General features: G+C 42.9%; 1 protein-coding gene across 1 annotated transcript; it reads right to left on the reverse strand.

The window, feature by feature from the left end:
- Nucleotides 1-392: 392 nt before the first annotated feature.
- On the reverse strand, nucleotides 393-38,413 carry TTL (tubulin tyrosine ligase). The gene is made up of 7 exons (XM_047069058.1): nucleotides 38,237-38,413; nucleotides 35,219-35,297; nucleotides 24,990-25,222; nucleotides 16,927-17,062; nucleotides 15,730-15,999; nucleotides 7,019-7,162; nucleotides 393-4,092 (listed from the first exon to the last, which is right to left on the reverse strand). Exons 1-7 carry the CDS (start codon nucleotides 38,391-38,393, stop codon nucleotides 3,978-3,980), a joined length of 1,134 nt encoding a protein of 377 aa, XP_046925014.1. The 5' UTR covers nucleotides 38,394-38,413; the 3' UTR covers nucleotides 393-3,977.
- Between the last annotated feature and the right edge of the window lie 26,721 nt (nucleotides 38,414-65,134).

Raw genomic sequence — 65,134 nt, forward strand, 5'->3', positions numbered from 1 at the left:
GCCCCTCTACCTCCTCCCTTCTCACAACCATGGGACCCATCTGGCAATCTGCATCATGATTCAGACAATATACAAGACATGTAAGACATGGACTGGATTTTGGCTGTGGAAATTGTTCCAATGCTTCACCCTAGAGGAGCTCATTACACTTTCAAAAGACAATCTGTTGGCTTATGTATTCAGTAACATGCTGGGGTCAGCAAACAATGGCCACATCTGGCTTGTGTTTGTGTGTACTAAAAAAAAGAAATAAAAATAAAAATAATTTAAAAGTAGGCTCCATGACCAGCATGTAGCCCAATGCGGGGCTTGAACTCATGACCCCGAGATCAAGACCTGAGTTGAGATCAAGAGTCAGACGCTTACCCATCTGAGCTACCCAGATGCCTCTGTTTTAAATTTTTAAAGAGTTGGTTAAAAAAAAAAAAGAAGAATATGCAACAAAGAACCTGTTTGGTTTGCAAAGCCTAGAATATTTACTAATCTGACCCTTTCCAAAAAAAGTCTGTCTACCTCTGAGTAACGAAGTCATGGATTCAAATAGCCAGTGCTCTCCTAGGACATTCAACAACCACAATAAGATGATAGAACCCAAGGGCACAAAAATACTTGAAATATTACTTTACTTTAATGCTCTGGGAATTTTAAACATTCATAAAATCACCTTATTTTCAGAAGTAATTTCCTCTTAGGTACAGATTCTGTGTTCAGGATCAGAGACAACTGTGTCACTGCATTTTCGCCACAGCAGCCACATGCTGCAGGAAACCTAACTCTGGCACCTTGTCTTCTCTAGTAGAGTCCCCCCCACACCCACAACAGGGCTGGGTCCACACGTGCTGTACACAACCTTGGCTGTCAATGAAAACACCCTCTGGGAGCTTCACCGCTGCTTGCGGATTCCGTGGATCCCATACATTTCCAGCACTGCTAAGTCTGAGATAATGATCCCGAGGCACTAATTTGAAACATCAAGTCAGCTGGGAAGTATGCCGGCACCTGCTCCACTGTATCCTACAGACACGGAGGCACTTCAATGTTCTGGGTAAAATCGAGTTTAGGATTACGCCAGGAGTTAAGTGTGAGGGAAGGGGCTTCTCTCTCAAGCGTTAATAATCTTAACACATATTTAAAAGATTTATAAGTTCCTGTCTGTTTACATTTGTTGTCAGGGCTTCACAAACTGTGTGAGTAAATGAAAGCACGTTTGCGTTTACAAATGCTGGGACAGGAAGCAAAAAGAGAACGTGCTTAGACAGCAGTTGCCTGTATCAGGGCAACAACATGGTCATTCTTAAAGAAATGCCTGTCCTTCCCAAAGGAACTTTAAAAAAAAAAAAAGTCCTAGGCCTTATCTGATTATTCTAAGGTAATAATGCATTTGTCTTTCCTTCTCAAGCAGTGGTTGAAGGCATCTCAGAGCATACTGATGCCTGACGTTTGGATTCGATTGGTCAGAGGTGGGAGAGAGGGGGAGGGTGTAGACACCAACATTTTTTAAAAGCTTCCCCAGTGAGTCCAGCATACCGTCAACACTGAGAACCTTGGTACTACAGGTTCTCAAGTCTTCCTAATTTCACCTGTCCTCACTAAACGCCCTTGAGGTAGTCCCTAGGTCAGGCAACAATTTCTTCCATGAGATAAGAAACTAAGGCACAGTGAGGTTAACGAGTTCATCTCACACTGTGCAGCTAAATGACACCACCAAGACTGGAATCATCTCCAAATAAAGAACACCTCCTCCCCCAGCAACTGGCGAAATGTACTCGGACTGCACATATAAAGACTAACTGAAGAGCGAGGCATAACCATCTGTGCCAAGGATATCATGGAAGGGTGTGGAACAGTTCGGAGGCAACCATCCCACTTGATTGAAAATAAATGCATAAAATAGATACTTATTTGAAACCATGTGAGGAATGAAGCAGAACCTTCTTTTTAAAGCCTTACTTCCCTCACGTATATGCTACTGATTTAAATTTCTTAGAAAATCCATCAAGATCCATGAACTTCCAACATCTATTCTTAGCTCTGTCACTGTAAGCGCTGGAAAACTCTCAAATGTCCCTTTAATTTGGGTCGAAAAGATTGTTACAAATCTGCGTTCACATGTGATAGCACTACAGAAACCTCCATGCTTTCCCCAAAACTAGTCCACAGAGACCTCCCAAGGACTCAGACACTTAGACTTTCTAGACACTAACCCAACAGTGCTGGGCCTCCAAGACTGACCTCCACCACTAACTGTTTTATTTTGCTCTGGATGCAAACCTCATTATCTGTTTTCTGGGTAACCACCCGGGCTTTTGTCTTGTAATTCCAAATTCACAGAAAAGCTAAACCAGCTGGGCCCTTCTCCTTCACCCCGACATAATGCCATCACATTCTACACCCACTGCTGCATCTATGAAATATTCCTTTCTTCACTGTAAGCTCCCACATCTCATCATGTTTGAGGAGGCGTTGCTCTCTTTTCTCTTTTTAAAAGTCTCCCTGACTACAGAACTGTTGTCTGGTGACAAGCAGAAAGAATAATGGAGCACATATATACACGCAAGAAGAACACAGCATGTATTAGACAGGGGGCCTGCTGTGGTTCCCAGCACACTCTATTAGGGAGGACCTGTTCAGTCAGCTCACACTGAAGGCAAGTAGCATCTTGTTCTTCCCACTGGTACTGATGCAGCCTCCTGAAAAATCTACAGAATATTTGATCCAGTAAATGGAAACTACACCTAATAGGACACCTTTGTTGACCTATAAGATGCTCTGTGGAGCTCTGAAACCATGTCTTTCCCAGGCCAGACATACACTCGTTCGGAGCCTCACCCTGATGTCAAGAGGCAGAAGCAGAGAAAAGAACAAAACCCTGGAACAAAACCTCTTCCAGCTCCTGCAGGAGGTGCTTGGAGAGCAAGACAATGGAGGAAAGCCGCCTGGGTCTGGGGCAGTGCCACCTGGTGGCGGCGGTGGGGTGTATGTGGAATTCTACTCTCCTGCCCCCTAGAGGGGTTTTTCCAAAAGTTAAAACAGCAACAACAATAACAACAACAACAACAACAAAAAGAGAACAAAAGGGAACTTTGCAAAAGTGCATGTAGAGTTCTGGTTAAAACCAAGATAACTGAGAATCATCATATTTCAAAGATCCACCATACCCAACTATTAAGTAAAGCAAGACATCGTGTTTTTTTCTCTCTCATGCTTATTTGATGCTTATGTTGTGGCAAACTTGCTGTTTGGTTTCTAAAACATGCACAGAGCAGATCGAGAGCAGCATTTGCCGTTTTGGTGCCCAGCCCACAGCAACCCTGACAGGTGACTGACCAAACGCCATCAGGAACGTGGTGAGGAAAACCCCCTTTGCCGCGAGGTGGCGCCTAGCACGGAACCAAGGACTGTTGGTGCATGCTTGTCCAGACTCCCATGGGCAGGGTGCTGTGGAGAGGGATGGGCGGGGAACACATCGGCCACCTCCCGAAAGCTATCACATCCGATCCCTGTCCCAGACAAAAGGGTTGCAGCTGGGCATAGAGCTAAGGCACTAAGGCTGCAGCAGGTGGAAAGACACCAACCAAAGGTCCAACAGTCTTGATCCCCAGGGAGGAGAGGCGCTGCTCACAATGCTGCCTTAGGATAAAAATTGGATTTTTTTTTTTTTTTTTTAAAGAACGAGAACATAAAATAATCAAGACCCTGTCTTTTCCCCTTAGAAGAATATTGTACTCTCCCCTCAGAGAAGTCTGCCGCGGTTTTCACATCTCGACAGCAGTGCTGCGAGCGCCACCTGGGAACCCCTGAGCAACCACTCTTCGGGGAGGTCGCCTTTTTTTCTCATGCTCTCTCTTCCATCACGGCTTGGCCGGTTGCCTCTCTTTCTCCAGTTCTGGCTTGGGAACGAGCGATCCTGACCTTTCACCTTCCCCTGGAGCAGGAGCTCATGCTTCTTCTGAGGCAGCTCTGGGCGCCTCCCTGGGTCACAGCTTGATGAACGCGGCCGGCTGGATGTGCTGTGGCTCCACGTCTGGGGGCGGGAAGACACTGGATATGGCTATGTCCACGATGCCCTGGCACAGTTCTGCATAGAGCTTCCTGAAACGGGTTTTTAGAAATATCACTGAAGATGTTCATCAAAACGCACATGAAAAGTCATGTTTATCACCAGGACCTGCCCTAGATGTTCCATCTCGTGACCAAATTTATAAAACTGGTTTCCACCATACATACGAATGCTGCACGAGGCATGGCATGAAGATAAAGCACCCCGTTAACAAACATTTCTAGAAGGTCTCAGGTGAACAAACAGCTCCTGCTCTCACCGGCAGGGAAGACGGGCAATTTTCAAGGGTAAGTCTTTCATCTGGCCTGTCTGCAGTGGGTATACCGCCCCCTCTCTGTGTGGCTGAGGAAACTCCAGGAAAGACAGCTAAGGAGTCACCCAGGAGTGACAGCTAAGCCAAGATCTGGAGAACGAGTGAAGTCAGACAAACAGTGGATGACGGGGGTGGGGGCTGAGTGGCTCAGTCAGTTAAGTGTCTGACTTCGGCTCAGGTCATGATCTTGCGGTTCACAAGCTTGAGGCCTGTGTTGAGCTCTGTGCTGACAGCTCAGAGCCCGGAGCCTGCTTTGGATTCTGTGTCTCCGCCTTTCTCTCTGCCCCTTCCCTGCTCATGTTCTGTCTCTCTCTCAAAAATAAGTAAAAACATTTTTAAAAATTTAGAAAAGAGGATGGAGGAGAGACAGACCCAAAAAGGCAGAAGGAAGGGGAAAACAGGGAAGGGGAGAGGAGGAGAGAAAGAGAGAACATGTTGGGGGAGGGGGAAAAGAGGGGCAGCGCCCATGGAAGGAGCAGTGTGCACGGAGAGTGGGTTTTACAGGGGCAAGAGCAGAAGAGGAGGTCCCTGTTGGAGGCTCTTGGCAAAAGCGTCCACGGTGATGGAGGATGACCTGTGGGAGAGCGAGGGCAGGGGAGGTGGACGGCAGGGGACTGCCAAGGCTGGAGGCCAAGCTGACAAGCCTCAAGCCAGAATCTGAGGGTAATGGAGAGAAGGAGGCCGGATCTGGGTCAGGATTCCAGCTTAGATTCTGTGCAGAGGGGAGGTGGTCATTCACGGGGACGGGAGAGCCTGGGGCAAGGGGTGCCTCTCGGACAGCCACAGACATCCTTGCAGGACGGTGGGCAGGCCGGTGCAGACACTGGTCTGGAACTTTGGCTGTGATGCAATTTGGTGGTTTTAAAATTATGAAGTTGAATAAGATCACGTTCAGAGAAAGCGTAATAGAGAAGACAAACAGCCAGGGCGATGAGGAACAGGGGGCCAATCTTGCCCACCCCTCCTCAGGCAAACCCTCCCGGTACAGAGTGTGCCTGAAGCCACAACAGAAGAGCGTCTCAGCAAGGTGTGAGCAGCTGCCTCAAACACTGCCGAGAGGCTCAGGGAAGTGCAGACAGAAAGGGGCTGCTGGACTTGGCAACGTGGACTCAGCTGGGGACCTTAGAGCAGTTTATACGGGATGGAGGGGACAGCATCCAGCCCAGAATGATCCACGGCATGCATGAGGGCAGAGGAAGAGGAGATGGCCTGAGCAGGCGCTGCTTTCTAGAAGTTTGGCTCTGACCCGAGTGGGGAGGAGGAGTCTCTGGAGCAGGACATGGCATCAGGGGAGGGCTCTTTTCTGACAGTTGTGGAAATCTGCTGTGCGCCCACATGCTGATGGGAACCACACCCTGAAGGGGGAAGAAAGGATGATACTGTGAATGAGGAAGGCCAGGGGACGTAGGACAGGAGTGGGGATAGGGCACGGAGCACGAGGGAGGACAGAACCTTTACTGCAAGGACAGGGGAAAATGGGCAGGCTGAGGTGGATCTGGTGAAGAGAAGATGTGAGCCAGCCTGCTCTCCCCCTTGCTTCAGTCTGCTCACCTCTCCTTCCTCCTTCCAACTCAGTTCCAAACACCACCCCTCAACAGCAGCCCTTTGCTCAATGATATTACCGTTCACATCCTTTACCAAGGATAAAATGTCCCAGCTTGTAATCTGTATTTGTCTGGTCCTCTGTCATGCCTGCAGTCTCTCTAAGGGCAGGGTCTGCATCTCTGCTCATGACTGTGACTCAGGGCCCAGTACGGGGCCTGGCGAGTTGGGGGGTACTAACGAGTACTGGTTGGCTGAAGGGAGTGCCGAACAAGACGAATCACACCCGCCATGTCGCAGCCACTGAGCGCGTGGCAAAGGCCTGGCTCCTAATGAAAGAGCTACTTGTGTGTTAATACTGCCCCTTGTAGGTTTGGGACTTTCTCCTAAACCTGTGGAGGAAGATCACCTCAACTCCTCCAGGACATGGATGTGGGGAACCACGGAGGGGTTTCGACCTGATGAAAGTGAATCTTTAGAAAAACCAGCAGCATATGAGGATAAGGTCCGTCTGACTTTCCCTTACATCTAAGGCCTCCATCATGCTTTTGAGGGCACATTCTGTTCATCTGTGCAACTCCCATAGTGCCTGGCATGGGGCATGGTTCCACTGGATGCTATGCCCCCCTTCTGAAGGCTCTCCCCTCCTCCCCTTGGTGCATGTGACACTCTTCTCTTACATACCATTTCTAGCTCCACTGTGCCTACAATGCCTTCTCAGAACACTTCTTGCCCAGGGAGCCCCTCAATTTCTTGGTCATCACCGTCCCGGTCCACTCACAGGACCTGCTCCCTGAACCGGTCACACAAGAGGGTCTCCTCTGGCAGTTTTTTAGCTTTGTTGAAACTTTCATAGCAACTACTGCCCACTTGAGCACAGACTACTGCTCAACACACATGGGGGAATTAGGAAGGACTGACTCAGCAAAGCCCCCTGACCCCCGCCAGGCAGGGTCCGGCCAAAGGATACCCTCCCTGACAGCAGTTACATGGTCTACACTTGAACACTTTGGTAATGGGAGCTCACTACCTTGCCAAGATAGGCTATTCCTACTGTGGAACCAACTTCCCATTTGTTAAAACGCAGTGGTGTTCAGGCTTACTGGGCACAAGCTGGGGCGCCGTTGACCTCAATGAGCCAGACCTTCAGCTCCTCGTCCACCATGAAGTCAAAGCCAAAGAGCTGGAAGCTCTGGTAAGGGAGGTGCCTGGTGCTGATGGCGGGCTCCACGCTCATGAGGCAGCTTCTGTGGGGCAGAGTGGGAGAGCTCGCTGAGAACGGGTTGGTTGAGGGAGAAGGAACACAGAAGACATACTTGGATGATTTTATATCAAAAGTGCTGATAAAAATCCACTTTGACTTAGTTTTTATTTTATTAAAAAATTTTTTTTAATGTTTTGTTTATTTTTGAGAGAGGAAGAGAAAGAGGGTGAGTGAGCAAGCAGGGCAGGGACAGAGAGAGAGGGAGACACAGAATCCAAAGCAGGCTCCAGGCTCTGAGCTATCAGCACAGAGCCTGACACAGGGCTCAAACTCACAAGCAGTGAGATCATGACCTGAGACGAAGTCGGACGCTTAACCAAATGAACCGCCCAGGTGCCATGAGACTTTATTTTTAGGTAATCTCTACACCCAACACCCAGCTCGAACTCACAACCCAGAGATCAAGAGCTGCACACTCCACTGAGACAGTCGGGTGCCCCAATTCTCTCTTTTAAATTTGTTACCAACAGATTATTCAAGGCAATACTACTTATCAAGCTATTTGTCAGAAAACTCTGCAGTCCTGTTCTTACAGGTAGGGGCTGCTTTCCTACCACAGCACTGAGTCACCGTGGCCCGTGGATAGGTGGATTCCTCCAACAGTAGGGCTGCTGCCATATTTGTTTGTAATAAATAAAACACTCCCACGCATTTTTGCCATATGAAAGAAATGGACTACCATTTGGTGAAGGGCAGAATTTGCAGTGAAGCTGGCCTCATTCATTTCTTCCACTAGCTCCAGTTCTAATGCCAAATTATTACTAATTAAAAGATTTAAATATTGAAATAGAAAATAGAATTATTATGAACACCACTACTGTTCAAAAAAATTGGGAAAAAACACAAACACAAAAAAGTTCAAAGTCAATCTCAGAAAATGAGTAAGTACATGAGATCTAAGGTCAGGGGGCTAAGGCCAAAATTTGGGACAAGTTTTTTTTTAACCTCTCTGGGCCAAGCTTTGATTTCTTTACCCATAAAGGAAGGGGTAAAAATAATACCTAGTCCTAGTGCTGGGATAGTTCAATGAAATAATTTATAAAGAACCTATGAATAATAAATCACTGTTTTCCAGAATAACCATCCCAGACAACCTATGCTATTTCTGTTTTATGAAGACCTTCCCTGATTTTTCCCTCAACTGAATGTTGGGGCAAAATATCTATTCTAGTAATAAAATATGTTATGACAACTCTAAGATTACCAGGAATGGCTTTCCTCCTACACAACTGTATGTTTAGAAGGAAAAATAAAGAAATTGGCTTCCATGTGACTGACTCCACAATGTATCTGTACAGGTAGTTTGTGACTAATGACATTAAAGAACTGGGACCTCTAAAAAAAAAAAAAAGAAAAAAAAGAAAGAAAGAAAGAAAGAAAGAAAGAAAGAAAGAATGAATGAACTGGGACCTCTGTGAACTTGGAGCCGGGGTCTTGCTCCCCCGACTTCCCTCCATCTCGACCCTCTCCAAGTGTCAACTTACTTTTTCTCCCCCTGAAAAGGAAAATATTTCTATGCATATATTTAAACCTTTAAATATAATTTTGGTCAGTTAGCCATTTAACAACCAACTGGAATAAAATTTTCTTCTCTCATTCATTTTTTTTTTTTTTATAAAATTTTTTTTTTCAACGTTTATTTATTTTTGGGACAGAGAGAGACAGAGCATGAACGGGGGAGGGTCAGAGAGAGAGGGAGACACAGAATCGGAAACAGGCTCCAGGCTCTGAGCCATCAGCCCAGAGCCCGACGCGGGGCTCGAACTCACGGAGTGCGAGATCGTGACCTGGCTGAAGTCGGACGCTTAACCGACTGCGCCACCCAGGCGCCCTCTCATTCATTTTTAACCTACACTGGTAAGGCACATATCACATTTTTTTCTGTGTCTTTATCTCTACTATGAAAGAATACCCTTAACTTTTTTTTAAACATTTTTACACATGACATTTTGTTTTATTTTTATTTTATTTTTTCTTTCAGTTTATTTATTTAAAAAAAAATTTTTTTTCTTAACGTTTATATATTTTTGGGACAGGGAGAGACAGCATGAATGGGGGAGGGTCAGAGAGAGAGGGAGACACAGTATGTGAAGCAGGCTCCAGGCTCTGAGCTGTCAGCACAGAGCCTGATGCGGGGCTCGAACTCACGGACCGCGAGATCATGACCTGAGCTGAAGTCGGATGCTTAACCGACTGAGCCACCCAGGCGCCCCGAGTTTATTTTTTTGAGAGAGAGAGAGCAAGCAGAGGAGGGACAAAGGGAGAGAGGGAGAGAGAGAATTTCAAGCAGACTTTGTGCTGTTAGCACAGGCCAAGGTGGGGTCCAATGCCATGAACCATGAGATCATGACCTGAGCTGAAACCAAGAGTTGGACTATCAACTGACTGAGCCACCCAGGCGCCCCTTATTTTATTAAAAAAAAAATTTTTTTTAACATTTTAATTCATTTTTGAGAGACAGGGACAGAGCGTGAGTCAGGGAAGGGCAGAGAGAGAGGGAACCACAGAATCCAAAGCAGGCTCCAGGCTCTGAGTGGTCAGCACAGAGCCTGATGCGGTGCTGGAACTCACGAATCACAAGATCATGACCTGAGCCAAAGTTGGACGCTTAACCAACTTAGCCACCCATGTACCCCAAATGTTTGTTTATTTTTGAGAGAGAAAGAGAGAGGGAAAGAGCGTGTGCACACGTGGACGCGCTTGCCCATGCGTGAGAGGGGGAGGGGTAGAGAGCAAGGGAGACAGAAGACCCAAAGCGGACTCTGCACTGACAGCAGAGAGCCCTATGTGGGACTCACAAACTCACAAACCAAGAGATCATGACCTGAGCCAAAGCTGGATGCTTAAGTGTCTGAGCCACCCAGGCACCCCTAACTTTTGTTTAATTAAAATATCCTTTCCAATATTATAATTAAGAAAACATTTAAATTTAATAGATGTTCATGATAGAAAGAAAGAAAGAAAGAAAGAAAGAAAGAAAGAAAGGGAAAGAAGGAAAGAAAAGAAAGAACCCCAACAAAGTGAAAGAAACATGCTCAAACACATAAAGGAAAAACCGAGAGCCAGAAGCAAATCAAAATTAAATATTTTTTTTTAATTTGCTGGAAGCTCAAGATTAATAATTCACTTTAAAGAATTTTTTTTCATCATTGGAGACTTTATACAGTACATCTTTTTTCAGCAGGAGTGGGAAGTTAGGGGGAGGCTAGCAGGGGGAAAAAACCACACACATACACGCTTAAGAGCTGTTGGGAGCATTTATAGCACCAAAGTAGCAGCACTCTCTGAACTGTACAGAACAATGGGGGAGTGGTGATGGTGGTGGTGGTATAACAAATATCTAATAAATCTTTTGCCTAAAATAGGAAATCTTTCTTCAGCATACTTGATTTCTCTGGTGTCAGAATTCTAAGCACCTACAATCCCTGAAGGAATGGGACTCTATAATTATTCTGCCAGACTCTATAGTAGAATACATTAAGGAAAAAGTCTCAGTCATTGTGACAGGTGGTAATGACAGAACAGATAAGAGACCAACAGAACAGAATGGAGATCACTCACATAAAGGATCACCTGATTTATAACAAAGCCTCACCAAAATACAGTGAGGAAAGGTCAGCCTTATGCACAAATGGTCCTGGGTCAACGGGATACCCCACAGAGAAACATGACACTTGACATATAACAATTCAGGTAGATTATAGGTCTAAAATATAAAAGATAAAGACCAAGATGTCCATCGACTATAGAAGGGATAAATCATGTAATAATCACACAATGAAATATCACACAGCAGTAAAAAAGGTAAATTACTCCTATGCAACAATACAGATGAAACCCATAGGTATAACTGTGAAAAAAGTTGAACAGGAAACAGGAAATACAGTATAATTCCATTTACATAAAGTGTAAGAATAAGCAAAAGGATGGTAATAAAAGTCAGAAGAGTGGCTATCAGTGGCATGAAGTATATATTTTGAGGGAGTTCAAGAAAGTATTCTGAGGTGCTGTAAATATTTTATATCATGATTTGTGTAATGATTATCTGAGTATACGCATAATTAGAAGTTCACCACACTGTACACTTAAGATGCATGGAATTTACCATACACATGTTATACCTCAACTTAAAAAAAATCTCTATTGGGGGCGCCTGGGTGGCTCAGTCGGTTTAGCGTCCGACTTCGGCTCAGGTCATGATCTTGCGGTTCGTGAGTTCAAGCCCCACGTCAGGCTCTGTGCTGATGGCTCAGAGCCTGGAGCCTGTTTCAGATTCTGTGTCTCCCTCTCTCTCTGACCCTCCCCCGTTCATGCTCTGTCTCTCTCTGTCTCAAAAATAAATAAACGTTAAAAAAATTAAAAAAAAATCTCTATTGGATTTAGTAAACTATAACAAGTGAGTAATAGCACTAAAAAATTATTTGCAGGCATATCAAGAAACAGGACCGAGAGAAAAAACAGACAACAGAAGCAAACATGTAAGTCAGGGGTTAGCAAACTTTTTCTACAAAGGACCAGACAGTAACTATTTTAGATTTTGAAGGCTACAGAGAGTTTCTGCTACGTATTCTTCTATTTCTAAAAAATCTTTTAAAAATGTAAAAACCACTTTAGCTTATGGTTTATATGAAAACGGGCTTTAGGTTGGATTCGGCCCATAGGACATAGTTTGCTAACGTCTACTACAGGTAATTCAGATTTCAGACTAATCAAATGAAGATGTTAAAGAATCACTGTTAACATGTTCAAGACAATATAAGACAAGTGGGAAATTTCACAAGAGAACTATAATCTAAAAAGGGTCAAATGGAAATTCTAGAACCGGAAAGCACAATCCCTAAAATCAAGAGCTCAAGAGATGAGTTATCAACACATTTCATTGGCATTTTCCTTTTTCCTTTTTAAACAGGTTTTAATTGCTAAAGGAAGAGATCAAATGATACACAAAAACCATGGGAGAAATATGAGACAGTGAAAAGGATTGGTACCATGTAATTACAGTCCCAGAGGAAAGAAGAATGGGACAAAAGCCAAAAGGGAAAAGATAGCGGCCATGAATATTCCAAAACAAATAAAAGACTTGCAGCCGCAGATTCAAGAAGCACTATGACACGTAGGCAGCAATAAGTACAAAGACAAGTATACACAACTCACAGTAACGCTTATAAAAATCGATGAAAATAAATCTTCAAAACAGAGAAAAGACACAGAGCAAGCTAAAATTGTTGCTGACACCTCAAAGGAAGAGACAGAAGCCAGAAAGAGACAGAAGCCAGAAGACAATGGCAAGCCATCTTCAAAGTGTTTAAAAAAAAAGATTTTGCTGATCTAGAAATCCATTTCCATAACATGTCTTTAAAAAATCTTTCCACGTCTTTAAAAACATAAAGAAAACATAGATGCATCTGTGTGGCTCAGTCAGTTAAGCATCCGACTTCAGCTCAGCTCATGATCTCACAGTCCATGACTTTGAGACTGGCATCAGGCTCCGTGCTGAAAGCTCACAGCCTGGAGCCTGCTTTGCCTCTCTCTTCTGCCTCTCACTGCCCCTCCCTCCCCCCTCTCTCTCTCTCAAAAAAATAAACAAACATTTTAAAAAATCTGAAGAAAAAATAAATGTAGATAAATTATTAGATAAATAAAAAACCAAAATGATTCATCAGCAGCAGACTTTACTTAAAAAGGAATAAAAATGAGTTTTTTAAGAATTAGGAAACTGATGGGGCGCCTGGGTGGCTCAGTCAGTTGAGCGTCTGACTTTGGCTCAGGTTATGATCTCATGGTTCGGGAGTTCGAGCCCTGCGTCAGGCTCCGTGCTGACAGCTCAGAACCTGGAGCCTGCTTCAGATTCTGTGTCCCCCTCTCTCCCCACCCCAACCCTGCTTGTGCTCTGTCTCTCTCTGTCTTTCAAAAATGAATAAACATAAAAAAAAAAAGTTAGGAAACTGATCCTAGACAAAAGCAAGAAAATGCATGAAAGAAAAAAAAGCAACATAAAAGGTTAAAATGTATAGGAAAATCTAAATGACTATTAACTCTATAATAATAATGATGATGATAATGATGATGTCTTGTGAGTTTAAAATATAGGTGGCATTAATGACCACCACGTATCTACAATCCAATTCCTTTAGGATCCTTTCTCTGGTCCCTTCTGCTTCCCCTTCAGAGATAACCACTATTTGGAATTTTATGGTTTTCATTCCTTCAGTTCTCTATTTTAACCACACATGCACATTCCTCTAAATAACTTCAGTTTTGCTTTTCAATTTATATGAACAGAACCAACCTGTATGCATCTTGTATACACAGTTTATATTTTTTGTAATTTTTGCTTGACATTATGTTTGTGCAACAGCAGTGAAAATATCCTTCAGGAATAAGGTGAGACAAAGGCATTCTCAGATGACAGAAAATTAAAAGATGTTATTACCTACAGAACGAACTGCTCTAAAAGAAATGCTAAAGTCTAAAGGGAAACAATGCCAGAGAGAAACCTGGAACTTCAGGACTGAAGGAAGAGAATAAAAAAAGGCAAATAAAATATTTTTCTCTTTTTATATTTAAAGTGGGTTTCTTGTAGACAGCATACAATTTGGTCTTGTATTAAAAAAAAATCCAACCTAATAATCTGTCATACATATAATATATATATATGAATATTGGTAACAAAAATTATAACATTACGTGGTAGAGATTTCAATGTATGTAGATGTAATATATACAACAACTATAGAGGGGGAGAGTTAAGTGAACTATAAGGTTATAAGTTTTCTGTACTTTATTTGAAGTGATAAATTATTAACTCTAAGAAGGCTGTGAAATAAATATTAGGTATATAAATCCTAATCCCTAGAGTAAACACTAAGAGAGAGGGAGAAAGATAGCCAAATACTCAACAGAAAAATTAAAATAATTTTTATTTAAAAATTCTAAGTAATTCTAAGTAAATTCAATAATTCTAAGTAAACTGAAATAATTTCTATTTGAAAAAATTTTTTTTAACATTTATTCAGTTTTGAGAGACAGGGAGACACAGAATCTGAAGCAGGCTTCAGGCTCTGAGCTGTCAGCACAGAGCCTGACGCGGGGTTCGAACTCACAAACCACGAGATCATGACCTGGGCCAAAAAGTCAGAGGCCCAACCAACTGAGCCACCGAGGCACTGCAGTAAATTCAAATAATTTTTAAAAGGGAGGCAATGGGAAAATGAAAAATAAAAGCAAAAGGGGACAGATAGTAAACAAAAAAATAGTACATATAAATCCAGCCAAACCAATAATAATTAAATTCAAATGATAAAAACACACCAATTAGAAAGGTAGAGATTACGATATTGGCTATTTTGTTAAACAAAACAAAAACAAAACCTAACTATACACTGTCTACCAGAAGCCCACTTTAAATATAGAACGGAACAGAATAGGATAGAAGTAAAGGGATGGAGACATATCACTAATCAAAAAAAGCTGGAGTGGCTACATTAATTAATATCAGACAATGTACTTTAAAATAAGAAATATTACCAGAGATAAAGACAGAAATTACATATGGATAAAGTGGTCAGTTGCCAAAAAACAAAAAAGGTAACAATTCTAAATGTGTATGCACCTAAAACAGATCTTCAAAACATATAAAGCAAAACTGATAAAACTAAAGGAGACATAGATAAATCCAAAATTATACTTGGAGACTTCAATGTTTCCCCTTTCAATCATGAACAGAACAAGCAGAACAGAAATTCAGCAAGGATGTAAAAGACTTGAACAACACTAATCACTTTCACCTAATTCATATTTATAGAACACTCAGCCCAACCATAGCAGAATAAACGTTATTTTTAGTGCACATGGAACATTCACTAAAACTGGATCATATTGTGGGCCATGACACAAACTTTAACAAATTTTAAAGTATGTTCTCTCAGCATGATGGAATTAAAATAAAAATCAGTAATAGAAAAATTTCTTGAAAATCCCCAAATATTTGGAAATTAAGTGAAAATTTCTAAGTAACACAAGTCAAAGATGAAATCACAAGGAAAACTAGAAAATATTTTAATAAAATGAAAATGAAAACACAACATAGCAAAACCTGGGGGATGTGTCAGTAAGTATTTAGAGGGAAACTGACAGCATTAAATGCACTTAAAAAAGGTAATCTCTCAAATCAATGGTCTAACCTTTTGTGTTAAGGAAACTAGAAAACAAATTAAACCCCTCAAAAAAAGCAGAAGAAAGGAAATAATAAGGAGCATAAATCAAAGAAATAAAAAATAAAAACAATAGAGAAAATCAATAAAGCCAAAAGGTGACTTTTTAAAAAGATAACACTGATAGACCTCTAGCCAATAGAGGTAAAATAGAAGATACCAATATAAAGAGTGCAAACAGTGACATCATTACAGTTCCTACAGATACTGAAAGGATAATAAAGGAATATTACAAATAACTTTTGTCCTTAGAGAGCTTAAATGGAATTCCTTGAAAGGCACAAACTTTCCAAAGCTTCTTCAAGACACACAACCAAAAAAGATACAATTCAGTTACCTTATTATATGTTTAATTTGTAGCAAGATACTACTCTCCAGCGTAATGTTCAAAGCACTTATTAGGTACTTATTGAACTCCTCAAAGAACATTTCATTCCCTTCTTCGTACTTTCCATAGTTCTTTGAGTATTCCTTCTGAATGCAGTGATTGGTCAAATGGCAGGTTTTGTCTTGGAAATTATCAACATGATATGGTTCTGAAGCAGTCCGAAGCACACCCTCTTTGTAGAGGTAGATATTATACTGATGATCCACTAAGACCCAGCTTCTGCAAGTCAATGAGAACAATTTTATTCAAAGTTTCTCCACAGTATATATATCATCCCCATTCCTTACCTTTTTTGGAGGGATGTAGAGGAAGGAGGTAGATTCTAAAATTATATCAGGAAAGCCATAGCCAAGATAGCAGATTATGAATCTGCTATTAGCTAAGAGAGCAGATTATGACATAAATGACAAGAAGACTTTGATCAGTTCAAAAGATACAGCATTTTAAAGAGATCCAGATGGGCTGGGTCCTAAGGTTTATCCATGAAACCTCCATTTGCCATGTTTGCTCTATTAGTAATCTTAAGAGGAAGACTGTTCACCCTGAAGCTGATCTGACACAGGACTGGTGTTGAAGAAGCAGCAAGTCATTACAAAGGCATCAAGAAGACAGAGTCCTCAATGAGGAAATGTCAGCAAGGCCACAGGAAGGCTGGGGACAGGGCTGTTTAAAGCACGATACAACCTCTTACTCTATGCCAGGCCCATTGCTCAGAAAGTTAAAATCCAAAAACCTAAGGTGTGTTTATGAAATTCTTAAAAAATAGGACACAAATAATGAAGTAAGAACATTATTATTTTGTTGTGTCTTAATTATGAGTTGTATGTACATCTCACAGCTTTGTCCATAAGCAAGCCCCATACATTTAGACTCTCTTCTTTGGAGCCACAAGTCATTTTGATTAAAGAAAACATACAAAAAAGAGAAATCCATAATTTTAGCAACATTTTCTACAAAGAAAAGAGAAATACTAAAGGAAAAACAGAAAATTAGGTACAGAACCTCAGTTCTATTAAGCTGTGCTCAATTTTGGCTACTTATGAAACATGGTCAAATACTTCCTTACATTCCATGTTACCCTCCTCATCACCCACCCCTGCATTTTTTTCACCTCAGTAACAAAAACTCCAGACACTGATGCATTACCGAATGTCAAATTTGCGGTGACCTGGCTCCAGAAGCAGAGGGTGCTCAAGGTATTTCTGGATCACATGCACCTGACCCTGGTTGTCAATGAAATCCAGAAGTTCTGAAGCCTCCGAGGAGATGAGGATGCCTTCACCTAACAGGGCAAAATTGTAACAGAAATCAGTCAAGTTCATCCCAAGAGTTAAAGCTCTCTACAAAGCCAGCGGGGAGATACTGGGAGAAAACTGGAAGGAGGCTTCTACTGGCCTGCTCACTCTTCCTCCTCCATCCCTTCAGTCCCCCAAGTCTCTCACACTCTCCCCTCTGCCCATAAGGGCACCAGGGCTATCTACTTCCTTCTCCACATAGGACCATGAGCACTAACTACTTTGACAGGCTCCAACCATGAAATTTCCATTTTTACAGACATTCAAAACATCCAAGCATCCTAAATAAATGCCACTCTACTGTTGGTCATTAGCTACCATGATCAAAACTTTAATAAACCCACCTCTCACTCTACAGCTTATAGAAATATCCAGAAGGTTAGAGCATAAACACACTTGTACAAGTCAATTCCCTATAGCATTGTAATAGGAAAAATTATATACGTGTAAAGTGTCTATCAACATTAAATAAATGTCCTTTTCAACAGTTGTATTGAGGTGCATATTACATACTATAAGATTTGCCCTTTTAATGTATACAATTCAATGGTTTTTCATATATCCAAGAGATTTGCAACCATCACTAACAATTTCAGAACATTTTCCTCACCTCCCCCCAAAAACCCATGTCCATTAGCAGTCACTTCCCATTCCTTCCTTATCCTATTCTCTGACAACCACTAATATACTTGATGTCTCTATGGATTTGCTTAGTCTAGATGATTCATATAAATGGAATCATAAGATATGTGGCCTTTGTGTCTGGCTTCTTCACTTAGCATAATGTCTTCAAGATTCATCCATATTGTAACATGTACCACTACTTCATTCTTCCTTTCCAGGACTTGGTAATATTCCATTGTATGGATATAGCATTTTTGTTCATCCATTCATCAACTGATGGACATTTGAGTTTTTTCCATTGTTGTCTGGTACTTATAAATAATGCTGTTATGAAGATCTTCATAGAAGTTTTTGTGTGGACATGGTTTCAATTCTTTCATGAATATACCTAGGAGTGAACAGTTAGGTCATATGGTAACTCTATGTTTAACTTTTTGAGAAACTGCCAAACTATTTTCCAAAACGTCCATGTCATTTTACATTCTCAATAGCAATATATGAGTATTTCAATTTTGTCACATCCTTGCCAACACTTTCTGTCTTCTTGATTATAGCCATCCTAGTGCGTATGAAGTGGTATCTCATTGCAGTTTTGATTTGCATTTCCCTAATGACTAACAACATTGAACGTGTTTTCATGCGCTTATTGGCCATTTGTATATCTTCTTTGGAGAAATGTCTGTTTAGTTTCTTTGCTCTTTTGTTAATTAGGTTGTTTTTGTTTTTGTTTTTGTTTACTCTTATCCGAGTTCTTTACACATTCTGGATACAGGATATAGATCCACATTCTGGATCCATTATTGCACGGATCCCTCAGTGTTGTTACAACTACTTCCTTCCTCATAACACCCTCCTGACAACTACTAATCTGTTCTCCATTTCCATAATTTTGTCTTTTCAATAATTTTATATAAATACGATTATACAGTATGTGATCTCTGGGGATTGGTTTCTTTCATTCAGCATGATTCCCTGGAGATGCATCTAAGTCGCTGCATGTATCAATAGTTCATTCCCTTTTATTACTGAGTAATATTGCAAGGTATCAATTCACCACAGTTGGCTTAATCCTTCAGCTTTTTTTTTTTTTTTTTTTTTTTTTAATCATTCAGCTTCTGAAGGAATCTGAGTTGTTTCCAATTTGGGGCTATTACAAATAAAGCTGCTATGAACAATCATGTATAGATTTTTGCATGGATGTGAGTTTTTATTTTTCTTTCTCTTTCTTTCTCTTTCTTTTCTTTCTTTCTTTAAGTAGGCTCCACACCCAATGTGGGGTTCAAACTCACGACCCTGAGATCAAGAGTCACACACTCCACCAAGTGAGCCAGGCAGGCACCCCAACTTTTAATTTTTCTGGGACAAATGCCCAAGTGTGTTCAATTGCTAGGTTATATGGTCGTTACAGGTTTAGTTTTACAAGAAATCGCCAAACTTTTTTCCATAGGGGTTGTACCATTTTACATTCCCACCAGCACTGCGTGATTGGTCTAGTTTCTCCTGACCCTTGCAGCATTTGCTGTCATTACCATTTATTTTAGTCATTTTAATAGGACTGTTGTGGTTTTAATTTGCATTTCCCTAATGGTTAATAATATTGAAAATCTTTTCATTTGTAATTTTTTATCTGCAGAGCCTTTCAACGGTATGCATTCTCATGTCTTTTGCCTAGTTTCTTTTATTTATTTATTTTTTAAAAATTTATATCCAAATTAGTTAGCATATAGTGCAACAATGATTTCAGGAGTAGATTCCTTAGTGCCCTTCCCCATTTAGCCCATCCCCCCTCCCACAACCCCTCCAGTAACCCTCTGTTTGTTCTCCATATTTATGAGTTTCTTCTGTTTTGGCCCCCTCCCTGTTTTTATATTATTTTTTGTTTCCCTTCCCTTATGTTCATCTGTTTTGTCTCTTAAAGTCCTCATATCATTTTTGTCTTTCTCTGACTAATTTCATTTAGCATAATACCCCAGTTCCATCCACGTAGTCACAAATGGCAAGATTTCATTCTTTTTGATTGCTGAGTAATACTCCATTGTATATATATATACCACATCTTCTTTATCCATTCATCCATTGATAGACATTTGGGCTCTTTCCATACTTTGGCTATTGTTGATAGTGCTGCTATAAACCTGGGGGTGCATGTGTCCCTTCAAAACAGCACACCTGTATCCCATGGATAAATGTCTAGTAGTGCAATTGCTGGGTCGTAGGGTAGTCCTATTTTAGTTTTTTGAGGAATCTCCATACTGTTTTCCAGAGTGGCTGCACCAGCTTGCATTCCCACCAACAATGCAAAAGAAATCCTCTTTCTCTGCATCCTCACCAACATCTGTTGTTGCCTGAGTTGTTAATGTTAGCCATTCTGACAGGTGTAAGGTGGTATCTCATTGTGGTTTTGATTTGTATTTCCCTGATGATGAGTGATGTTGAGCATTTTTTCATGTGTCAGTTGGCCATCTGGATGTCTTCCTGGGGGAAGTGTCTATTCATGTCTTTTGCCCATTTCTTCACTGGATTATTTGTTTTTTGGGTGTTGAGTTTGATAACTTTTTTATAGATTTTGGATACTAACCCTTTATCTGATATGTCATTTGCAAATATCCTCTCCCATTCTGTCAGTTTCTTTCACCTATTTTCTAATTGGATTCTTTTTATTTTTTTAACTGCTGAGTTTTAAAAGTCATTTATATACTCTAGATATATCCTTTGTCAGATATGTGGTTTGAAGATACCTTCTCCAAGCCTATAGCTTGTATTTTCATCCTCTTTAATAGGGCCTTCACAGAGCTAAACAACCTCAGTTTGTTGAGATTTAACTTATCAACTTTTACTTTTATGGTCTTATATGTGATATCAAGATTAAGAACTCTTTGCCCAGCCCTATCTCCTATTTATTTTCCTGAAAAAAATTTTATAGTTCTATACTTTACATTTAAGTCCACAAATCCATTTTGCATTAGTTTTTGTGTAAGGTGTGAGGTTAAGGTGGAAGTTCATTGTTTTTTGTCTAGGGATATCCATCTGCTCCAGCACCATTTGTTGAAAAGTCTATCCTTCCTCTATGGAACTGCTTTTGCACCTTTGTTAAAAATGAGGTGGGCTTGGGGCGTGGTTAAGCGTCCAACTTCAGCTCAGGTCATGATTTCATGGTTCGAGGGTTTGAGCCCCACATCAGGCTCTTTGAGGACAGCTCAGAGCCTGGAGCCTGCTTCAGATTCTGTGTCTCTTCCCCTGCTCTCTGCCCCTCCTCCACTCATGCTCTGTCTCTCTGTCTCAAAAGTAAATAAAACATTCCAAAAATGTTTTAAGTAAAAAATGAGGAGGGCATATATGTGGGGTTTATTTCTGAGTTCGCTCTTCCACAGATTCATGTTTCTGCCCCCTCACCAATACCACAGTGTAGTGATTTCTGTAGCCATATAGTATGCTTTAATACCAGATACAATGACTCTTCCCATTCGATTCTTCTTTTTCAAAATCGTTTAAGCTACTCTAAGGCTTGTGCTTTTCCATATGAATTTTAGAAGAAGCTTTATGTATACACAAAAACCTGGCTGAGGTCTTGATAGCAATCATAGTAATCATATTAAATCTACAGATCAATTTAGGGTGAACTGACATCTTTACTATGTTGAACTTTGCAATCCATGAACATGGTATATCTGTCCATTTATTTAGGTCCTTTTTGACCTCTTTCACAGTTGTTTTGTAATTTCTTTCTGTTTCATCTCCCTCAGGAACCATACTCAGATATCCTGGTTCCTCTTTATTTCCACTTGCCAGTTTTTTAGTATAGAACTTAGTCTCTTCTCTTCACTTCTTCTAAAATAGTTATCCTAAAACACCCCTTCCTACTAATGCCCTGAAACTGTATCACCTTTGATGCCTTGCTCTCCATAATCTGCTCACATTCCCTTCTATCTGTCCCAACTTTGTTTTCCTTATGTTATTCCTTATGTAAATTATTTCTTATTGAAAAAGGAATATACCTAATGCTGATAGGTGGGAAAAATAAAGGAAGAAGGTAGAAAGATACATTTTGATAACTTTAAAAACTATTATCATTGCAAAAAACATGGCATTAAAGTGAAATAGAAAAGTTACCTACAGTCTTACTTCCTAATTATTTTTATCTTTTAATATTACCTTCCTTTCCATAAGAGTAAAGACTGGCTCAATCACAGTGAACTTGCCTTAAACTGTCAATTTTTTTCACTTAATATTGTCAATACTTTCACCGTTTCTACATTAACATCACAATTACGTCAGTAGCTGAAAAAATATCCCATTGTGTGGATATAAAAAATTACACATTTATTTGCTGATTGTTGGACAGTGGGATTGTTTCTAAGTAACACTTTGCTATTACAGGTCACATAATAAATCACTCTTCTTTTAAAATATTTTCCTGAAGTTAAGTTTTCGGGAATGAGATTAGTGGGCCAAAGCCTATGCATTCTTTATGGCTCTTCCTCTGTATTATCTTATTACTTTTTCAAAAGTCTGTGTATCACCACTAAGAGGAAGCAGTTCATAACAAACTTTCAGCAACAGTATGACTGAAGGTTTTTATTTTATAGGTATAAAATGATACATAAAATCTACATTTATTTTGTAAGTGTTGGATACCAGTGTAGCATGTTTCCATGTTTCATTAACTGTATTTCTAATGTTATTTCTTTATATCCTCACTAACTAAACCTGGAGAAATTATGAAGAAACTCGGGAATTCTTTTTTTTTATTTATAAATTTTTTTTAACGTTTATTTATTTTTGAGACAGAGAGATACAGAGCATGAACAGGGGAGGGGCAAAGAGAGAGGGAGACACAGAATTGGAAGCAGGCTCCAGGCTCCGAGCCATCAGCCCAGAGCCCGACGCAGGGCTCGAACTCATGGACCACGAGATCGTGACCTGAGCCAAAGTCGGACGCTCAACCGACTGAGCCACCTGGGCACCGCTGGAATTCTTTAAAAAGTTTTAAGGTGATAGTCTTTTTTCTTCTTTGTTCTCATCTCAACTATTTATCTGGAAATAGATGCATCTCTAGCCTTCTACTACATTGGGTCCATGAGGGCAAGAGATCAGGTCTATTTTATCATCAATGTATCTCCAAACACTCATGACTTCATTCATTTGTTCATTCATCACTCAATACAGATATTGAACTTTTGCTGGGTTCCAGGTGCTGCCCCGGCACCAGGGAGACAGCACTGAACACAGATGTGACAGGGACTGCCTGTGCTTTAATAGGATCTGGGTCTGCTGTACTGTGTGTAGACTCTGGAGGGCGGCCAAGGGCAGGAGGACAGGGAGCAATGCTCCAGGTGAGTGGTGAAGGTGGCTACAATGCAAAATGTGTGGTGGGGTGGTGAACAGGAGGTCTTCATACTGGATACAGTGTGAAGGTTGAGTCAACTATTCCCAGCATCTGACACATACTCAATATTTGTTTAACAAGAATATAAGACATTCATTCATCCTAATGGTTTAATTTTGTAGTTACCAAACAAAACAAATGCATACCACTTATCTCAACTTCTCAAGCAAAATTTCTTCTTTGTTTGGCATTCTATTCTCTTTTTACCACTCCCTGATGCTGACCACGACTCCATGTCTTGTCTTGGTGAGGGTCCAGGTACCACCCAGGTAGGATCACTGCCATGACCTGACATGTCCTTCGCCAAAGGCCCTGCCTTACTCCTGGTTCTCACTCCAGCTAAGGCTCCATGATACAGGATATCCTTACAATGGCCATTATGACTCAAGCCCAAATCCACAGAAGGAGTATGGAGTACTGCAAATGTCTATTTCCTCTTCCAATTTCCCCATTTATCATTAGAACCAAGCTACTAGGATTGGTATTTGAGAAGAGGTCACAAGAGGGGAGAGAGAAGTAGGTGAGGTACCTGGCTCGTGGCAAGAGTCCAACTCTCCCACTTTCAGGAGATTCCAGGTGATGCCCTCCTGTCTCATGGTTGGTGGAAAAGAAGGTGAGGTCCACTGGACCGGGAATAGAAATGAATACCAATGGCCAGATGGTCTTCCAAGGCAATAAAAGAAGAATTAAGTTCAAAATGGAATGGTTTTAAAAGGAGCATATGATGGTAGCTACAGAGATAGACTGTGTTTATGTGTTCATTACATTGGGAACAGCCTGTATTTTGAGCCTGAGTCAATATTCTAAATCTCATTCCTTCTATGCATTCATTCAACACATATTTACTGAGTGCCTCTGGGGAGGGTACAGAGATGAACAAGACAGAATGTCTGTGTTTACATGGAGCTTATGGTAGGATAGAAGAGACGAGCAGATAAACAGATATGTAATATAGTGCTGGGGAGAGGTTAGTACAAGGATAAAAAAATAAAGCAAGGCAAAGGACAGAGAGCAATGGACATACAAGCTATTTAGAAAAAAAAAGGCTTCTCTGACAAGGTAACATTTGAGCTGAAAGAAATAGAAAATAATCGATAAGCACATTCAAGATACACAGACAAATTTAGAGTATTTGTAGGACTCTAGGCAGGCATGGTTATAGAACAGTGAACGAGGCAAAGAACAGAGATGGGACCAGAGATACAAGCAAATGTCAAATGGTGTTGGCTACCATCAGCAATCTGGAGCTTATCTGAACTGCATCGGGAAGCCAGCTGGTCAGTCTTGAGCAGGGAGTAAAATGATTAGATTTGTGTTTTTAGATACCACTCTCTCTTAGAGGAGAACTGGCTGGGAGCAGGCACAGCAGTTACACAGACCAGAGACAATAATAGTTTTAACTTCAAGTAAGAGCAGTAGAAATGGCAAGAAAAAGTCTAATTCAGAATGTGCTTTGAAGGTAGAGCTAACAAGACTTGCTGATGCATTAGGTATGGATTATAAAGAAAAGAGCAGTCAAGGAGGAATCCTAGGTTTGGGGCTTCGGAGACTAGGTGAGGAGTGGGATCACATACTATGTGGGAAGACTGAAAAGAGGGGTAGGCTGGGGTGGGTTAAGTTGGGCAGGAAATGAAGAGTTCTGTATCAGACATGTTACATTTGAAATGCCCTCCACACTGGATCTGGAGCATAAAGGGAAATATTTTGGCTGGAGGTATACGTTTAGAAGTCATCAGTACCTAGATAAATATTTAAAACTACGTAACTAGACATGGTCTCCACCCTTGAGCATTCAGATTAGAACAGTCATTCACCTAAAGATATCACTGAATTCTACTGCACAATAGAACAAAGCACATAGGAACCTACAGGAAAGAAAGAAGGGAACAGCAATGCCAACTCACCTTTGGCACCAGCTGATGACTTTGCAATCCAAACATTGCCTTCTCCCTCTTCCTTCTTTCTGTTGTAAGAAGCCAGGAAGAATTCCCTTTCATCTGTCCTTGAGCTATGGATCGGTGGGTGGATTCCATTCTGTGCTGGGGCAACTGGGGTCTTGAGATTAGTTGGGTAAATCACATAGGACTCTGGAAACCATGTGCAGGACTCAGCCAGGTCTGGGCTCGTCTTGATTAGCCTGACAGATGACAGAGGGTCAGTCTCCCTTCTTAGTACACCCTGCCACTCCATTCAGAAAAGCCAGTGCTTTCCCCCAGAGCTTGTCAGGAGGCAGGGCAATACCAGAGCCAGGAGCTGGTTTCTTTATCCCACTCTGCTCTTGGCCTCCCTGAGCAGACCCGTAAGACACTATTGGGCAGCACATAGCTACTACCTGCAACCCTTAAGGCATGTTCCAAAGAGTTAAACAGGAGCTTAATGTCTAGAACTTTAGCTCCTTTTATTTGTTTACTTTAAAAGCAGTATTTAACTAGGTTATCTTTCACTTTTTTAAAGTTTATTTATTTATTTTGAGAGAGACAGAAACAGTGTGAGTAGGGGACGGGCAGGGAGGGAGAGAGAATCCCAAGCAGGCTCCACGCTGCCAGCACAAAGACTGACACAGGGCTCAAACTCATGAAACCTCAAGATCATGACCTGAGTGGAAACCAAGAATCAGACGCTTAACTGAATGAGCCAAGAAGGCGCCCTCAGAACTTCAGCTGTTTTTAAAATGCATCTCTAGGGGTGCCTGGGTGGCGTGGTTGGTGAAGCGTCTGACTTCGGCTCAGGTCATGATCTTACGGTCTGTGGGTCCGAGCCCCACGTCGGGCTCTGTGCTGACAGCTCAGCACTCTGTCTCTCTCTCTCTCTCAAAAATAAATAAACATACATACATACATAAATACATAAATTAAAAAAACACATCCCTAAGGAAACTGGAAGTAAGTCTGAAACCATACTTTTTCAACATTTACGTTGTGGTTAGGCTAAACTTATGCTAAAAAAACAAAGTAGAGAATTTAGGAAACTATATTCTAGTATTTACTAGGAAAAATACTATCTTGGCCCAACTCTCTGAAGAACAAAGGCCACTGCTTAGGAATCTGAGTTATCCGGGGCACCTGGGTGGCTCAGTTAAGCATCCAACTTCGGCTCAGGTCATGATCTCACAGTTGTGTGGGTTCAAGCCCCGTGTCAGGCTCTGTGCTGACAGCTCAGAACCTGGAGCCTGCTTTGGATTCTGTGTCTCCCCTCTGTGCCCTTCCCCTGCTCACGCTCTCTCTCTGTCTCTCAAAAATCAATAAAAATGTTAAAAAAATATTTAAAAAAGGAATCCAATTATCTATTTAGTTCATTGCTTGTTTTTAGCTCAACCTGGCTTCAATGACTATTAGAATAAAGGAGGAATCTATCTTTTTTTAATGTTTACTTATTTATTTTGAGAGAGACGGAGAATAGGGGATGGGTGGGGGAGAGAGGGAGAGAGAGAGAATGAATATCCCTGACCTGGGGCTTGAACTCATGAATTGTGAGATCATGACCTGAGCCAAAATCCAAGAGTCAGACGCTTAACTGACTGAGCCACCCAGACACCCCAGAATAAAGGAGACACAGAATAACAGGGCACAGGACTCCAGTGATCATAACTAAAAACACCTCCTGACCCCAAAACAACATACATGACAGAAGATAAAGTCAGGCCATGAGCAAGGCACTTAATAAACACAAGGGCTTACTAAGGGCCTCCCATTGCATTTACTCTCCAATCAGACCCCCAAAGGGGAAAGCACTAGCATCCCATTTCATAGATGAGGCACTGGGTCCAACCAAGAAGTAAATTTCCAAAGATCATAAAGGTAGTAAGAAATAGGTACTATGCAAGCTCCAAACTCCCAGTCCTCACTCGAAACTTACTCTTACTTCCCAGGAATCAGAGGCAGGAAGGAACCCACACAAAGATCTGCAGGCCTTCCCTAAGGTGCACTCCCTTCACTATCTAGAACAGAACTATTAATGTTAAGCCTGTGTTAAGATCCACCAGCAAGGGGCACCTGGGTGACTCAGTTGGTTAAGCATCCAACTTGATTTCAGCTCAGGTCATGACCTCATGGTTCGTGAGATCATGCCCCATGTCAGACTCTGTGCTGAGAGCACAGAGCATGCTTGGGATTCCCTCTCTCCTTCTCTCTCTCTGCCTCTCCCCTGCTCATACTGGCAGGCTCTCTCTCTCACTCTCTTTTAAAGAATTAACATTAAAAAAAAAAAAAAGATCCACCTGCAAAATCAATCCATGAGCAAACGGCAGAAATAATGAAATTTTCAATAGAGATTTAAAGTAAAATTATTTTTTCAGAATTTTTAAATGTTTTTATTTATTTTTGAAAGAGCATGAACGAGGGAGGGAGAGAGAGAGAGAGGGAGACACAGAATCTGAAACAGGTTCCAGGCTCTGAGCTGTCAGCACAGAGCCCAACATGGGGTTCAAACTTGTGAACTGTGAGATTATGACCGGAGCTGAAGTGGGACGCTTACCTGACTCAGCCACCCAGGTGCCCCTAAAGTAAAATTATTTTTAAGCCAAAGGCAACAGAATTTGAAAGTTACTTGAATTCAAAGGAACAAAAATCAATAAATTTCTAACTCACTGAATATTCAACTCTATCTACACTGGCCAAACAGCAGCCACTAGCCACACGTGGCCTCTGAGTACTTGAAATCTGGCCAATGTGACACGGGAACTGAATTTTAAACTTTGTTTAGTTTTAATGTAAAAACTGAAGTGTTGTATTCTCCCATTATTCACAGCTTCACTCTTTTGGTAGGATGACATTAACCATTGCACGACCTCAGATATTTCTCCGGTCCTGCAGCAGGCACGTCAGGCCATGTGTTGTTCCTAGTAGATGACATAAACATGTCACTGTTCTACTCTGTGACAATAGATTGATTCAGTTCAAGTGACTTTATCCCCCATCCATTGATGAAGCATCATAACGTGCTTATTATGCGGACAGCACGAGTTACAATGGTAACTATGTAAATCGTAACTGGCAACTACTGTGAAATGTAACTATGTATCTAGCTAAAAAACAAGTAGAGAAAAAGTTTTAAATTTAAAACAAAGGCATACTACCAATGCCAAATATTTTTTTTTTGTAAAGTTAATGTGACAGTTTTACTCCCTTTGAGTTTGTGTATCATTCATACCTTCATTGCTACAATTCCATCTGCTCTTAACCTAAGGATTGACTTCATAAGCACAGCCTCCAGCATATTCCTGGTGTACCCCAGACAGTTATTTACCATGGCTTTGATAGAGGAAGAAATTTCTCCTCTCAGTTTTTGATTCTCATTTAAAAATTTTTTTTAATGTTTATTGAATTTTGGGAGACAGAGAGAGACAGAGCATTAGTGGGGGAGGGACAGAGAGAGAAGGAAACAATCTGAACCAGGCTCCAGGCTGCGAGCTGTCAGCACAGAGCCCTGTGCAGGGCTCGAACCCAGGAACCTGAGCCGAAGTTGGATGCTTAACCAACTGGGCCACCCAGGTGCCCCTTGATTCTTATCTTTTTAATCAAAGACTGACGCAGAACTGAGTGGGGATGCCAAAGCTAGGACTATGACCAGGACAGTAATGGGAAAAAAAAAAAAAAAGAATTGGCAGAAGCTATGACAGAAATTACACAACCAATGGCAACTGCAACTTGCTACAGCAGAGTTACAAAGGAGACATTTTCAGAAAATACATAGTGTAATGAATTTCATAAGCAGTTTCCACTCAACCATAAGAAAATGGGTCGGGGGAGCAAACCAAAAAACAGACTTTTGGGGCACCTGGGTGGCTCAGTCGGTTAAGCGGCCGACTTCGGCTCAGGTCATGATCTCGCAGTCCATGAGTTCGAGCCCCGCGTCGGGCTCTGTGCTGACAGCTCAGAGCCTGGAGCCTGTTTCAGATTCTGTGCCTCCCTCTCTCTGACCCTCCCCCATTCATGCTCTGTCTCTCTCTGTCTCAAAAATAAATAAACGTTAAAAAAAATTAAAAACAACAACAACAACAACAAAAAACAGACTTTTAACTATAGAGAACAAACTGGTGGTTACCAGAGGGGAGGTGGGTGGGGGATGGGGATTAAGGAATGCACTTGTCATGATGAGCACCAGGTGTTGTAATAAGGCTTTGAATCAGTAAATTCTACACCTGAAGCTAATATTATACTGTATGTTAGCTAACTGAAATTTAAATAAAAACTTAAAAAAAATCAATGAAATTTGTGGTTGAAATCAGAATTAAATACCTAACAAAAAATGTTTAAACATATTTTTAACAGGCTCTGAACTTGTAACTTTGGTCAGTTATAAAATGGCATGGATTCTTGCACAAAAAAGAAAACCATTTCTATTTATTTGTTTGTTTTTTATTTATTTATATATTTATATTTTAGAGAGAGAGAGTGAGCAAGGGAGAGGGACAGGAGAAAGAGAGTTGGGGGCTCAACTGACTGAGCCACCGAGGCGCCCCCAAAAAACCATTTTAGATAGAAATAAAGCTGGAGGAAATATTTTGAGGAAAACAGTAAAAATAAGACATTTTACAAAGAGTGAACAATCTTTAGCTAAGTCATGAATACTGCCCAAAGAAATACAAAACTTTTCTAATAGTATCAAAGACTGATTCAAAAATGGAAAAATCTTAAATATTTTCCTTCAGTTTTAGTTGAATTCTGTGACATAAGATGTTGCCCAATGAATATTTTGGGAATGTTCTGCTTCCAATATTTTTTATAAATTTACTTAGTTATTTATCTTGAGAGAGAGAGCAAAAGAGCACACACACGCACACACAAGTGAGGGATGGGCAGAGAGGGAGAGGGAGAGAAACCTAAGCAGGCTCTGCACTGTCAGTTCAGAGCCCAACACAGGGCTCAAACTCACAAATTGTGAGATCATAACCTGAGCTGAAATCAAGAATCAGACGCCTAACTGACTGAGCCATCTAGGCGCCCCTCAAAGAATTTTCAAATACATGAAAAAATATCAAATTTCAGCCTTAAAACTACCAACCTTGTGGTGTAGATATTTTTAAATCTTTTACATCTGTCAAAGAAGAATCTCACCTACATGTGAAAATTTCTATTGTGACAGTGCTTTAGCTAGGTTGGGTTGAAATCTGATTTATTGGGATTTTAATACACCGATGCTTCCTTTAATGTTTCATTGTACTATATGGTACATATTGGAAACACTTGCACTCAGTTTTCTGAAGCCCACTCTATGAAAACTATCAGGGATACAGTTGTTGAAATGGTTTAGTATATACTTGCAAATGCTACAATGATTCCCCAGTATGGAACTGTTGAAAGAAACAGAAGACAATAGATTTAATGATACTGTGTTCTTTGCCAGTGTTCACTAATTGAGAGAAAGGAGTTCTACAAAGATTCACTATATTGTCAACTCCAAATCAGATTCTCTTGAAATAAAAGAAAATGCTTCCCAAATCAATAATTATTTTATTCAGTAATCAAAGATAAAAAGTGGCAGTGTGATTTACATCTTCTCATCAATATACGCTCTAGGCGATCAAGCTAAAGTTGAAGCTCCAAGGAAGGGAAAAGATCTTATTTATGACCTAACCAGACAGGTGTGAGAATTTATGCTCCAATTTCATAACACAGCCAACAATAATGATTTCACATATTTTTATAACATGACTCAGTATAGGAGAGCCTGGGTGGCTCAGCTGGTTAAGCATCTGACTCTGGATTTCAGCTGAGGTCATGATCTCAGTTAATAAGATCAAGCCCTGCTTCAGGCACAGCGCTTGACAGCATGGAGCCTGCTTGGGATTCTCTCGCTCTCTCTGCCCTTCCCCAACTTGTGCATGGGCGCATGTGCACATGCTTTCTCTCTCTGTTTCTCTCTCTCTCAAAATAAAGAAATAAACATTTAAAAAGAGCATGACTCAGTATGTAGAAGATTTAAATTGAAATAGACAGCATTATGCAAATTGGCTACAAAAACTAAAGAAAAGTTTTAAGAACACTTTGTTGATATTGCTAAATTTAGAATTTCTTTTCACTTTATTCAATATCTCTTTTGAATTAGATATTAATAATACATGTTGACATAAGAGTTGATGAATTTATTTAACTTAGATATAGTTCTGAAAACTCAAGTCATTCTTCTAAAAATATGAACCAGTTTTGCCAATGTGTCTGCAACTATAAAAGGAAAATGATTTTTCATTGAGTTACTGAAAAACTTTACGTGGGAACAACTTGAGTATGTAAATCAACATTTCAACCATAAATGTTCATGAAATCTAAATACAGAGCAACGGTTTTAGATGAAAATTTAGTGTCTGGATTAAGATGTTCCAAAAATGTGAATTTATACCAGAGTTTGAAGACTCAGAAAGAGAACAAAATCTATAAAATATCTCATTAATTGTTTTTATATTAATAACATATCAAACTGATTATTTTGGATTTTTCTGGTTAAATAAAATATATTATTAAAGTAAAATATTAATCTATCACCAAAGAACTGATCACCTTGAGGAAATTAATCAAGTCAAATTTGGAATCAGCAAGGCCAGGTCTCCAAGGACTTCAGTCAATCTAGCAAGACAGGTTTTCATTTGAAGCTTGTTGTGGCCAACCAGCCCCCTGCCATCGCCTCACCACACTCTCATTCAGTTCCGGCAGAGAACAGAATTCATTGTTCCATAAAAGCGAGAAGAAATATTTAGGATTTCCCAGGGTTGACTCAATCAACTCATAAGCTACAGTAAGAACTGCTTCAACGAGTATGAAATAATGGATTTAATCTTTAAAATTCTTCCTCTCAAATGTTTTTCGACCAGGAGGTAAAAAGAAAATTTGTCCAATGCCAACCTGTTCTCAATACTGACCTCCTTATAACAGCTAAAAATATCAAGAAAAAGGAACGAAGAGTGTTTATATTTACAAATAAAATAGCTGGAGAAGTCAGAAATACGTTGTTGTGTAATTATCATTCCATCTACCATCTGATAGAAGGAACTATGAAGGAATTAGGAAACCGACATTCCATTTTGGCTTAAAAAAGAGAAATAAACTATGATCATTTGCTGTAACATCAATTCTAAATGCAGTGATTTTTGTTGTAGTGTATAAAATATTTTCAGGCTCAGCTTTTGAAACAATTGTTTAAATAGAAAAAGGTCAACACAAGCTTCTACAATGGACCAAACATTTCATTTTTTTTTCATTTTTTTTTTTAACGTTTATTTATTTTTGAGACAGAGAGAGACAGAGCACGAATGGGGGAGGGTCAGAGAGAGGGAGACACAGAATCCGAAACAGGCTCCAGGCTCTGAGCTGTCAGCACAGAGCCCGACGCGGGGCTCGAACCCACGGACCGCGAGATCATAACCGGAGCCGAAATCGGCCGCTTAACCGACTGAGCCACCCAGGTGCCCCTGGACCAAACATTTCATAATGTTACCATGGTATGTATACCCAAACCCAATAAAAACAAGTTTAAAGTTAGGATTCAAGGGAGAGTAGTAGAAAACACAAATAGATTTCTGTGGATATCAAGGATTTTAAATTATTAAAGAACTTTACCAAAACGATTAATTTATAGAGTTTGTAATAAAAATATTTTAACAATTAAAAGTAAAATATATTGCACCTATTTCTTTGTATTTATTTTAATGTGACTACTAGGAAATTTAAAATTACACATGTGGCTGGCATTCTGTTTCTGCTGGACAGCATCCTTTGCAATTGTTCCATTCCCTCAGAAACCCATTTAGAAGGAAATCACAAATGGAGGCTCATTTATACATATTAGGGGAAAAACTTCACAGGAGAAAAAGAAAGCCTTCAACCTAGGTCAGAGAGAAAAGCCACTCAGGGCTCTGAGACTACAGCCACAGGGTGTTGATGAATTTGTCAAAGTCCCTGAAGTAACAGGAGGAAGGCACTTGCTGTCAAGGGTCCAGTGGAGAACACTATCGAGACTCTAGGAAGCCCTGTGAGGGATGCCCAGTCACATGGCCCATAGGTTCATTTGTACAGACTGGAACTGCACAACGTGTAGCGACATTAACTGCTACAGCAATGGGCAACCCAGTTATCCTCTATGAGTTGGCATTCTGCCCTACATTAAAATGAGGAAATTACATTTTTTACTCTTTGGAGCCCTCTGAAGCCATACAAAATTATGGAGAGAGACAAAATGACAAAGGGAACCATCGCTTCCTGGAACTACTACAATCCCTTGCCAGCCACCTAAGAGAATGAAGCAAGCTTATGAGGATAATGACAACCCCCAGCCTGCATAAACCATGTCACCATTTACAAGGTGTCATCACAGACCATGTCACATGTCACAGAGGGGCAAAGAACAAGTATAATCATCCTCATCCACACTGACAGATGGGTCACTGGGATTTAGAGCAGTGCTGTCCAGGGTCACAGAGATCTAGATACCTACTCAGACCCAATCAGGACCCCAGTCACGTGGTCATGCCACTTCATTATAACTAACTATGCAAGTATGTAGAATGTTACGTACATAATTTTTACAACATCCTCTGTTCATACTTCCAAAAGCTAAATTCTCCCTTTATCTTCAGATAAAAAAAAAAAGTCATAGTAGAAAAAAGATTGAATAAACCTTAAAAAATTTTTTTAAATGAATGATCTGGATAAATAATCATGTCCCACTTCTACTCTTAGCTCTGGTGAAACAATCTTTTGTGTTCTAAACATGTAAATATGTAATAAGAATTCAGAAAGCTTCACTCACCTTTAGGAGTGGATGGTGAATCATGAAAATCCATCACAGACAGAACTGGATATATAAGTTACTGGGGCCAATGAGTGTGGACAAAAAGGGGAAGCTAATGCCATGAACACTCAACTTAGTAAATAGATAGGGCCCAGAGTGAAATGTGGGTGGGGAAAAGAGCATTTGCGTTGAGTCATATCTTCCAGTGTCTTCCTCCCTAAAGGATTTGTTAGGCTACACATGCATGTTCATTAGTCTTCATGGAAAGAATACTGGAGACTCATTACAACCCTGATTGGGGGGCACTACCCAGTTCTTTCCTACTGAAATGATAACAATAATAGCAGTGACAGGCATAATAACAGTAGTAACAGCTTTTACTTATGTAGTGTGAACTATGAGACAGACATTATTCAAAGCCAGCGCATAAATGAACTCATGTAATTCTTACAACGACCCTGAGGTGGTTACTATTATCCCCATTTTATTTACAGAAGGAGAAACCAAGGCACAGAGTCCAGTACTTGCTACCACTGTGCCATATACGTTACATGTGTCGCCTTAGCTAGTCCTCACAGCCACCTTGTGAGGTAGATTCTGAGGCCTGGGGGGATGAGGAAATACACCCAAGCTAATGAGAGGGAGAGCTGGGATTAAAACCCAAGCTGCTAATCCTCCCCCTTAATCCCTGTATAATACTGTTTCCCCCTACCTTATGGGACCGTTCTTACGACACCTAGCCATAACCCCACTGCTTGGAGGTGGGCAGTATAGCAGATACTGACTGTTATACCCTGCCTGGGTGTCCCTTCTGGGACCCCTGGCTGCTATGAGCTGGCTGCCAAGAGCTCACGTATGCCTCTTCTGCAGGGTCTAGCCCCTGTCCAGAAATGGAGGGGAACCTACATTCTCCACTTCCCCTAACAGCCAGTGGCTGACTGGTATTAGAGGACAGAAGCCAGGTCCTCTCGTCTCAGTTCGGAGGTACCATTTATTCCCGAGCTCCATGGAGTCAGGCTGAGGAGAGACTTCGGCTGAAACCGTGTCTTTGCTTAGCTTCCTCCCCTGCTGTCTGGCCCCCCGCCTTGCTTCTGGATGAGTTTCTCCCAAGAGCCTTCACCTCCACCCCTCTACCCCCCTGCCATTAGTCACCCGCCACATAAGAAACCTGGGCCTCCCGTTCTGCTTCTAGGGAGCCTCACCTAAGAGACAGGATTTATCAGGCGCAAACAGCAAAGTTTTAGACTGTAATCAAAGTAGCACGGAGGATACTCTGGAACTAATATTGTTGGCTTTTTAGAAAAAAGTATTTTTGTCCAGAAAAAAAAATCCCACATTTTTGCTAAAGGGCTTCAGGATGAAAGTTGAAAACATTTATGTAACAGACTGAAAATGAATCTTCAACACTTACTTCACTAAAGAAGCTTTGCGACACAGTTTGTCAGCCCCCCTGTAGTAATTCACCAACTGCATCAGCCCAGGCTCGTGACCTATAAAGGAAAGAGGAGGCTCAGAAGGGAAAGAGGACAGGTGGGAAACGACAATGTCAGCACCAGCACGCAGGAGAGAGAACAGCTGTGTCATGCCGAGCTTTTCCTTCTCTCATTTCAAGACTGGTTGGTGGAAATGGAACAATTCCATTGCCCTGCACCTGTACCCCCTTCCACAGAATAGAACCAGAAACCTTCCCCCTCCCCAGAGTGGATATTAAAGTTACCAATATCCTAGGTCTGCCGAACACCACTGCTGCCTTTGTTTTTTCTTCTTAGGGCGGAAGGGTATTTTCTATTTCACCTCTCTTTGATCCCCCCCAAACCCCACTCTTGGCTTCAGACATAGGGACTTAGTAGTCTCTGCATAGTAGGACTTTATTTTTTTTTACACTTTAAAAATATTTATCTATTTGTGGAAGAGAGACAGAGCGTGAGCTGGGGAGGGGCAGAGAGAGAGAGAGAAAGGAGACGTAGAATCCGAAGCAGGCTTCAGGCTCTGAGCTGTCAGCACAGAGCCTGATGTGGGGGTCGAACCCATGAACCGTGAGATCATGACCTGAGCTGAAGTCAGATGCTTAACTGACTGAGCCACCCAGGCACCCCAAGCACAGTAGGACTTCAACAGTGACGCCTTGGCACCCCTAACCTTGCTTTCTATAGCCATCAAAGAAGCACTAGGACTAGGATATTACTGTCTTCAAGCATGTCTAACTCTGTGAGCTTCTGGGAGAGCCACAAGAGGTGAAGGAAGATAGTAGAGAAGCCATGTCTATAAAATCAGAAGCCCTGAAGTCTTTCTTCTGTGTATCTCCCACAGAGAAACTCATTTTCAATGAATCCTACCGCATGTCCCCTCCTCCATAAAACAGAGCAGAGAGGATACAAACAAGAACAAAAGCCTTAATATTTGTTTAAATTCCTAACAAAATGCATTCAATTTCCAGCAACAAAAATAAAAGTAAAACCAAACAAAGGGAGTCTGAGTAGAAGATGCCAGAGGTAAAAAGGATACATCTGAGAACAGCATATAATCAAATAAAAATATTTAGGTACTAACTTGCTCTCACTGTCTCCCTGGGACAGATGAACCTGCCTCACACCTGCGCCTACCTTCTCATCCCCATGGCAAGGGCATTCCTGAGACTTTATCTGGCTCTATAAGCCATCTCCTTGGGTTTCACACAATGCACTGAAGCAAAAACTAAACATCCCTAACAGTGAAGACATATAACCATTTTGCTTGTGTGATGCTGTTTTCTTTTCCATAAAAACCAAATGTTTTCTTACCGTCTGTTGACTTTGTGGTACCTGTTTAGGATTTGGACCCTGTAAGTTTCTGGCCTTCCCCCCAGTCCTGAGCACCAGAGCAATGCAAAACCACCCCTGCTTCAGCCCCAACAGAAACATTTTTGCCAGTTTTGAATATTAGGATTTCCCCCTAAGCTTTTACAGCCAGGCACTGCCAAGTCTATAGAGGAAGGTAAGTCAGGCAGGCAGGGATGTGGACAGAGCAAGAAGGAAATATATGTTCTCAACTATAAGTAGTTCTTCCTTCAGGGAAGGTATTCTCTTTGCTGAGGGCTTCCTGGAGAGACAGTTTAACAAAAGGGAATCTCCAGGCACATTCCCTGTATTCCAAGATTGCTGGGGGTTGGAATCAGTCCCTCCATGGAGTCCTCATCATACATCCTAAATTTGTATAACAGTAAAAAGTGCATTCCAAAGAAAAAATTTCGATAAGGCTATGCTACAACACCCTTCATTCCTGAAATCATTACAACTGCACACCCCCCCCACCCAAAGGCTCTATGGAAGTAGCCAGTGAGTTCCAAATGGCCTATTTTCAGTCTGCTCATTCAGCCTCTCTACCCTCTGACCACACCTCTTTTCTAAAAACTATGTCCTCTGCTGGACACAGAACACCGCTCTCTCTGGACTGCCCTTTAAGACAGAGATGACTTTTCCTCATTATCGATCCTCCTCTTCCGTCTTTGGCAAATCTGTTTGGTCCCCGCCCCGGGAGAATTTTGGCAAGGAACAGAGGCTGCATCTCCGGGATGACTGCGCAGTGAGGAGAGGCCACGAGACGGTTCAGGTCAATGGGATGTAAGTTGAAGTGATCTGCACAAGTTGTGGATTACGTCATCTAGAAGGGAGCTGCCGGTCTTCTCCTTTCCCGTGCCCCTCCCTACAGGCGAGGATGTGGATATGGATGTAGACATGATGCCAAGCTGGCATCGACCATGGGAGTGAAGGTAACTCTCTCGGGGTGAGCAGGGCAGAGAAGTGGGACGCAGGGTGAAGCCATCATGCAAAATCTGCATTCAACACACAACTGTGAAAACATATACTTCGGGGAACCTCAGGAAAGGTCTAAATCAGACACCCTTCCTTCCGCCCTGGCCCGAGCTTGGCTCACTTCTGCAGCTCCTGCTTTGGGAACCCAGAGGTCTTTTCCAAATCCCCAGTTGATCTGAGCCTACGGGTAGCTGAATCCGCAGGGTTTTCAACACACACAAGGATCCCTCCCGCGTCAACACCAGTCACGGTGAAATCCTCAGCGCAGAAAATTCGCAAGAGGACTCCAGCAGGAGGTCCGACGCCGGCTCAACGGGGCCTTGCCCCGCCCCAGCTCTGCCCCGCGGCCCTGCGCGATTTGGGGGCGTCGGGCCGGGGCAGTGCGGGAGCGCGCGGCCGACGCCCCCCCACCCAACCCCCCGGGCTGCAGGCACCAGCCATTGTCCACAGGCAGCGGCGGCCACGAATCCGATTTCGGGAACGGGAAGGCATGCAAAGCGGTGGCTTTAGACCTTTATGGATCCATTTTTTCTCTGCCCGGGGAACGACGCAGGGGAAGATATATGACCTTAAGACAAAAGCGCTGCTGCTAACGGGCCGTGGGAGGAGCGGGAGGGCGGGGAGGGGGAAGCGCTCACCCAATCTCCCGAAGGGCAGCCGGTTCCTCTCGCCCAGCATCAGGTTGAACCTGGGGTTGTCTCGCCTGAGCCTCTTCCAGTGGCCGGTGGCGAGCAGCAGCCGCGAGACCTCGGCGTAGACGCTGCTGTTCTCGTCGCGCACCACGAAGGTATACATGGCGAAGGGCCGTGCGCCCGGGCCGCCCGGGCAGCCGCCGCAAAGACCAGCCGGCGGGGGTGGCGGCTCAGCGCGGAACCCGCCCGGGCGCCCGCCGCGTCCCGGCCCCCGCCACCACCGCCGCCGCGCCGGCTCCCCGCGCCACTAGGGTCCCGGCGGCGCTGCGCCCCGGCGCCCGCGCGTCAGCCCGGAGGCCGCGCCCACCTGCCGGCGCGGCCCCGCCTCCGCCCCGTGATGCCGCGCGGCCGCCCCCGCCTGGGCCGGGGGGTGGGGGACTCGTGCGCCCCGGCTCCGCAGCGCGTCTCGGACCCGGTTGGGGGCCGCCCGGGGGCTGGCGGGGGCGAGCGCGGCCTTGGCGCAGGGTGGGGACACCGGAGACTGGGCGCGTGCCCGAGTCCCGGGTCCCATCCAGGGGGCGGTACCGGCGGAGGATCCCTTTCTGCGCGCGTCGCTGCGGCTCTTCCACCCACTGTTGCGAAGGGACGTTTTATGGGTAAAATTGAAAAGTTCCGAGGCACAGTCCCAAGTCTGCGGAATGTAAATGGACAAGGCAGCTCTAAAATTTATACAGAAATGCAAAGGTCCGAGAATAACTAAAGCAATCTTGAAGAAGAAAGTTGGAACACAACACCAGCAGATGTCAAGACCTATAAAAGTTACAGTATTTAAGTAAGTACAAAGCTGTAGTAATTAAGAGAGTACGGTTTGGGCACAGGAGAGACAAACAGACCAAAGGAACGCTATCTATCTATTGATACATGTAGTCACTTGGTTCATAATAAAGGTTCAAAGGTTCCTTTGCAGTACAAAGGGAAAAAGGATGGACTTTTCAATAAATGAAGCTGGGTCAATGGATATACATTTGGAAAACAAAATTAATCTTGACCTCTGCCACTCACAAAAGCAGTTGCAGATTCATTGTGACCTGATGCATGTAGATGTGAAAGTAAAGCAAGAAAGCTTTTAAAAGAAAACGGGAGAAAATCTTAAAAAAGAGAGAAAATCTTATGACCTTATTCTAGGTAAAGATCTTAAAGAGAACATAAAAATCTTTAGGAGTAAAGGAAAAAACGGATGAATTGACAACCTTAAAAATAACTTTTATTTATCCAAAGACACCATCCAGAGAATCAAAAGGAAAGCCACAGAATAGGATATGATGTCTGGTGTGTGTGTGTGTGTGTATACATACCTATCGGACAGAGGACCCATATTTAGGATACACGAGGAATTGCAAATTAATAATTTTAAAAACTGGGAAGCTGGTTAACAAAAAACTGAACTAGCTATTTTAAGGGACAATTCAATAGGTAAACTCTCAGCAAGAGAGATTTGTAGAAGTGTCCTACAAAGACACTTTATAAATAAAGAATATGTTGGGCTAAAAAGCAAGGCCACATCTAAAGTTGTAGGACAAGAGTTTAGACCTTGTCCTACATATGTCCTAAAATATGTCTAAATATTTTAAAGTTATAAACCATGCCAATAAGCTGCTAGATAAAATGTCTATCTTCCCACCTTACAAATATATATTGATAAGGATGACCTGAAAGGCCAAGATTTTTTAAATGCTCAGATTCATGGAAGTTCAATGCCAAAAGTAGGAAATACTAGAAGAGATGGCCCTGGCCTCTGACCATGGCCCACCCATTTCTTACCTTCCTTGACTCCATCCTGCACCACGAAGGGCCATGCACACATGCATGGGGATGCTACATCCAGGAAATTCAGGCTCCATCCACTCACCCAGCACCTCCCACAAACAGCTACATTTTGGCCACTGCTTGGTCCTAGGGGTGCACAGCAATGCCATTGACCCTTGGGACAATAGACCCAGGGAAGAAGCCAGTGCAGGTTCAGGACAAGAGCTGGGCTATTTAGACAGTGAATTCTGGTTCTCAGGTACCTAGCATATTCTGGAAAGTGGGAGGGTAACCGTCTTTGGGTGGCCATATCCCTTTGACCTCACAAAAGTCTCATCCATAGGGAGGACATGGCTAGCCAGACTTGGAGCCTCTAAATCAAGGACTTTTCTTAGAAGGGCCTGAGGGTCATACTCCTAAGAAACTAGCTTCAAAATCCTCAACTACACTTTCCTCTCTCCCTTCTCTTTGTGTCCTATACTTGGACACCAAACAACTCAAAATTGTTTTTCACTCATCGTCTCTAACGTTACCATACTCACTTCATGCTTTGGGTACTACACCTGTCTTCTAGCTGCTCTTCTTGCTTCAGCCCCTTTCCCTCTCCAATCTTCCCTGAACATCATCACCGAATTAATCTTTCTGAAACACAGCATTCGTCACATCTCTCCATACATCACAGACTGCAATGGCTCATTGAAGACAGCATTCTCAATTTCAAAGTCACAGCCTTTTAATTAAGTCTCCCCATTGTGTCTCTCTTACCACATTTACCACACTACTTCAGCCAAAGTCTTTGAAATACCCTGATCATCATCAAGGTCAAGTGAAAGTGTGTTAGATGGAGTTTTAATGTTAAGTGTGCATTAACCCTTCCAAAGCTGATGAACCATGTACCTGATGGATCATAAAGTCCTTATTAATCAAAACCTTTAATTAGCTAGCATTTTCTGTCTCACAGTTGTGCTAAATAAAATAAGACTTACTATTTCTTTAGACTTAGGTCTTAGTTGCTCTTTAGCAAGGTAAGACTGCTTCCCTTTTCAATGGAAGCCTTTCAACACCCCTCCCTGAAGAGGCATGCCACTCATACCTTTCTGGTCTAGAAAACCTGCATTTAACACATTCTTGTTGCAGGCAATGTTCAAGGCACAGAGGACATAAGACAAAGTCCCTGCCTTCACAGAGCTCTGTTCCTGGGGAAGCTTACATTTTTTTCTGGATGCTAGTTAGAGGAATTTAACTAGAGGAGCAAATATTCCTACAGTTTCTAGAATTCTGAGTTGGGGGTGACAGTTGTGGGGACAGGAATACCTTGTAGAAACACTCACATCTCAACATGTAGGAGGAAGCTGCTCATGTCCATGTGGCACTGGAGTCATTTTCTCCTCTATTTCCTGTTCTTCCTGGATGAATGCAGTAGCTCCCACACAGAGATAAAGGAAAATAGGAAAAATAGAAAAATAACTCAGTGAGTTGCATTCAAAGGACATTGCGAAACCTAGAGTCACAGGGTGCCAGTGACCGTGAGGTGATGCCCGTGCCTCCCATCCAGAGGCCTCTGCTGGAGCACATACTCTCTTTTTGCCTGGGTCATGTTGCTACAGCATGATGTGCGCTCAGAGTTTGCACATAGAGTAACGGGCCTGTGAATAACCAACTTAATTAAATAAAAATAAACTTAAATCAAATCAATAAATGTAAGAAAAAATTTCCCCTCCAATAAAACTATAATAACTAATGGTGCTAAGGAGGCAGGAATACTAGAGGCATTTGAGAGAGCGGAGACGCATCAGGGAAAATTTCTTAGAAGAAATGAGTTTTGAAATGGATCCACAACGGAAGGAAACTGAGTCCCATCTGTATTGACCAGAGGAAAGGCCAAAGGCTACATCTGCCTTACCCAGTTTATCCCTAAAGCTCACGTGACCTGGGGTATCACTAAGGATAACATCAAGGTTTTGCTAGTTCATTCCCTCACTTACATAACTCCTGAGGCTTATGAAATTCTCTTCCCCTCAGATATTCCTGGGAGGATGCTTTCCTTCTCATGCCAAGCCTCACCAAGCCTCTTCTGTGGTTCACCAGCCTGCAGTGCTCCTCAGGGTGAATCCTACCCTTCTTTGGGCTGTGTTGCCTGGTGTTCTCCCAAAGCTGGAAAGACCATGTAAGTGCCCCCTGATGGCTCTACTGAAAGGGAAAGACTACCTCTTCATAGAGCTCCCAGCCCTAGAGTGGAGCAAAGGAGTGACTCTTCTGTTTTCTCAGCGACCCTACTGAAATTCGCATTTCACTTCCAAGCCTCTGCTCCAAAAACCAGGCCCCCCTGCTCCTCCAGGCAGATCACTTGCCAGCCTGTCTAGATTACTGGTTGCAGCCTAGCTGAAACAACCTTGGGTAGATCCAGCTTGGGTAGATTCCTAAGAAATAAATTGCTGTGTGTAAAATGGTACATTTATGTTTAACTTCTTAAGACACTGCCAAACTGTTTTCCAAAGGAAGCCTACCATTTTACATTCCCACCTGCAGTGCACAAGGATCTCAGTTTCTCTGCATCCTTGACAACACTTGATATTATCTTTTTTGTTATAGCCATTAAGCTGTCTATGTAGTGGTGTCTCATGCCTTTAATTTGCATTTCTCTGATGATTATGTTGTTGTTGAGCATCTTTTTACTTGCCTTTTGTGTACTTTCTTTGGTGAAAAGTTTATTGAATCTATTTAAGTCTATTAAATCTTATGCCCACTTTTAACTGGGTTGTCTTCTTATTGTTGACTTGTAAGAATTCTCTTTTTTTTCCCCAAACAGAAGGTCTCACATATGTATTGTTGAACTAACCTACTGGTGCAGAAGCATGTAAGAGAGAAAAATTATTTCCCCGATAAAACATAGCCATTGTTCAAGTAGTAGTGATGTTTAAAGAGTGATAGGATCTGAGGGCGTAACCTTCATGCAGCATAAATATGTTTGCCACCTCATGTGCGATCCCTTATAGACCCAGCTTGGTTCTTCTCCAATGCCTCCTCTTGGAGTTGTACTTGATTTTATTGCCAATTTTCATCTGAATCCATGAGGAGTGGGATGATTTTGCTTTTGTTTCTTGGCTTTGTTTTGTTTCTTGGAATTGCTTGATCCTGAACATCTTGTGAGACGACATGGCAAAGAACGGTCAACTGCACACAGCACAATGGCTGAGAAAAGGAGAGAGAAGTAAGAATTCTTTTTTTTTTTTTTAATGTTCATTTATTTATTTGGCGGGGGGTGGTGCAGGGAGAGAGGGAATCACAAGAAGGCTCCACACTGTCAGCACAGAACCCTATGTGGAGCATGAACCCATGAACCATGAGATCATGACCTGAGCTGAAATCAAGAGTTGGACATGTAACCAACTGAGCCACCCAGACACCCCAAGAATTTTTTCACCAGATATATGATTGGTAAATATTTCTCTCAGTCTGTGGTTTATCTTTTCAATTTTAATTTTTTTTTAACGTTTGTTTATTTTTGAGACAGAGAGAGGCAGAGCATGAATGGGGGAGGGTCAGAGAGAGGGAGACACAGAATCCGAAACAGGGTCCAGGCTCTGAGCTGTCAGCACAGAGCCCGACGCGGGGCTCGAACTCACGGACCGCGAGATCATGACCTGAGCCGAAGTCGGCCGCTTAACCGACTGAGCCACCCAGACGCCCCTCTCTTTTCAATTTTAATGATGTCTTTTGTAGTGCAAAAGTTTTAAATTTCCATGAATTCTAATTTCCCGATTTTTTTTCCTTTTATGGATTTTAAACCTATACATTTCCCACTAACCACTGCTTTAGCTGCATCCAGTACATTTTGATCTGTTGTGTTTTCATGTTATTTCAATTCAAACAATTTTCTAAGTTCCCTTGTGATTTCTTCTTTGGTCTATAGGCCATTTATTAGTGTGTTGTTCAATTTTTAAATATTCAGGGATTTCCCAATTTTTTTCTAATGTTTATTTTATTTTTGAGAGAGAGAGAGAGAGAGAGAGAGAGAGAGAGAGAGAGAGAGAGCATGAGCAAGGAAGCGCAGAGAGAGAGGGAGACACAGAATCTGAAGCAGGCTCCAGGCTCTGAGCTGTTAGCACAGAGTCCAACGTGTGGCCCGAACTCACAAACCACGAGAAGATCATGACCTGAGCTGAAGTCAGACGCTTAACCAGCTAAGCCATCCAGGTGCCCTTGTATTCATTTCTTTCTTTCTTTTCTTTTCTTTTCTTTTCTTTTCTTTTCTTTTCTTTTCTTTTCTTTTCTTTCCCTTTCTTTCCCTTTCTTTCCCTTTCTTTCCTTCTTTCTTTTTTTATTTCTTTCTTCCTTTTTTTTAGAAAGAGAGAGGGCACAAGTGAGGAAGGGGCAGAGAGAGAGAGAGAGAGAGTCCCATAAAGGGCAGAGAGAGAGAGAGGAGCGGGGTTCACCCAAAGTGGGGCTCGAGCTGACCCAACGTGGGGCTCAAACTTATGAACCATGAGATCATGACCTGCGCTGAAGTCCCATGCTTAACCAACTGGGCCACCCCAGCAACCCTCATTTTTTTTATAGGGCTGCTAACAAATTGGGTAGCTTAAAACAACAGAAATTTATTCTCTTACAGTTCTGAGGCTAGAAGTCTGAAATTAAGGTGTCATCAGGGCCATGCTTTCTCTCAAGGCTCTAGGGAAGAATCCTTCTCTGTCTCTTCCTAGCATCTGGTAGTTGTCAGTAGTCCCTGGTGCTTCTGGCTGATAGATACATCACTGCAATCTCTGCCTCCATCATTGCATGGCATTCTGTCTCCCTGTCCAAATTTCTCTCCTCTTATAAGGATATCAGTCATTGAATTAGGGCCTACTCAAATCTAGTATGACCTTATCTTTAACTTGATTACATCCTTCAACGTTTTTTTTTTATTTATTTATTTTTTTGGGACAGAGAGAGAGAGACAGAGCACGAACGGGGGAGGGGCAGAGAGAGAGGGAGACACAGAATCGGAAACAGGCTCCAGGCTCTGAGCCATCAGCCCAGAGCCTGACGCGGGGCTCGAACTCACAGACCGTGAGATCGTGACCTGGCTGAAGTCGGACGCTTAACCGACTGCGCCACCCAGGCGCCCCAACATCCTTCAAAAACCATATTACTAAATAAAGTTGCTTTCACAGGTTCTCAGTAGAGATGAAATTTGGAAGGACACTGTTCAACCCAGCACAGCACTCTTGCTGTCTTTTGGTTCCTTTTTGCAAGGGATAGCTTGTTCCCATCACTTTATGTTCTACCTATTTGTGTTTTGAATCAAGGTTGTATCTCTTATAGATAGAATTGGGTTTTGCTTTTTAATGCAGTTTGTCGATGTCTGTGTTTTGATTAGGGTGTTTAGAGAATTCAGATTTAATATGATTATTGATTTAGTTATACATTTGTCATTTTGCTATTTGTTTTCTATTTTCTCCTTCTTGATTGCCGTCTTTCATGTTAAGTAATGTTTTCATTATTTTTTTTTTTTTAAGTAGGCTCCATGCCCAACATGGGACTTGAACTCATGGCCCTGAGATCAAGAGTCGCATGCTCTACTGACTGAGCCAGCCAGCTGCCCTTAGTATGCAATTTTAATTCATTGTTGATTACTTTTAGTATTTTTGTAAAAAGATTTTGTTAAAAGTAATCTCTGCACCCAATGTGGAGCGTGAACCTATGATCTCAAGATCAAGAGTCACATGCTCCACTGACTGAGAAGGCCAGGCATCCCTACTTTTAGTATTTTTTAAAGTTATTTTCTTGGCATTTGCTTTTGGGATTATAATGTGCATCTTAAAAAAACTTTGCTTCAGCTCAGTACTAATTTAATCCTGGTAAAATAATGAAAATTTGCTTTAATGTAGTTCTATTCTCCATCCCCTCCTTCATGCTTTTATTCTTGTAAACCCAACAATATAGTGTTATAATTGTTATTTTACATAATCTTATATTTTTAAATCTGTTAAGAGAAAAAATGCATGTATGGTTTTGATAATTCCTTATGTAAGTAACTGTATAGAAATTTTTCACTGCTTTCTGTTGATTTGAATTACCATCCAGTGCCATTCCCCTATAGGCTGAAGGATAGTATGTCTTGTAATAGACAGACTCTCCTGCCTCTGGGAAATCACTTTCACTGACAACGATCCTGGGTGTCTTCACCCATTGCTCCAAACTGGGTGAGCCAGTTTGGCAATAGAGAAGGCAATAGAGAAGCTGCTGGTCCTCATGGACTTCCCTCCCTCGTAGAGCCCCATGTTGATGGCATAGGTGGAGTCAGCCCCATAGTAGAACTCCATAGAGCTTCACAAAGTCCAGCAAGTACTCAAGCATAAACACACCTTGGATTGTTGTATGCATTTGGTCAGTTTCCAGAGTGCTGAAATGGTTGTTTTAGGGCAGTTCCATCCCATATTTCCCGTTGCTTCTAGGGAAGAGAATTTGACAGTCTCTTCACTCAACTGTTACCAGAAATCGTGCCTCAATCACTATCCTTCCCAACATTTTTGTAATTAATTCCTTGAACCAAATTCCCTCCATTTACAAAAAATTTTTTAGAGAGAGAAAAAAATATTTTTGAGAGAGAGAGAGAGAGAGAGAGAGACAGAGCATGAATGGGGACGGGGGGCAGAGAGAGAGGGAGACATAGAATCTAGAACAGGTTCCAGGCTCCAGAGCTTCGAGACAGAGCCTGACGCAGGGCTCAAACTCACAAACTGTGAGATCATGACCTGAGCTGAGGTCGGACACTTAAACAATTGAGCCACTCAGGCAACCCCAGATTCTCTCCATTTTAAATACCTAGAGTCATTTCTGTTTTCTTGACCAGACACAACTCAGACACTGTAATCTTTAGAAACTTACTGAAAGTCCAGGGATGCCTAATAATCTGAATAGGAAATCGTTCTCAAAGATTTGGCACCATTCATACACCCCAGTCTTCAGCTTCCTCACTAATGAAGTGAAACTTTTCATAACAATTAAGTTGTTCCATGGAATAAGTGAGTTGATGTGTGGAAAACATCTGAAACACAGTACACACCTAATATGAATTAAAGTCTATTTTTCCTGTAGCTTAAGCCCCATTCCTTTTATTGTTCTCAAGAAACTGCCAGAATATTCCCTCAACAAACCCTTGTGAAAACCCACACGAGGGAACTAGAAAGAAGCCAAGTTAATTAAACTGCTCAATGATTCATCGTCTGCCTTTCATTAGCCCTGGTGCCAGATTTCCTTTTCATTCCCCACAACAAAACTGACTGAAGACTCAAAGTTGAATCTTATTTTTATGACTGGATTGATTAGAACAGTTCACTTTTCCTCATAGTTTAGTCTAGTTCTTATTCTTTTGAATAAGCATGACTTTAAATACTGCAGAAACAGCAGATCTTCCATAGCTCCATGTATAAATTATGATGTTTGTCAGCAATCCTGCCTGTGACGTCAGTAGCAGAGTCAGCTAACAGTTGCTGGGCGATGCCACGGTCTTGAACTGTCGCGTAGATGTAAATAGATTCCTGCTGCTGGTTAAAAACAAAAGACAAAAAACTGGATTCCTTACATCTAGAGTGAATTCAGTGGTCTACTGTTTGCCTTAGAGAGTGGGAAGTATCGTCTCATAAAGGTAAGCAAAAACCTTCATCTTCCCCCCTCCCCCACCGCCTTGTTGGTTCTCTATGGGAAGCTACACTCTTGGAATTATCGATCAAACATTTCAGCATTGCAATTTTGTCCATTCACCCATACGATGCTTGAAATTTCCATATGGTATCCTCAGCTTGTCATTCAGCCTTGTATACATCCAGGGGAAGGAAGTTTATTAACCCCCAAGTAAGAGTATTCTTAGGATCTTTGAGAATTTTGATTTGAGATGCCCATTCAATCTAAGAGAGAACTTTGTCTTGCCACATGGCTTTCTTTCATTCCTTGTTCTGAGAAGCTCCGAAGAATAAAAGACAATATTTCTTTCCTCTACTGTATTAGTTCTACAAATAAAGAAGACCTCAGTCATATCTTCATAGTTAGATTCACCATTGGTTAAACTATCTGTTTCATACAGTTTGTGTATGTAAGTCTGTTTTCCATCCTGTTTGCCTTCCGCTAAACCTGTCCCATGTGTCCTTATTTTACTTTTTTACATGTTGCTGCTAAGCCACAATATATTCTGTACTTTGAAGGTCCTGAAAATTACCCCCATTTAGCTCTTTAATATTTTATAGATTTCTTTCCCATTGTAGGGGTAAAATTAGGTGAACATCAAGGCAGAGAAATATTTATACATGTCGGTCAGCATGGGCTAAGACCACATCACACTTCTGTTCAGAGACTAGAAGAGATGGAATCTTTTCTCTCAGAAGACATTGGCTCTATGATACAGAACAAGGCCATTGAGAGAATCATCTCCCCAATGACTGTTCAGCTCTGCCATCTGATCATTTCGATGGAGAAGAAAGACATGGAAAATGAAGCATTTGCCTGTTTGGAGAAGATGGCGGAAGAATTGGCCCAAGCTAGTGAAGACTTTGTGCAAGTTGCCAAAAGGTAAAAAATAATTGCAAAGAACTCAAGCCCTTTACTCTGACAAGCTTGCAGAAGAAGAGGGTTAACTAGAGCCTTGCTGTAGTCTCCTTAAATGTTTTCAGAAAGAAGTCAGGTGGGAAAATAAATTGGTAAAACATAAAGTAAACCTACTTCATAGGTTGTTACTTATTAGTTGGTGTGTACTTTCAGTATACAAACACTTCAGAATTAGTTGGGTTTTCTACTAAGAAGCCAATTATATGTCCCATCAAAAGGTTTCTAGATTTTTTTCTTCTTTCACAGATTATTTTTTGTTACAGCGATAAGCATTTTCAGAGTTGTCCAAACATAGCTTGCATTTTCTGTCATTCAGTGCATTGGGCCTGATCATGAACAAACTTGCATACAAGTTATTTACATATTAAATTCAGTTCCAGGGTTCATATAAAAGGGCCTAGTTGTAACAACAAAACCAAACTCTATAAATGAAACAGAGTTGAACACTACAACAAAAGTTTTACATTTTCACTGCCCCAGACTATAAAAAAACATTTTAATGTTTATTTATTTTTGAGAGAGACAGAGACAGAGCACAGGCAGGGGAGAGGCAGAGAGAGAGGGAGACACAGAATACAAAGCCAGCTCCAGGCTCTGAGCTGTCAGCACAGAGCCCGACGTGGAGCGTGAACTCATGAACTGTGAGATCGCTTAACAGTCGGACGCTTCACTGACTGAGCCACCCAGGCGCCCCTCACTGCCCCAAAATTAACATAAGTGCAGCAGGTAGACTGACTTTATTTTTTTATTTTTTTTTAACGTTTATTTATTTTTGAGACAGAGACAGAGCATGAACGGGGGAGGGTCAGAGAGAGAGGGAGACACAGAATCGGAAGCAGGCTTCAGGCTCCGAGCTGTCAGCACAGAGCCTGACACGGGGCTCGAACTCACAGACCGTGAGATCATGACCTGAGCCGAAGTCGGATGCCCAACCGACTGAGCCACCCAGGCGCCCCTATACTGACTGTTTAAATGCCAGCCCCAACCACTTGCTGGTTGTCTGGCCATGGCTAACTTCTGAAATCTCTGGGAGACTCATCTGTGAAGGTAGAGACAATAATGAAACCTCCCTCAGACGACTGTCATCAGTGTATGAGAAATAATCCACACAAGTCACTGAGTACAGTGTCTTTATCATGGTAGTTGATAAATAATTCCTGTAGATATACCTTTAAAACAGGAAGAGGACTCATAAATATTCCTCTCTTTCATTCAAGAAGTATTTATTGACCTTAGTAAAGTATCAGGTACTATTCAAAGTGCTGAAATATAGCAGTGAATAAGGTGTTCACAGTTTCTGCATTCAGGAGCAGTAGAGCACACAGAAAAGAAAAAAAAAAAAAACATAAACACATAACTTCGTCAACAGGAAAAAAAAAACAAACCAAAACCTAAATAGAAAAGTGGGAAAAGTACAGGTATTTCACTAAAGAAGAAATTATAACAAATTTAAAATTTCTTTTTACATTTATTTATTTATTCTGAGAGACAGAGAGAGACAAAGCACAAGTGGGGGAGGGGCAGAGAGAGAGGGAGACAGAATCCGAAGCAAGCTCCAGGCTCTGAGTTGTCAGCACAGAGCCTGATGTGGGGCTCGAACTCACAAACCGTGAGATCGTGACCCGAGCTGAGGTCAGACACTTAACCGACGGAGCCACCCAGGTGCCCTAAAACGGATTTTAAATATGAAAAATATATCTAATTTTAGACTCAGTAGTTTGTTTAGCAAACAACAAAATGCAAATAAAAATGGTAAGATGTTATTTTTCTGGCCTCACAGAAATAAAAATTGTGAAAAACTAGAAATAAGCTCAATGTCCCAGTCTAGTAAAGCATGATGTAACTTTATGGTGAGACATAAAATACAAACTAGATGCTAAAAATGTTGATGAACATTTGTAATTAGGGACACCTTGTAGCATTCCTTTACATGGAGAAATTTTTAAGCTAATGTAGAGCCTCAAACTCATGAACCATGAGATCATGACCTGAGCTGGAGTTGGACTCTGAACCAACAGAGCCACCCAGGCGCCCTGGCTTGTACTTTTCATAAAATGTCAGTAGTCAAGACAGAAGGTCTCAGGAACTATTCCAGAGTAAAGGGGACCGAAGGGACGTGTTTGTTAGTTTGTTAGTAAAGGGGACCGAAGGGACGTGTTAGTTTCCTGCTGCCTACTGTAATAAGTATCATCAATTTAGGGACCTAAAACAACACAAATTTGTTGTCGCACATTTTTGCAGATTAGAGGTTGGTGGCCTCGGCTGGTTCCTCTGTTTTGGGTCTCACAAACCAAAATTGAGGTGTCTGTGGGTCGGGCTCTTAGGCAGATGCTCTGGAAGAATCCACTTCCAGGCTATTAGGGTTACTGGCCCAATCCAGTTCTCTGTGGTTTATGGGACTGAGAAAGCCATTTCCTTGCTGGCTATTAGCGGAAGGCTGGGCTTTGCTCTTCCCGGCTGCCTGCATTCCCTGTGGCCCCTCCAGCAATGGCAGGTCAAGTTCCTCTCATACTTCAAACCTTCTGACTTCTCCGTCTGCCTTCCTCTTCTATTAGTTTTTTTTCTTCCTCTTCTATTTTTAAGGGCTCATGTGAGTACACTGGACCCACCTGTGTAGGTCAGGATACTCTCTCTTTTTTAAGATCAGCTGATTCTTAATCTTAGTTACATCTTGGTTATATCTGCAAAGCCCCTTCATAGAAGTACCAGATTAACATTTGATTGACTAGCCAGGGGATGGGAATTTGGGCTGGGACACCTTTAAACTGCCCACAACAGGACTTGACAGTTAAATTTAATGCATGTTCTCAGAGTGCAGACAACCAGCAAAATTTGAATATTGACTTTAGATTAGATAAGAACATTGTATGAATGTTTAATTTCCTGATTTTGATGATTGTTCTGTAGTTATGAAATTGAATGTCCTTGTTCTTTTTTTTTTTTTCTAAGTTTATTTATTTATTTTGAGAGAGAGAGAGAGAGAGGTAGCTCATGCGCATGTACAAGCCAGGGAGAGACAGAGAGAGAATCCTAAGCCAACTCCGCACTGTCAGCACGGAGCCCTATTCAGGGCTTGAACCCACAAACTGTGAGATCATGATCTGAGCCAAAGTCAAGAGTTGGATACTTAACAACTGAGCCACCCACGTGCCCCTGAATGTCCTTGTTCTTAGGGAATGCACATTGAATCATTTTGGGCTAAAGGAGCATGATATCTGGAACTTTCTATACATACACGCAAACACATACACAAAGAGAAAGAGAGAGAATAAGACATGACAAAATGAGAATAATTAGTGAATCTGGTTGAAGGATATATTGGAGTTCTATAATTTTTGCAACTTTTTTGGTGTTTGAAATTATATAAAAAGTTACAAAAATATTGTTGGAAAAATACCCATGCTCAAAAGTTAAGTGAATCAGGGGTGCCTGGGTGGCTCAGTCAGTTGAGCGTCCAACTTTTGCTCAGGTCATGATCTCACAGCTGGTGAGTTCGAGCCCCACGCTGGGCTCTGTGCTGACAGCTCAGAGCCTGGAACCTGCTTCGGATTCTGTGTCTCCCTCTCTCTTTGTCCCTCCCCTGCTCACTCTCTGTCTCTCTCTGTCTCTCTCTCTCAAAAATGAATAAACATTTAAAAATTTTAAACAAAAAGTTAAGTGAATTAGAAACAAAAAGGATTCAAAACTGTACACAAGTCCTCAAAAACTTAAAATTAGAATTACCATGTGATCAGGAAATTCCAGTTCTGGGTATATATCCAAAAGAATTGAAAGCACAGACTCTACCAGATATTTGTATTCGTGTATTCATAATGGCATTGTTTTTAAGAGCCAAAAGGTGGAAGCAACCAAAGTGTCCATCAATGGTCAAACGCATAAACAAATTATGGTAACATATACACATATACAGTGGATCATGACTTAGTCTTAAAAAGGAAGGAAATTCTGACAACATGGATGAACCTTGAGGACACTATGCTAGGTGAAATAAGTGAGTCATACAAATACTGTGTGATTCCACTTATATGAGGGATGTATAGTAGTCAAATTCACAGAGACAGAAAGAATAATGGTTGCCAGGGGCATAAGCAGGGATAAGGGGAGATAGGGAGCTAGTGTTCAATGGGTACAGAGTTTCAGTTTGGGAAGATGAAAAAAGTCTTAGTGATAGATGGTGGTGATGTTTGCACAGCAATGTGAATGTACTTAATGCCACTTTAATGGTACACTTACAAATGGGTAAGCTGATAAATTTGGTTCAGTATATTTGAACATACACATACAAAAAATATGGAGCCGGGGACGGTATATAGTGTGACTCCAATTATATAAAAAGAAAAACATTCATGGAATGAAACTTGCCAGAATATTTATAGCAATTTACTTAGGAGTTTGAGAACAGAGTGAATTTATAGCAATTTAATACTCTTTTGTACATTCTTCAGTTTTTTAACACAGTGCGTTTGTAACCACACACACACAAAAAAGCACACAAAATTTTGAGAGAAGCTGAGTGTCTTTTTTGTCTGTTTCCATATGAATGCCTTTGTTGTATTGTATTGTCTGTTCCGGGCAAATAAGTGATTTATAATGAGAATTGTCCATGCTCATGACCATGAGAAATGGTCCAGCTCACCAATCAGGACAATACTGCAAATAATTCATATTCTGATTCGGGTTTGGCTCCATTGGCTTTCTGGGCAGCTCCTTGGGCACTTCTCAAGACAGGCCAAATGGAGGCAATCAGTACAAAACGTGGTAAGTGTTCTGCTGGCAAGTTTCCTTGTCTCTCTCTGCTAGGTAAGCTCTCAGGAAGCCAGAAAGAACTTGCTACATCAGCAGAATAGTGTTGGCAACAGGACAGGCTTCAGGGAAGATCCCACAAGAAAAGGTCAACACAATATATGTTTCCTTTTGCTTAAAAATGTATTGGATGATAAACATTTAGAAAATATGAATGAGATGAGGAAGAAAATAATTGCCCATAAGCCTACTGCCTAAAGATAACCACCATGAACATCTTGGTATACATTGATTAATTTTCCCTTTCTCTCCCTCCTCCCACTCCCTCTTCCCATCCTATTTTCTTCCCCTTCTCTCCCTTTTCTTTCTTTCTTTTCTTTCTTTCTTTCTTTTCTTTCTTTCTTTCTTTCTTTCTTTCTTTCTTTCTTTCTTTCTTTCTTTCTTTTTTGAGAGAGAGAGCAGGAGAGAGGGGCAGAGGGAGAAAGAGAGAATCTTAAGTGGACTCCACACTCAGTGCAGAGCCTGACGCAGGGCTTGATCTCATGACCCCTTGATCTCATGATCTCATGACCTGAGCCAAAATCAGGAGTCAGACATTTAGCCAACTGAGCCACCCAGGTGCCCCTCTCCCTTTTCCTTTTTTTAATTCATATAAAAAATATCTGTGTAAATCTGTCTATCTATCTATCTATCTATCTATCTATCTATCTATGTATCTATCTCGTACTGTTATCTCCAGTTCCAGTCTAATACCACAGGGTTCTTTCTTGCCTTCCCCTTTCTTTGTAACTTCTCCAACATGAGAATCCTGGCTCTCATTATCCAAAATATGTCCACTTATCTGTTCAGGCCTAGTGTACACATTAAAAAGTTGCAAACTTAACCTGTAGCCATATGAGAAACAAATTGACTAACTAGAGGGCAGTATTTGTGTGTAATTTGTTTTGTTTTTAGTCTGACCTTATCCAGGAAAAATACTGTTCTGCAAAGTTACTTAGGTTAGTTCTTTTTCTTCCCAATCCCTTTCAGAGTTGTCATGTTATCCATTTGTAATCATAATAGTTTTGTACTGTTGCATTGCAAATTGCCACAGCTTGAAACAGTACATATTTATTATCTCACAGTGTCTGTGGGTCAGGAGACTGGGCCTGGGGCAGCTGGTCCACTGCTTTGGGTCTCAGCAGGCTGGGTGAGCTGTGTGACTCAAGTGTCAGCGGGGGCTGCAATAGTTGTGGCTTGGGTCTCTTTTCTAAGCTAACTGGTTGTCGGTGGAATTGTTTCTTAGGGTTGCAGAACCAGGGCCCTGACACACGGCCCTCTCCAGAATGTGGCAGTTTGTTTCTTCAAGGCCAACCAAAGAGTGTCCTTGCCGCTTCAAATCTGTATCACCCACACCCTCTTTTGAAAGCTCACCTGATTTGGTCAGGCCCACTCAAGATACCCTCCTTTTGATGAACTCAAGCCAACTGATTAGAGACCTTAATTACATCTGAAAAAATTTCCTTTTCCATATAACATAACTCGATCATAGAGTGACATTCCATCCTATTCATAGGCCCTATTCACATGTAAGGAAGGAGAGGCCATTATACAGGCTGTGTGCACCAGGGGATGAGAATTTGGGGGCCATTTTAGAATTCTGACAATTTTAGTAACTAGTTAAATTTATTTGTTCCTTTTCATGTTTCATTCTGGGTGTTTCCCCACATGCTGGTTGATTTTAAAACATGTATTTTTGGGGGGTGCCTGGGTGGCTCAGTCAGTTAAATGTCCGACTTCAGCTCAGGTCATGATCTTATGGTTCGTGGGTTCAAACCCTGTGTCAAGCTCTGTGCTGACAGCTTAAAGCCTGGAGCCTGCTACAGATTCTGTTTCCCCCTCTCTCTCTGCCCCTCCCCTGTCACACTCTGTGTGTCTCTCTCTCAAAAATAAACAAACATTAAAAAAAAAAAATTTTTAGGGGCACCTGGGTGGCTCAGTTGGTTAAGCGAACGACTTCAGCTCAGGTCGTGATCTCACAGTTCATGGGTTTGAGCCCCACATCGGGCTCTGTGCTGACAGCTCAGAGCCTGGAGCCTGCTTTGGATTCTGTGCTCCTCCTATGCTCATGCTCTGTCTCTCAATAATAAATAAACGTTAAAAAAAATTTTTTTTTAATTTTTAATTTTGCCCCTCCCATGCTCATGCCCCTCTGCCCCTCCCATGCTCATGCTCTGTCTCTCTCTGTCTCTCAAAAATATTAGAAAATATTTTAAATATTTTCTATTTAATATTTAAATATAATATTTAATATTTAAATATTTTAAAAATTAGAAAATATTTTTAAACATGTATTTTTTTAAATGTTTGTTTATTTTGGGAGAAAGAGGCAGAGAGAATGAGAGGAGCAGAGAGAGAATCCCAAGCAGGCTCCACTCTGTTAGTGCAGAGCCTGACTTGGGGCTTGATCCCACAAACCGTGAGACCATGACCTGAGCCAAAATCAAGATTCAGACGCTTAACCGACTGAGCCACCCAGTCACCCCTGAATTTTGAATCATAGTTACCAAGGTTTCCTGATACCAAGATTAAAGAGGCATTCACTTATGTTTTTTTCTAGTATTTGTATGTTTTTGATTTCACATTAGATTCCTAATCCATTCAGAGTTCAATTTTGTGTATATCTTGAAATAGCAGTCTCACTATGTTTTGCCAGATGGCATTCCGTTCTCCAAGCACTGTTTATTATGAAGTCTATTTTTCCCCAAATAATTTGAGATGCCACCTTTATTTTCTCATGTGGGAGGTAATTTTTAAAAATTAAGTGCAGTACAGAGGTGCCTTGGTGGCTTAGTTGGTTAAGTTTCTGACTGAATTTTGGTTCACAGTTCATGAGATCGAGCCCCACATCAGGCTCTGCGCTGACAGTGCAAAGCCTGCCTGGGGTTCTCTCTCCCCGTCTCCCCCTGCCCCTGCTTGGCTTGTGTGCACTCTCTCTCTCTCTCCCTCACTATCATTCAAAGTAAATTTTAAAAAATTAAATACGGTACATTATGAATGAAAAGTTTTAGTGCTTCTATATAGCATTGCCTCCTTCTAGAGAAAATTTAATATATTCTGGTGGGCATTTAATGTAGGGAAAGGTCATGCTTATCCAATTGAAGCCTTGAGATGATTCAAGATGAATTTCAGTCTTTGGGAAAAGATATCCATTTCTCGTTTGTTCTTATTCCTGGGGTGTGGCCTTTGGGGGTCACAGCTGGAATCCTGGGGTGTTCCTCAGGCTTGCTTCACATTGACGAGACCCAAACTCTAATTTTTGTCTTCTCAGCATGTTAAGATTGCTGAAGTGGTGTAGCTACCATTTTGTGCATGGCTTTTCTGCCTCGTGGCCTGTTACTCAGGAATAAGTCCTGGCTGTTTCTGCTGCCCTCTGGGTTTAGTAAACTACTTTATCCATCTTTTAGATCTGTTCTTGGTGAGAAGTTTAGTCTGATACCCTCATGGCTTAAAGCAGAAGGTTGAGAATGTTGGTAATTATGACTCCAAGCATGATCTGAAAGATCATCAATAATACAATTCAAACCAGAGAGTAAAAGCAGATAGAAATCATGCATGAAAACAACAACAACAACAACAACAAACAGGGGTGGCACAGTCAGTTAAGCATCAGACTCTTGACCTCAGCTCAGGTCATGATCTCGAGGTTCATCATTTCAGGCCCCACATTGGGCTTGGTGCTGATGGTGTGGAGGCTGCTTGGGATTCTGTCTCTCCTTCTCTTTGACCCTCCCCACTTTGTACTCTCTCTCTCATAATAAATAAATAACCTTAAAAATTTTTTAAAGAAAAAAAATAGTAGAATTGGAGGACAGATCCAAGAGACCCATTTTGCAAATAATGGGGCTTCTAGAAGGATAAAAATGAAGAAATTGAGGAGAGGATGTAATTAAACAAATAATGGAAGAAGATTTCCCTGAGCCTATTAATGACCCAAGTCTGTACACAAAAACTGCTCCCCTGTGGTTCTTGGTGAGGCTGAGGAGAAAAGATACACATAAAACATGTCAAAATTCCTGAACTCTAAGTGCTTTCAGACACAAGAAAAAATGAATTACTTACAAAGGAAAATCAATTGGACTGGTATTTGGATTTCACACCTGTAACTCTGGAGGCCAGCAGGTGCTGGAATCGGGTCTGTGGGCAGCCAAGAGGAAAGTCACGTCAGATAGAATGGCCCCTCATCATTCCGTTCCCCTGAGCATAGGAAGGATGTATATAGTGCAGATGTGCAAGGATGTAGTCACTCTTACCACCATGTACCCCAACTGCAAAAACCAAGAAGATCAAGGAAAATAAGGATAAACAACACTAACCCACAAGCAGAAACCAGACCTCAAGGTAAGGGAAGATGAAGAAGAAAAGACCTTTGTACAGGACAATATCTTGGAATGCTTAATAGTCAAAATTCTAGGAAGAGAAGATACAATGCTGAGGGAAATTCCAATGGTAGCTTCAAATGAATAACATTAAATGATCTCAGCCAAATCTGAAAGCAGGGATGGGAGTGAGGGGCAAGGGGAGGACAGAAGAATGTCTCACAAGTCTCAAGGAAGAGGGAGGAGCGTGGGGAAGTCCAGCAGGTCACCGTGGGGTGTCTGCTGACATTCTCTGTATGAAGCATCTGTACTCAAGGTCCTATTAGGGCATAGTCATTTGAATTGCCTTAACACAGGACTCCACAGCCTCCTTTCACATATACAGCCCTGATCCTTGACAGTTTTCTCTCCCCTCATTTTTTTTTTAAGTTTATTTATTTTGAAAGAAACAGAGTGCAAGTGGGGGAGGGGCAGAGAGAGAGAGAGGGAGAGAGAGAATCCCAAGTAGGCTCCACACCGTAGCACAGAGCCTGATGCAGGGCTTGAACCTACGAACCTCAAGACCATGACCCAAGCCCAAGTCAGATGCTTAACCTACTGAGCCACCCAGGTGCCCCTCTCCCCTCCTTTTAACATCGAGAAATGAGAAAACCCAGGAAGTCCAGCTGCGTGGGTGGAAGTCCCAGTTCTGCCACTGAGCAGCTGCCAGGATGTGGCAGGTCATATTTACGGGCACGTCCACTGCAGCTGGTGTGCAAATTTTCCAAGAGGAATTAAACGTAAAGTAAGGGAGGGAGGCAGCTGTCATACATTCCTTCCCTCTTCCCTTTACCCCTGGTGTGTCAGCATTTTGCCATGCGGGGTCGTTTGGTTTGTGTGATTCTGTGTACTGGGAACTCAAGGGATATTTCACATGAGGGTAGCTGGGATGTTGGGAGCCGGCTGGGATAAGGGGCTTTGAAACTGGCTGCCACTAGATAAGGGACCAAAAGCTGAGAGGAGCTTCTCAGTGATTACTCTAGCTGGCACTCCTGTGTCTTCTCAGCCTGCAATTCCAAAGGCACAGAGCTCAGCCTCCTTTCCAAAGGATAATCATAAGGGAGCAGAGGACTTTTCTTGTTTTGTTTTGCATGATTGGGGATTACTCTTGAGAGAGAAATGTTTCCATCACATGAAGACAGTTGCTGTGGACATCTGTGTTATGCAAAATCTCTCCTCTTGATAACATGGATTGAAATGACATTCTAGATATTTCTTTCTTACAAAAAGAGGCTTTTTTTCTTTTGTAGTATTTATACATGTTCATTGCAGCAGAGAAAATGAGAGCAATTCAAAAAGTAATTAAACATATTTTTACATGCCAAGAAAAAAAACAGTTTGATGATTTTCCTTCTAGAGAGAGAGTTCTCTATGTAGATCTGTACATAACTGAAAACAAATCACATCTTGCCATGCATGCCATTCTATAATTTGGTTTTATTTACTCAACACTATGTCTTGGAGAGGCTTCTATCACCATAAATACAGACCTACGTCACCAGTTTAAGGGCTTCATAGTACTCTAAATTCTATGTATCATAACTTCCTTATGGGTATATTTTTTTGTATCACTGTATGTTGGCAATTCTGACTAGAAATGTGTCTGTCCAGGCTGGCAGGAGACTCTGAGGAGGAGTGGCTCTGGGAGGAAATGAGGCCTACTGCTGAGTCTCTGGTCCTGTCTGGAAGGAACATCGTGCTGGTGGCTCAGAAGCTCCATCTTCAGCCGGGATGTCAAAGCCACCAGGAGGAGCTAGTGACTACAGCTCAGCAGATCCTGGTGGACACCACAAAGGTGAGGCTGGTATCAGACTGGCTAGCTGGTTGGTTGGACATAGCTCATTGCTGGGAAGCATGGATGGGGCAAGTCATTCCCACAGTGGATGCCCCTGCAGAGAGAGACCTCTGCCCAAGCTTCCGGCAGGATCACAGCACAGAGTTCATTACCAATTTAATAAATGCTAAGTGTGGAAGCTGCCATGGGGAGCTACTAAATTAGGGTCTTTTAAAAAAATTTTTTTGGGGCGCCTGGGTGGCGCAGTCGGTTGGGCGTCCGACTTCAGCTCAGGTCACGATCTCGCGGTCTGTGAGTTCGAGCCCCGCGTCGGGCTCTGGGCTGATGGCTCAGAGCCTGGAGCCTGCTTCCGATTCTGTGTCTCCTTCTCTCTCTGCCCCTCCCCCCTTCATGCTCTGTCTCTCTCTGTCTCAAAAATAAATAAACGTTAAAAAAAAAATTAAAAAAAAAATTTTTTTTTTTAAAGTCTTTATTTTTGAGACAGAGAGAGACAAGAGTGTGAGCTGGGAAGGAACAGAGAGAGAAGGAGACACAGAATCCAAAGCAGGCTCTGGGCTCTGAGCTGTCAGCACAGAGCCCGATGCTGGGATCGAACTCATGAACCACGAGTTCATGAGCTGAGCCAAAGTCAAATGCTTAACTGACTGAGCCACTGAGGCGCCCCTAGGGTCTGTGGTCTTAAACCCATGTGTGGCACCTCATCCCCACACTTGGCAATCAACCCCCTAATAAGAAGGTATCACTGAGGGACTCACTTTTCACCTTGCCCTTGGCCAGGAGCTGTGGGGGAACATTTGCTGAAACCTCTGCAGGTCTCAACCTATTTGGCAAACCCGGCTCCAAAGTGAAACCTCTGCTGTTAGGATCTCCCGAGGCTAGACCAGCCTCTTGGCCTCCCAAGACTCCCCATTTTCCTAACATTCCACCATATGGCACAACTCTTTTAGGTTGTTCCCTGTTAGGATCTATATAATATTGTTCCCTGTTAGGATCTATATAATATTATCACAGTATTATCAGCATTCATCATTAAAGCTTTCATAATGTGGATTATTGTTGTGTGGGGTGTGTGGGGGGGAGGGGATGAGGAGTGTTGGCAACTGAACAGATCCTCATTAAAGTGAGATTGGAAATGGGGACAAAGCCCATAGAGAGGCAAAGCCATAGGGCTTTGGGCACCTGCTGATGGGAGTAGCAGAGGGGAAGAAGGGAGGGTCTTGGAAGTGTTTGGGTGCCAGCTCTGTTGCAGGGGATGAATAGAGCCATCCAGGAGGGGTAGAATCAGGCTAGGAAAGATTCTCAGAGTCACTTCCTGGACAGGCCATCCTTCCAGCCTCCATCATCCTCATCCAAATAGTAAATCCTTCCTGAACACTTTGTGGTAACACGTGGGTTCCCAAATAAGACAGTTGGTTGTACCTCTTCTGACCTGGAGGTATTCAATCCAAAACCAAGTTGGACCCCACATTAAATGTGGGTCAAATTTAGGAAGCCTCACGTTTTCAGTTAGGCCAAATATTTTCCTTAAACATCGCTCCTAGATGACTTGTTTTGTTTTGGCCCTGACATTCTATACTATTTAGCCTTGGGATGTTTGTAAAACAGGGGGTGAGGAGGTTGATGGGGTGAAGGGGGTGGCAGGGGGTGAGGGGGCTGGGGGGAGTGGAGGGGGTGGGGAGGGAAAGCAGCTGCCGTTGCTTCTGCTATCGCTCCAGGAACATGCCAGCATTTTCAAGCTTCTCTTCCCCTGGCTGCCCATACAGGTCCTGCTCCTAGAAGACGCGGCGATGGCGAGGAAGATAGTGCGGGCGGCGGGTTGGTGCCTGACCTGCCTGGACGCGCTGGAGGACGCGGACGACGCGGCCTCGCTGCGCGGCCCCTTCGCCGACCTGGCCGCCGCGCTGCTACGCCTGGGCCGCCTGACCGCGCGCGGGCCCGGGGAGCGCCTGGACCACGCCGGCCGCCTGCTGCGGGGCTGTGTCCCCGCGCTGCTCGAGGCCGCCCGCGGCCACCTGCAGTGCCCTTGCGACCCGCAGCTGGCCGCTTCCCAGCGCCACACTTTGGCCCAGACCAGGAAGACCCTAGGCGAGCTGCTGGCGCAGCTGGAGCCCAGCGCCGCGGCCCCAGCGGCCAGCGCCCAGACCGGCGCGCTCACCTGGCGCCTGCGGCGGCTGCGCGAGCTTCTGTCGGCGCCCGGGCACGAGCGCATGCGCGGCGGCCCTCTAGACGCCCTGTTGGCGGCCGTAGTGTGGCACTGCATGCGTCTGGCCGCTTGCTCCGCACCGCCGGAGAGGCTGCGCCTGGTGGCCCGCTGCGGCCAGCTGCTGGAGCTGCGGAGCGCCGGGCGCCTGGGTCGGATCGACAGGCATCCGGGAGAAGGCCGGGCCTCCGGGAGCCTGGAACCCGGGCAGGAGTGTGCGGAGCTGCAGGCCGCCACTGAGGCCCTGTGCCAAGGGGTCCGCTCTGGGCTGCTGCACCAGATCCTGGACACGTTCACTGACACGCAAAGCCCTCTTCAACGACTGGTCCAGGCCGCCTTGGCCACTCGCCCAGTCAGCTCCCTGTGCGATGGCCAGGCCTTGCCAAAGAATCTCCAGCTTTTCCTTGCTGCTTTCCGTGACCAGGCCAAGCAGATGCTTAGAGTGGCTCACTTGGTCTTGGTTTGCTGCCCTCGACAACAAACTGGCAAAGACATGGAGGTCACCATGGCAGGCCTTTGGGGGCTTGTGGTCAGAGTGCAGCAACTTTTCTCACAAAGTCCCCAAGGATCTGGTCTGGACTGGAGCCCAGCTGCCTTGCAGGCCCTGCTTCAGGCATGGACCAGGGCATCGGAAGGCCTGTTGGCATGTTTTGATGATGTTCTCAATATTCCTGAGTTCCTGAGTGTGTCCATTCAAGAAATGACCAAGCACTTGGACTTCTTTAGATGGGCTTTGAGAAAGGGAGATTCCAGAGACTTTCCCCAACTTGTGGCATATTTACAGGGTCGGGCCACTCACATAGTGCAGGTGATGAGCAGGTATGTGGACCAAGATCGAGATCCCATTTTCCGGAATGGCCTGAGAGTCTTGATCCAGCAGCTGGAGCAGTCTTCCCTGTTCCTGAGTGCAGCTGCTGAGTGCTGTTTGGGTGGGCACAGTGCTCAGGACACAGAAGTATTTTTAACCATGGCAAAACATCTGATCTGTTCAGCCCAGAGCATCCAAGAAGGGCTGGATGGGACTAACCACCCAGATATCCTCAGCCCGCTTCGGGACCAAGTCCAAAGGTTTGACACTGCTAAGGAACAACCTTATTTTATTCTCCCCAGCCTCCAGGACTCCACAACTCCTGCACTGGAACACCAGGGAGAACCTGGGTTGGGGGAAAGCAATTCAGGCATCTCCTATCCACTGAGGAACAATCTTTCCCACCCTTTGATTCCTGACATGCATCTACAGAGTGGGGACCCTCCACTACCAGCCATCAGCAAATTCATCGTTGCTGTAGAGAGCCAGAGCCACCAGGCAGTGACCACAGCTAGCACCAACCTGCAGGAACAAAACGCCACTGTGGATGCAGCTCAAGAGGCCTTGGCTGGGGAGGGACCACTGGGGTCAGAGGGGATGCCTGGACTCCAAGAAATCCCAACACTAACACCTTCTATTGTTGACCTAGGAACAGAGATAGAACCTTGCACGACTGCTAGAACCGGTGGGCTTCCGGAAGTGGCTCTCCAGCTGTCTGGGAGACCCAGGGAAACCGGGCAGGGCTTGGTAGCCAGGGCTGGTGACTGGTACCCTCTGTGTCAACAGCTCTTTTGTCACAACCCAGCAGGTGATCTTCTAGGGAACATGGCCGTGTTCATGGAGCTGCAGCAGAATTTGGCCTCAATGGTTCAACTAGCAGCCAAAAGTGAGCCTGTGGATTGGGGTAAGAAGGACCCTGACTCAGCTGGGCGTCCAGAAGCACTTTTACAAATGCAAGGCAGATTGGAGGAGGTGCAGACCCATGCTAAACAGCTGTCGGACAAGGTTCTGGCTTTCGATAGCCTCCAAGCCCCTACGTCATGGGACGAAAGCTTTGAGGATGGGTGCCTTCGATGGTCAGTGGCTGTCCAAGACCTGCTCCAGTGCATGGAGAGACTCAGCAGGAGACAAGGCCTGTTCTTACTGCCCCTGCGGCGGGCCGTGAAGGACCAGCAGGGACTGCAGGAAGAGTTGGCCCAGGCAGCAGCTGTTTCTCAGAGGCTACTAGAGGCTGCCAGGCTGTCTGGCCTCCTGTGTGGGGACGCGCAGATAAAATGTGAGGTCTCATTTTTGTGCAGGGAAATCCATGTGCTCACAGATGCTCTGCTGGATGTGGCACAGATCCTGGCCTCCTCCCCCAAACCATCTCCCAGTCTGTCCACACGCTTTGAACTCCTCTGCTTGGAGCTCTCCTTTCAAGCCAAGGCCCTCACTGGCCACCTCAGCATCATCAACGCAGACTATGAACATGTCTTCCAAGATGCCTTCTATCCAAGGCTCTCTGTCTGTAAAGAACCTCAGGCCAGGCCAGAAAGCTCCCTGGAAAGAATGGTGTCTGGTATCCAAGCTGCACAGGGAATTGTGGCAGGAAGTCAAGAGTCTGGGCCCTGCCAGGAGGACCTTCTTAGGGCTCTGGAGAGCATTTTTGTCCTCACCCAGGAGGTGGCCCAGAGGGTCCCAGTGCTCCAAGAACACTCAGAGGAGTGGAGAATGCACACCCTGGACTGGCTTCAGTGGGAGTGGGCAGCCAAAGCCCATCATGCCATGGCCCAGCTCCAGGCCTGGAAAGGTGGTCACACCAAGGCCTGGGCACTCTTGGCCCAGTGCCTGAAGCCCAGTGATGAGACGACAGTGATGAAGCCCAGGGATGAACAGGCCTCTGCCCAGCCCCAGCTCCACTGTGAGGAGGGTGCCTCAGGAGCTGTTGCAGTGGGCAGTGTGGATTCTTGGGGTGCTGCCCCAAAAGACACCCCAGGGAACTCAGGGGGGGCCTGCACTGTGGACCCAGACGTCACTGGGACAATTGCAGCAGACCTGGACACGGTAGGACTGCCAGCATCTTTCCTTCTCCCCCACCACCGCCCTCTTTCTAGTAACCAAAGGCCACTGCCAAGTTCCAGAAAAAGCTGTCTTGGTGCCCACGTGTGTAATTCACATCTGGCAGGCAGCACAGTACAGCCTTTGAGAGCCTGAGATCAGGAATCAGACTGCCTGGGCTGTGCCTGCCTCTGGCATTTCCTAGCTCTGAGACCTCAGTGAAGCTTCTTAGCTACGTTGGCCTTTAAGATTCTAGTCTAGAAAATGGGAATATTGATACTCTTCTGGCAGAGAGTTAATAAAAGCTTCCATGTAAAATACTCGCACTTGTCTGGCACATAGGAAGGGTCCTCTAAGTAGTGGCTATAATTACTGACTTATGTGAAGTTTTTCCCCGTTGGCCCAACTGGAAATGGTCCCCCTTTGCTGTGACCGACAGCACCTCTCCTGTGGGTCAGGCTGCTTCATGCCGCCTGCACCAATGTGATGTTACCTCCCTGTCCCAATCAGGGTTCTTGTGTTTGCAAATGGC

The sequence above is a fragment of the Lynx rufus genome, unplaced genomic scaffold, assembly GCF_022079265.1.
Source record: "Lynx rufus isolate CCGP_SWC_20201006 ecotype Redwood Valley unplaced genomic scaffold, mLynRuf1.p SCAF_8, whole genome shotgun sequence".
NCBI classification, from domain to species: domain Eukaryota; kingdom Metazoa; phylum Chordata; class Mammalia; order Carnivora; family Felidae; genus Lynx; species Lynx rufus.

What these genes read in the sequence shown, in the direction of transcription:
- TTL (XM_047069058.1), bottom strand. Translation starts at nt 38,393, where the DNA reads ATGTATACCTTCGTGGTGCGCGACGAGAACAGCAGCGTCTACGCCGAG. An exon ending in GCTGCCCTTCGGGAGATTGG is followed by an intron (nt 35,298 to 38,236) that starts GTGAGCGCTTCC and finishes TTTCCTTTATAG; the next exon opens with GTCACGAGCCTGGGCTGATG. An exon ending in GGCGCCCCAGCTTGTGCCCA is followed by an intron (nt 4,093 to 7,018) that starts GTAAGCCTGAAC and finishes AACCCGTTTCAG; the next exon opens with GAAGCTCTATGCAGAACTGT.